At 35.5% G+C, this 61,144-nt stretch overlaps 3 protein-coding genes and 1 pseudogene across 4 annotated transcripts; all 4 read right to left on the bottom strand.

The window, feature by feature from the left end:
- Positions 1–17,863: 17,863 nt before the first annotated feature.
- On the bottom strand, positions 17,864–20,075 carry LOC143553860 (large ribosomal subunit protein uL13w-like). Its single transcript, XM_077043760.1, has 4 exons — positions 19,756–20,075; positions 18,701–18,817; positions 18,519–18,606; positions 17,864–18,072 (listed from the first exon to the last, which is right to left on the bottom strand). The coding sequence occupies exons 1-4, from the start codon at positions 20,025–20,027 to the stop codon at positions 17,929–17,931; spliced, it is 621 nt and encodes a 206-aa protein (XP_076899875.1). The 5' UTR covers positions 20,028–20,075; the 3' UTR covers positions 17,864–17,928.
- A 1,198-nt stretch (positions 20,076–21,273) lies between these two features.
- LOC143553870 (E3 ubiquitin-protein ligase PRT1-like) lies at positions 21,274–26,919 on the bottom strand (annotated as a pseudogene). Its single transcript, XR_013138908.1, has 8 exons — positions 26,737–26,919; positions 26,310–26,338; positions 26,193–26,225; positions 25,643–25,851; positions 24,978–25,181; positions 23,711–23,826; positions 22,092–22,484; positions 21,274–21,600 (listed from the first exon to the last, which is right to left on the bottom strand). The product of XR_013138908.1 is annotated as an E3 ubiquitin-protein ligase PRT1-like (transcript).
- A 2,397-nt stretch (positions 26,920–29,316) lies between these two features.
- On the bottom strand, positions 29,317–35,816 carry LOC143553869 (uncharacterized). Its single transcript, XM_077043769.1, has 5 exons — positions 34,757–35,816; positions 30,739–30,965; positions 30,428–30,617; positions 29,753–30,144; positions 29,317–29,688 (listed from the first exon to the last, which is right to left on the bottom strand). Exons 1-5 carry the CDS (start codon positions 35,814–35,816, stop codon positions 29,317–29,319), a joined length of 2,241 nt encoding a protein of 746 aa, XP_076899884.1.
- Positions 35,817–35,846: 30 nt separating this feature from the next.
- Positions 35,847–40,836, bottom strand: LOC143553868 (uncharacterized). Its single transcript, XM_077043768.1, has 9 exons — positions 40,767–40,836; positions 40,527–40,652; positions 40,283–40,411; positions 39,915–40,172; positions 38,867–39,305; positions 38,424–38,750; positions 37,823–38,016; positions 36,514–37,668; positions 35,847–36,361 (listed from the first exon to the last, which is right to left on the bottom strand). The coding sequence occupies exons 1-9, from the start codon at positions 40,834–40,836 to the stop codon at positions 35,847–35,849; spliced, it is 3,213 nt and encodes a 1,070-aa protein (XP_076899883.1).
- Positions 40,837–61,144: the final 20,308 nt, after the last annotated feature.

Raw genomic sequence — 61,144 nt, 5'->3', positions numbered from 1 at the left:
TCAGATGAGAAGCATGGAAGGTTGAATGAATTCCTTCTAACTCATCGGGTAAATCCAGCTTATAAGCTACTTCCCCCACACGATCTAAAACGGTCCAATGTACCTCGGACTCAACTTCCCCCTCTTTCTAAAACGGATAATTCCTTTCCAAGGCGAGACCTTAAGCATCACATTGTCGCCAACGTTAAACTCAATTGGTCGCCGCCGCTTATCCGCATACGACTTCTGTCTGTATTGAGCGGCTTTCATTCTTGCTTTGATCTGATCGAACTTTGACGACGTTTCTTGAACCACTTCTAGGCTTCCCATTTCCTTCTGACCAATCTCACCCCAACACACCGGGATTCTACATCGTCTACCGTAAAACATCTCGAACGGTGGCATACCAATACTTGAATGGTAACTGTTGTTATAGGAGAACTCTGCCAGGTGCAGATGATCATCCCAACTTCCACCAAAATCTAAAACACAAGCACGCAGCATATCCTCAAGGGTTTGGATCGTCCTTTCAGATTGTCCATCGGTTTGAGGATGATACGCCGTACTGATGTTCAACCGCGTCCCCATAGCTTCATGGAATTTCTTCCAGAACCTCGAAGTAAACCGTGTATCTCTATCAGACACGATCAATAACGGTACTCCATGCTTGGTTACAACTTCTTTAATGAACAAGCTTGCTAACGTTTCTGACGAGATGGCCTCTCGTATGGGGAGAAAGTGAGCACACTTGGTCAAACGGTCCACAATCACCCAGATAGTATCATCATGCTTAGCTGTACGAGGTAGCTTAGTTATGAAATCCATGGTGATGTGTTCCCATTTCCACCCAGGTATCTCTAGCAGTTGCATCTTCCCATAAGGCTTTTGATGTTCGGCTTTGACTTGTAAGCAGGTTAAGCACTTACCAACATAATCCACTATATCATTCTTCATCCCAGGCCACCAGTAGTCTCTTTTCAAATCTTGATACATCTTTGTAGCTCCAGGATGGATTGAGTACCTTGACTTATGAGCTTCATCTAAGATTCGACTTCTAAGATCACCATGGCGTGGGATCCACATACGGTCGAACCTGGTCTTAACTCCATGAGTGTTTTCCATCATCTCATCTTGCTGGCCATAAATCCTTTCTTTCTTTACTAACCCTTTATCTACTAACACCTCTGACTGCACCTTGATGATTTCTTCAAACAGACTTGGGTTCATGATCAACTTGTATGACTTTACTGTTGCAAGGACTTCCTCATTCTTACGACTTAACGCGTCAGCGACTACATTAGCTTTACCGGGATAGTATTTAATGTCGCAGTCATATTCCTTAATCAACTCCAACCATCTTCTCTGCCTCATGTTCAATTCTTTCTGCTCGAAGAAGTAATTTAAACTCTTATGATCTGTATAGATCACTTAGTACCGTACAGATAATGCCTCCATATCTTAAGAGCATGCACTACAGCTGCTAACTCTAAGTCATGCGTCGGAAAAGTACTCTCGTGGACTTTCAACTGTCTAGAAGCGTAAGCTATCACCTTCCCTCGTTGCATCAACACGCAACCTAGCCCTTGATGCGAGGCATCAGCACAAACAACTAAATCCTCGTCACCATCGGGTAGAGCAAGGATTGGAGCTTGCGTGAGTCTCTTCTTAAATTCCTCAAAGGCTTCTTCTTGAAACTTTCCCCAACTGAATACTATCGACTTTCGGGTCATACCGGTCAGCGGTGCGGCTATCTTGGAGAAACCTTCGATGAATCTCCTATAGTAGCCAGCTAACCCTAGGAAGCTTCGTATATCAGTCGGATTCTGTGGAGTCTTCCAATTCGTTATCGCTTCAATCTTAGTTGGGTCCACGGTAATCCATTCCGGATTAATCACATGACCTAAAAATTGCACTTCTCTTAACCAGAACGCGCACTTCGAAAACTTAGCATACAACTTCTCTTTCTTCAGAACTTCCAATACCTCTCTCAGATGCTCAGCATGATCAGTCTCGCTCTTTGAATAAATCAATATATCATCAATGAAGACGATAACCGACTTATCCAACATCGGCCGACAAACCCTATTCATCATGTCCATAAATGCTGCGGGAGCATTCGTTAGACCGAATGACATTACGAGGAACTCGTAGTGTCCATACTGCGTTCAGAACGCTGTTTTAGGGATGTCTGCCTCTTTCACCTTAAGTTGATGATAGCCTGATCTGAGATCTATCCGTGAGAACCAACTTGAACCTTGCAGTTGGTTAAACAGATCATCAATCCTTGGCAAAGGATATCTATTCTTCACCGTAAGCTTATTCAACTCACGATAGTCTATGCACATTCTCATACTTCCATCATTCTTTTTCACGAACAACACTGGTGCGCCCCACGGGGAAACACTTGGTCTTATGAAACCTTTGTCGAGGAGTTCTTGCAGTTGGGACATTAATTCTTTCATCTCGGACGGAGCTAGACGGTAAGGTGCTTTCGCGACGGGCTGGGCTCCTGGTATTAAATCTATCTGAAATTCTATCTCTCGCTCCGGTGGTAACCCCGGAAGATCCTCAGGGAATACTTCTGGGTAGTCGCACACAATGGGAACATCTTTCATTTCTTTCATCTCGGCCGTAGCGTTGACAACATACGCCAGGTAGGCACCACATCCTCGTCGTAATAACCCTTCGGCTTTTATCATCGAAATGACGTTAAACCCTGAACTTTCTTTATCACCGTAAACCGTCACCGCACTACCATATAAAGACCTTAGCTTTATTATTCTACTCTTACATACTATCTGAGCTTCAAACTCAGACAACCAATCCATTCCCAAGACTACATCGAACCCTCCTAAGGTCATAACATACAAGGTAACAGGGAACTCATGTCCCTCTAACTCTATCTTACAATCCTTAACCATTTTTATTATTTTAACCGAAGTGTCACTGGCGGTTTCTACTACAAAAGTTTCCGACACTCGGCAGCCTTTCATTTTAGCTAGTTTACTAAATGTCGTAGCTACAAAACTTCTATTCGCACCAGAATCAAATAATACGGAAGCAGAAATGCCGTTTACTAAGAACGTACCTGTCACAACATCAGGAATCTGTCTAGCTTGTTCCTGGGTCAGCATATAGGCTCTAGTCCTCGGCCTTGCTTGATCAGAATATTTCTTCTCACTACCTCCAGCCTCACCTTCAGTGCACTCTCTTGCCATATGGCCTGTCTTGCCACATTTGTAACATGCTGGCTTCGCACCGCACTCATTAGCATAATGCCCTACCTTTCCGCACTTATAACAGGCATTCGACCCCATTCGGCATTCTCCACCATGAGCCTTTCCACATTTGAGACAAACATCAGAACTTCTACCCCACTTGCACTCACCACCATGCATCTTTCCGCAGGTCTTACACGATCTCTTCTCCCACACTTTCTGCTTCTTATCTTTGGGGTTCCATAACTGAGTACCGGGTCGCTTAACAGGAGCAACCCACTTCCTATCTTTCTTTTCTTCTTCCACCACTGCGTCATCCGCAGCCAGGTCTGTATAAACCACCTCTGCGAGCTTGACAGCAGAGTCAAAGGTAGCAGGTTTACTTGTCCTGACTAGCACGCGGACTTTCTGTGGCAATCCCCTCACATAACACTTGATTCTCTTGGCCTCAGTGTTAACCATATCGGGTACTAGCCTAGACATTCGATTGAACTCGGTGGTGTACTCACGATGTGTCATAGTCCCAGCTTTCAAGTTCAGGAACTTCATCTCCGCCCTCTCAACCTCGGCTTCAGCACAGAACTTCTTCATCACTAACTCTTTCAGATCCTCCCACTTCATCTCTTTGATCTCTTCACGGGTCTTCCTCTGCTCCACACTCTCCCACCAATACATAGCCTCATCCTCGAATGATTGAGTAGCATAACCTACCGCTTGGTCGGGACGGCACTCGCTAATGCGGATAACCTTATCCATGGCGGTTATCCATTTAAGAGTAGCGATTGCGTCTCCTAAACCAGTCAGCTTAGGCGGGTCACAACCTTTGAAGGACTTATAGTTGCAACCGCCTCGGCCCCTCTTTCTATTATCAACTTTCACAGACCTTACCTCACTTGAATCACCCTTTTCCCTCTCATCATCCCTCCTACCATCACCACCTGCCCCTTCAGCAGTCCTTTCACGGCTTCCAGCAGACCCTCCAGGAGTTATATTCTTCACAGCTGTAGCTACGGCTTGAACAATAGCTGCTTGAATCACGGGATCCAGTTGGACTCCTTCGTTGTTTTCCGGGTTTCTTCCAGCTGCGCTTCCTTCAGCTTCGGTGTTGGAAGCTGTCTCAACCGAAGGTTGCTGGACACGACGAGGCCTGCCGCGTCGTCCAGTGCGACCTCCAGCTCCAACAATGTCTCCAGCTCCAGCCATCGTATTCTAAAAGGGAAAACACAAACATCATCACTCAAGGAACTATTTAGTACAAGGATAGTAAGGTTAACAGGTAATAACAGTGGCCAGCTGTGATTAGCTGATCACGTTACTTTCCGTATCCAATACACTTCCCTTTATGAGTCTATTTGTGCTGGTTCTACTTAAGCAGTTAGTCAAATCAAACAATCAATTATTCCTATCCCTGTCGTTCACATATCTTTTCTTTCTCATTAATATATATCATTTAATCATACACTTTACCTTTACTGATCTTGCTTGAGCGACACATGGCATTCTTGAACTGGCATCTTCCTTCTTTTCTTACTTAAATCCCATTCTTTGTTCGAGTCTAAGCATGTAGGATGCTTAAATCTCTCGAACTTTGCTCTGATACCAACTTGTAAGGCCCCGTTACCGATAGCCCTACTTTCGTGTTGGATTTACTCATAAACGCAGTTCTAAATATCAGAGTTAATTAAAATATTCGCGGAACATTAAAAACATTCAAACCATTACATTCCATAACCATAATTCTTGTTTTATCGGGCATTCATAGTCATTTAAAAACAAAACATAGTCTTTTAAAATAAAACATCATAGCAAAATCTTCAGATGCCAGCTTCGTCCAACTCTGCCATGTGTCCTCCTCAAGCTACCTGCCTCATTCTACTCACATGCGTGCATACTAAAAGTCAGCTACGCTGAGTGAGTTCTAGTTAATCACATAATCATACAATACCTTCTTACATTTCATACTTAACCTCTTAACTTTCTTTCATACACACATAAGTGCATATACTTTCATTCTTACCTTCATACTTTCTTTACATACATAATCATACGTTTTAAAGAGCCTTTCGCCCTATAACCTCACAGATATTATAAGGGTCTGGTCCCTAACATCACAGATATTATAAGGGTCTGGTCCATTTGTTTCGTGTAACCGTACCATACCTGTTCATACATACTTTCCTTGACAATACGTGCAATCTCCGAAGAGCGTTCACGTACCATCATCATAACATACATACATTATGCATACATCATATATTCATACATACATCATATCTCTCATCATACTTATCAATCATATCTTAACTACCACCTGACGGTTCATGCAATATCCGAAGATCGTTCACGCACCGTCAAGCAATCATCATACATAAATCATACAAGGCATACACTTATCACTTAAGATAAGTGTATTAACTATCACATCGAGTATGCACACAGCCCCGAAAACATAACAAGGAAGTGGGGCTAGAAACTCACCTGAATCCTGTTACGCTCTCCGTTAATCGTTATTCCCTTCTTGAGTTGTGCACGGCTAACTGTATAATATTTACACGTATCAATTAACTACTACTACTCATGTTGTATTTCTATCTTTATATAACCCACAACGAACGGGGGTCCGGGGGCAGCGCCCCTGGCAGCGGGTGTCACACCCTCAAAATCCACTAACGGAGTTTTACCGTCAGAGGGTGTGAACTAACAGGATCGGAATCATTAGTTATAATCAAACCATAAAAACGTTTAATAGAAAATAAGTGCGGAAGCGTAAAAACCAAAAGACTAAAGTTGCGTCACGCAGGACGACTTAAAATCCAATGACAACAGTTTAAAATCAGTTTGCATAAACAAAAGCGTTTCAATCAATGCATGATCCTATACCGCGCGCCCGCCTCGGCTACCTGAGAATAACATACTAAAAGTGTCAACACGAGGTTGGTGAGTTCACAAGTTTATATAAAATAAAGCGTTTAACGTGTTGCGTTTAGCGTTTTGCGTTTAGCGTTTTGCGTTACCAGATAGTGTTATATCAATTATATATCTATAGGTAGCTAGCCTATAAAGCAAGTATTACTAAGTGTTCGACACCGAAGCTGACTGTTTATCAAGTGCCTTGCCACCAAGTCATCCAGACCATGGTAATGTGTTAGCCAAAATTACACCCACTCGACCTCCAGTCGAGTTTAGCGTTGGGTGGGGTTTGTCAAACCCAGTAGTACTACTCAACAGTGACTCGCTATTTTCCAATACTAAACGGTTCGATGTGTAGGACTTCAATTGTTTCGTTTGCCACTTAGCCTTTACAAGTGATATATAATTTACTAACAAAATCTAAAAGCGTTTTCGGAGTATGTTATCTCCCCCAAGTGAAAAGCGTTTAAAAGGGGAAAGTGAAACTCACTGTTTGCGAAGAATTCCCAAAAACAAGTCACCAAGTGATGCGCGTCACAGAAAACTCTCACTAGCGTTCTATAACAACAAGGAGATTTTCTAAGAATCGGAACTATTATCGAGTCTCTAGACCCGGCACATAATTCCTAAGCACGAGATACGTTTCGTGTTTCGTTTGTGATTCGTGTGTGAATTAACAAACATACTTGTGATACGTTACACGTGTGAGTAACTACTTACGTGTCAAGTGTTAATAGTGTACGTATCTAGCAATTATTCCCCGCAAGGGCAATTTGGTCAAAACATAACAATTAACTGGCAACTAGCACTTTTCATGTATTTTCACAAAGTTCAGCAGCTAACTTTACCGAGACAGAATTCTACTTGAAAGATTATCCTATTCAACAGATCATATCATCTCAATTAATTCACAAAAAATCATCACAAAAGCATACATGTGTTAGGTTTCCAGAACATATTTTGTTGTATTTTTATTCCACATATATTTCTCACAATGATCAATTTTCTACAGCAAACTCACAACAGTCAAATTCATGCGCAACAGAATGTTATTTGTAATTAACGTTAAATGAAAAATCCAACAAATGCAAGACCAATTGGGTTAGGTTCTTAACTCAACAAGTTAACTTCCAGAAGTGGAACCAACTCATTTGGTCTTGTAGTTTATGAGATATAATATTTACAAACCAACCTAACAGCAGGTCTCACAATTCAGATTTACACAACGTTGTTGTAAAATCATAAAGATTAACTTTTACTCGTCCAAAAATTACAAATTTATATTCCTTAGAAACTAGACTCAACCTAGTACACTGTAGTATTAATAATCCCGACCAATTCTCACATTCACACCCCGTTACAGTCAATTGAACATCAACAACACAATCTGTCCAGAAACTGTTTACATCCAAAATCAACATATTAACCATCTATAGACCATAATCCGTTCATATGACATTCTAGACACCATAATCACTATCCATGCACATCAAATACACACCACATACATGATTAGGGTTTTACTTGAACTCGAAATCAAAGAAACAAGCAATTAACATGCAATAACATCAATTCTAGTTATCAAATCAACAATCAATACATAATTAACCATCATCTAATCAAAACAAGCCCTATGAACACCATATATATAATTTTTGGATTCTAGGGTTTATAATTAACCCATTCAAACTCAAAATTAAGCATGTAAAATATATAGGATAGTTGTTTATACCTTCCTAGCACCTTAATCTTCGATTAAACTTGAAAGATCTTGTGTGTATGTGTGTGTGTGGTTGACGGCAGCCAAGAACAAGGGGGAGGGGGGGGGGATCGGTGTAGAGGGAGAGAGAGAGTGTTTGGGTTTTAGGTTAATTTTATTATTTATAATAACATGTTACACTTTACTCCCTCAATTTCTAGTTTGTACTTTTCTAGCTTATTTTAACTAGTTCTTGTTTCTTGTCTAGCATCACACATAATATAATCAAGTAACACATATGTTAACACATGATTATCACATAATTATTGTTTTGACGTTTTTCGTTTATTCACCAATTGTTTGCGTCAACTCGTTTGCGTTTCGGTGCAATTCCCGAAAGACTAAACATGTAGTAGTTGTCAAGCATCATTTAAACCCTAGTTTAAATGTAATGAGGTGTGCGTTATAGATTCAATGATCTTTAAGTTTGAATTGACGGAGTTGAGTTAACGGAGTTAACCTGAAATTGACGAATGTCACAGCGGGGTCTAGGAGCGGCAGCCCCTAGCAGGGTCCAAGGGGCAAAGCCCCTGGCTGGGGTCGAGCTGCCAGGTCAGCTTGGAAAAATTTTATTTCCATTAACTGTCTTAACACATTTTTCATTAGGTTTTTAATTTATTTTCTCATTTGCTAACTCCAGCGAACTTATCATTATGCGAACTTAACAATAAGCGAACTTAACATTAAGCGAACTTAAGCATAGGCGAAGTTAGTGATCGGCGAAGTTAACCCTAGGCGAACTTGGCCTTAGGCGAAGTTATCAGTTAGGCGAACTTGGCCTTAGGCGAAGTTATCAGCTAGGCGAACTTGGCCTTAGGCGAAGTTATCAGCTAGGCGAACTTGCGTGCAAGCGAACTTGCTTGCAGGCGAAGTTCGCTTGTAGGCGAAGTTGTCAGCAACCGCCGCTGTTCATCTTTAATCCCCAAAATCCTTATCGTTTTACCGAGAAATCCATGGGTATGGTATTTGACTAACCCGCGATCATTCCTATGGTCGTTTTTGGATAAGGTTTGACCCGAAAACACGAAAAGTTTGGACCTTTAGGCTTAAAACGTTCAATAAGGTTTTCTTTAACGGGCCGCTCATAATCGCAGATTCGTTAGGTTTATTTTAACATCAAGTTTGCCACTTTAATACTAGTTTAGGCCCGATCTACTATGGGTTTAAGTCTCAAGACTAACCGTTCATGAAAACGTAAACTTTTACATGGAGAACCTACCTTTAACGCGTTTGAAGGTTACGGTATAGCTTGGTTACGAAAGTTAGGCCTCGAATCTATCTTGTATCACGAGAATATATCCAGAATCGATGCTTGTGTGGCTCGGATCTCACCTTCACTCTCGGCCGAAGGTTTATGGTGTAGGGGTGTGTGTGTTTTTGAATGTGTAGGGATTTGGATGGAAGAATGAAGATTTAGGGTTTAAGGATGGTTTAAGGGAGTATTTATACTCCTTAAAGCCCATGGACCTAAGACCCATTACCCTTAATCTATCTCAATTGAATCCAAGTCCATGATCATTTCTTGTTTAATATTAGCTAATATTATTAAATGCCCGACCATTCAACGAAATCTTTCTTTATTTAATATTATAAAATTTAGGATGTTACAACTACCCCAGAAGCAGGCACTACCCAATAGATGTTCCTGATAGTCCACCAAAGCAGGGAATTGAGCCACCAAGACACTCAAGCTACCATCCACCAACCCTACCGATGTATCAAACTTCTGAAATACCGATTTACCAACCCTCGTAGATACCACAATAATATCTAACCGGATACCTACCAAACTCTCAACCATCCTCCGAATGGATGAAATATCTCTCAGAACAACAAGAGTGGCATGCCGGAAGTTCCACCTTCAAAGAAGTTAGTTCCCAACCAAACAACGGTGAACCCGTAGACCCAAGATGAGGGTAATGATGCCTTCTGAGATTTTCCAGATGATCCCAATAAACAATGAGACCACACAACCCATGGAAGAAGATGAACCAGAAGAGGAGGAGGAACCGGAAGAGGAAGAGAAACCAGAAGAGGAGGAAGATCCCGAAGAAGAAGAAGAACCCAAGGAAGAAACTGAGGAAGAACCAGAAGAAGAACATCCTGATAACCTTCATGAAATGGCAAGCCCAATGGAAGGATCACTCACTTCCCAAAACGCAAGCTATGGTTATGTGGATCCGTATGTTCAACACCTTGAGAAACTGAGGAATCAAGCTTCGTCAAGCTTCCCACCATTCCAAGGAGAAATTCCATCAATTCAAGAACAAGCCGACGAGATCCGAGAGCAGAATCAAGCTGCCAAGACATACCTCTATCTTTCATCCGACATGGACTATGTTCCGTATCCAGAGCCGAGGAATCATTACGAGATGGTGACTATGGGTTACCGTGACCCACCTCCGCAGTATGGATACCCCAATATAGTCCCTCAATCGTATGTAGAACATCTGGATCGTCATTGCACGAAACCGACGATTGGAGGAAGAAGGTAGACGAGGAAGAGAAGAAAAAGAAGAAAGTTGGGGAAACACTCCTTTGAAAGTGCAACAAAATATCGAAGGTTGTGAAGAAGTTTTTGAAGAACTGAAGATGGTGGAATGTAATAAGAAACTATGTGTGTAAAATAGTTTTGTATGTGATGTGTATAAATAAAAAATGTATGAAACGTTCTTATGTAATGATAGGATAAACTATATATATCGTGGAAACGATATATATATATATATATATATATATATGTGTGTGTGTGTGTGTGTGTGTGTGTGTAATATAAAATATACATATCCTATTGTGATATGTATATATGAAATAAAACGTATGTTTAAAATAAGAAATGTTGTTAAAATTTCAGACCAAATTAAAAAGAAAAAGTAAAGTATGTCTGAACAAAGTAACAACAACGAGAACCCTCGAAAAGAAAAAGAAATGAGAGATAAGGGGAAAGGCCCTGAGAACGAGCGAGAGGAAGTAGTTCCTAAGAAATACATGAATAGAATCCAAAAGATGATTAAAGATGCGGTTAGGGAAGAATCCGCGTTTAGATCTCAATCTCGACAATCTAGACATTCCCTAACTGTTAACCCTTCTGTTCATCCATCGAAATCTGTTAAATCTCGTCCTAAACCATTCCGTGAGAAGAGAGCGATCATGGGTCTAATGCCGATGAAGGTGTTAGGCAAAAGTTTAAGAGGATGAAAGTTAGTGGGTGTGCATTCAAAGATTTTAAATACTATGGACCGAAAGAGTTCCATGGTGAGAAAGGAGCCATCACAACCGTAAGATGGCTTGAGGAGATGGAAACTCTTGTTATCACAAGCAAGTGTTCTGAGGAGGAGAAAATTCAGTACTCTGCCCTAATGTTCAAGGGTGAAGCGCCCGAGTGGTGGAATGCGCTATTAATGAGTAAGGGAAGAGATGTGATGTACGGCCTGACGTGGGAAGAGTTTAAGGCCATGGTGATGGGGAAGTTTTGTCCGATGCATGAGACTGATCAAATCCAAACTAAGTTCCATAACCTTAAGGTCGTAGGGACAAACCTTTGAGAATACAATACCAAATTACTCGAGTATTGTCGCCTTGTTCCCTAGCTGGTTAACCCTGAGTCCAGCAAAGTCACTCGATACATATGGGGATTGCCACGGGAAATCTATGACATGGTGAGGTCTCACCTACCTCAAACCGCTAAGTTCTCGAAATGCGAGTTCTGGTTGCACGAGGTACAATTTCTTGGTCACGTCATTAACGTCAACGGTATTCAAGTGGACCCCGTTAAGATTGAAGCTATCTCTAAGTGGGAAGTCCCAAAGTCGCCAACCGAGATCCGAAGTTTCTTAGGTTTGGCCGGCTATTACCGTAGATTCATCGAGAACTTTTCTCGAATCGCCGTTCCCCTAACTTCTTTAACTCGCAAGAACATCAAGTATGAATGGGGAACGAAGCAACAAGAGGCGTTCGATATACTTAAACAAAATCTCACCCAAGCACCTATCTTGGCTTTGCCAGAAGGTACTGAGGATTTTGTAGTCTTTAGTGATGCATCTCACTCGGGTTTGGGATGTGTACTAATGCAACGCAAGAAAGTAATCGCTTACGCCTCTCGTCAACTCAAAGTACAAGAGAAGAACTGCACGACTCACGATCTAGAGTTAGGCGCCATAATCTTTGCACTTAAGATATGGAGGCACTATCTCTATGGAGTAAGATTCACCGTATACACTGATCATAAGAACTTGAAACATATCTTTGATCAAAAAGAGTTGAGCATGCGCCAACGACGATGGATGGAAACGTTCAACGACTATGACTGTGAAATCGTTTATCATGAAGGTAAGGCCAACGTTGTGGCTGATGCCTTAAGTCGCAAGGAACATGAGAAACCCAAAAAAGTCCGAGCGTTGCGTCTAGAACTTCAAATTGATCTCATTGAACAAATCAAGTCCGCTCAAGCTCAAGCAATTAAGGAAAACCAAATTGCCGATGAAAAACGCAACGGCGCCATTGAATCGTTAGTCAAAGGTGACGATAGTATCCTTAGACTCGGCAATAGGATTTTGGTACCAATAGTTGGAGGATTGCGTGAGAAAATCTTGAACGAATCTCACAAGTCGAAGTATATGATGTATCCCGGAAGTGATAAAATATACCATAATCTCAAGGAGAATTATTGGTGGAATGGAATGAAATGAGATGTCGCTTCGCATTTTGCGAAATGTTTGACGTGTTTGAAGGTCAAGACTGAACATCAAAAGCCTTCAGGATTGCTTCAGCAACCCGAACTTCCCGTTCAGAAGTGGGAGTTAATTACTATGGACTTCATTACCAAACTCCCGAAGACGAATCGACAACACAATGCTATTTGGGTGATTGTGGATCGATTGACGAAATCCACACACTTTATACCCATCAATGAGTCGTACTCTATGGATAGACTAGCGCGTATCTATGTAAACACCATTGTCGCTTTGCATGGAGTACCGCTGTCTATAATATCTGATCGAGACAGTCGTTTTACGTCTCATTTCTGGAAAAGCTTTCAACAAGCTCTTGGTACAAAGTTAAACATTAGCACTGCCTATCATCCAAAAACCGATAGGCAAAGCGAAAGGACTATTCAAACGTTGGAAGACATGCTCCGGGCTTGTGTGATCGATCTAGGAGGAAGTTGGGACGACCACTTACCTCTAATGGAATTTTCATATAATAATAGTTATCACACAAGTATTCAAGCCGCACCATTCGAGGCGTTATATGGACGAAAGTGTAGGACGCCCGTGTGTTGGTCTGAAACTGGAGACAATCAATTGTCTGGACCCGAGATAGTCCAAGAAACTACCGACAAAGTTCTCCAAATCCGAGAACGACTTAAGACGGCGAGTGATTGCTAAAAAAGCTACGCCGATGTTCGTCGTAAGCCATTAGAATTTAATGTCGGTGACAAGGTTCTGTTGAACGTGCCGCTTGGAAAGGCGTTGTTCGCTTAGGTAAGAAAAGAAAGTTAAGTCCTCGATTCGTTGGACCTTTTGAGGTACTCGAACGAATCGGTAATGTTGCATACCGGTTGCGATTACCCGAGGAAATGCAAGGGATACATGATATATTCCATGTTTCGAATCTGCGTAAGTGCTTGACCGACGAATCTTTGGCTATGCCATTAAAAGACGTAGAAATAAACGAAAACTTAAAATTCGTAGAACGTCCAATACAAATTGAAGATTCGAAAATAAATAACTTGAAAAGAAAAACTTTGAAAATTGTGAAAGTTAAATGGGACTCGCGTAGAGGGCCCGAATATACTTGGGAACTCGAATCTGAAATGAGAAAGAAATACCCCCACTTGTTCGAGTAAAGCAATCTCGAGGACGAGATTTGTTTCAAGGTGGGGAGGATGTAACATCGTGAAAATTTCGAGTTCAAAGTATCAACTTTCCAAATTCTAGGGACTAAAATTGCCAAAATCCAAACTTGAGGGTTAAAAATGAAAAATATGTTTTCCTGACCCATCGCGCTACGCGATGAGTCAGAAGAGACTCCCATCGCGTACCGCGATGGGGTGTCTGACAATGTTTGTCACGTGTGCCACGTGGCACACTGTGGCACTATGTGCTGCCACGTGTCACCGCGTGGCAACACTGCCACCACGTGGAGCGGCGCCTCAACACGTGGAAGGTCTACGCTGTGCGTCAGCAGACCTATATCGCGGTACGCGATAGGTCTGCTGAGGGACCCATCGCGTGCCGCGATGGGGTCCAAAATATTGCCTATAAATAGCGGCCATGGGATCTCACTCCAGGCATCCCAAACACAGCTCTCACATCTCTCTAACATCTCTCTAAAAATCCTCGTAAAACGTGCCACGATTTCCTCGATAAGCGTGCTTCGAATCTCTCAATTGTGCTCCAACGTTTCCTTAAGAAATTGTGCCACCCTCCACCCACATACCAAGAAGGTGTTGTTGAAATGGCAATGAATCTCGATAAGCGTGTCGTCGAGTGTTGAAGTTTGGCGTTATCATTTAACGACCTAAGAGATCAAGCGGCGTTGGAGTGCTGCTCAAGTCCCTAGAGTTTCGTTACACCACTAAGGTTAGGCGTATTAATGAATACAAAATAATTTAATATTATATTCAAGGCTTAAGCCTTAAGTCGAGGATATACTCGATACCTCGATAAAAGAAAATAAAAGAAAAGAAAACATAACAAAGAAACAAATGAAAGTTTGATTGTTGAATATTGTGATACATATATATGTGTGTAAGTATATATGATTATATTCTTTGTTATGAAAATATTATTTAATGAATAAAGAGTATTCTTAAATAATAAAAGAAAAGATTACGTTTCTTAGAGAAGAAGAAACGTCGGGTTTTTATTATATAAACTAAAGGTTTATAATTTACTTTTAAACAAGAGATTTTCAAGTAAATAAGAATTGAACTAAAGGTTCAATCGAGGATTGAGATATAAGACTAAAGGTCTTAAGCCGGATCGTGTATCCGACTAACAAATATTTATACTCATAACTATAGGTTCGAGATAAAGAAAGGGAAAGACCCTTAGACGGTGAGTGAAGCCGATCCTAAAGAGATAAGGTGAATACGCCCCCAAACTTTTAAACTTATTTTCAAATGAGTCAAACTTGTTATGTGAAATTGTTTACAAGGAACTATGTGTTCCTAAAACCGTTATAACTATGGGTATAAACCTAGCCCTCAGGCTGTGGTATACGTATGTATGGATCCTTACATAGGTGGTACTATGCGATGTATGGGCATGATCGCACCACCCTTGGTCGTAGGACGCTCTCCTGCAGGGAGTACGACCTTATGTGTATATTTACGGGTACTTAACTAAGTCGAACGCTGCGGTGTTTGCTGAGATGACCTAGCGTAGAGGCTCGATTTATAATGTGTTATTTGACTTTGTTATTCCTAAGCCACGTTGGGCCGAGGCAGGCGTAGTCTCGAGGGGTAATAAAGTAAAAGAAGTTATTTTGCGTCAGCGTGTTTAGCAACATTCGTTGCTGACTTATATTCTCTTACATTTTGCAGGTGAACAAGTTTAGCACTTGGAGTGACAAAGTGCTTATATATCCGATGACTCGGATTTTATTTTGTAAAACTTAATATATGGTGGTTTTGTAATATAAACAAGTAATCTTTTGTTAACTCAAACGGGTATTCTATAATCCCGCCTTTTATGTAAATATTATATTTCGATCCTTAAAATTTATAAGTTTTCCGCAAACTAAACGTAACTTTGATTTATTTACAATTACGATACCAACTTATGGGTCATACTCCTAGGTCTTAGATGGGGGTGTGACAGCCTATATTTGTTTATATTAAAAACACCGGTTCAAACTTTGACATATAAATGTAAGTTATTTATCTTACCATGTTAAATGGCTTGTCGGGTTGCAAACGGGTTAACAAGTTTTATATGAGTTGAAATCAAGTTATAAAGAGTGAGTTAAATAATTCGTCAATAGGTTGACAAAGTGATCTTATAAAATATATTTATTTTATTTGTGCTACTCTAATTTTAAACGGATTAACATGTTAACATGTTTAGCTAGATGAGTTAATACATATCAGCCTAATATGGCCTGTTTGATTAAACAAGCTAACTAGATAATCTTGTGTTTTTCTTACCGCCTTTATATTCTATTTGTAAAATAACCACTTGTTATTATACTATATAATCAATGCAATATTTTATAATTGGTTTCGAGATAAAACAATCACGAGAGCTGTTATCAACAAAATAAATAATTCAATATACTATTCCGTACACATGTTCTCGGTCAACTGTCAACCATCATGTTATATTGTTCTCTATTTCTATTACAAACCACCTCCCATCATCCATTTGGTATGGGGATATGTTATTTAGAACCATCAATGGGTCATGGGTGATGCACTAATAAACACATGATTTTTCTATAGAAAAGGTTAAGTCCAAATATCGTTTCCATTGACTTCATACATAAAATTTTTATGACCACATGTCAAACGCACGCTGCGATATGCCTGATCTCGTTAGTTAGCAAGATATTAACGGGTCTCTTAAAATTTTTTAGTATTGTGATCTAAAAGCATACTTTAGTTATTAATTTGTTAATTTCTTAATCCAAAAATTACCGAATTTTATAGTGTTATCTAACTTGTAAGTTAAAACCAATATGAAAACAAGTAGACGTAAAGAAAACATCACCACATGAACACAAGTTACATTGGTTCGGGTGGGACCGGTGGGTTAAGTCGTTAACTACCTCACCAACATTCATTTGTTTATCATTGAACAAATTTTTATATAGTAATGAAGCTTTGGGGAGAATCATATAACATTAGGAGGAATAATATGCGGGATTAGTGTGAAAGGTAACCATGTCGACTGGTTTTTACTTTATAATATTATCCCTTGAAAGTCCAAAATGCATTCAATTTGGCAAGACAAAGGAGTGGGTTGCACGTAATGTTGGCCCTCTGATAATCATTGAAAGGAAATGATTTGTAAATTGTATATCAATTGTCACACTTGCATAATATACAGATATCAGCCAAATACATTCTAAAGTTTGCAATAAGCCTAAAAGATTGCTTATTCATCACTTTACACAATTTAATAAATCTGCACAATGTAATGTGCGACACAAATTTTGATCAACATACTTAGAACTTGAGTGACATAGGGTCAGAGCTCACATGCATCATGTGCCTGATGCACAAGATATTAACTCTTTTATAATTTTCATAAACATTTATTATCATGTATTTAAATTTAAAAAATATAATTATCTCAAGACACAACATCAAAAAGTATAGTCAAAACTAGAGGCGCAAAAGAAAAAAAAACGATTAGTGGTGCCCAGATGGCCAATGGGATATCGGACCTTAGCCCGCTCTAGATCCAGTCAACAAGGTCAAAACTTGAGTTTTAAAGAGAAAGCGATCATGTTTTTCAGGTTCTGAGACCGAGCATTATACAGGGTTTGATCGACTTGAGTTTAAATGATTTTTCAAATCATTATACAATTTACAAATCATTTCCTTTCAATGATTTTTCAGGTTCTGAGACCGAGCATTAAAACTTGAGTTTTAATGCCCAGTTTCTAGTGAGGTTTAGTACCCGGTTTTTTGTTAACCTTTAAACTGGGTATTAAACCCTAGCAAGCAAGAAAAAAACCCTTGAGTACTAAAATAGGTGATTCTTCAGTACCCAACTCTATAATCAACGTTACAAGCCAGTTTTAATTCTAACACAAGTATACCTGGCCTGAAATGTTGTTCAAAACCCAGTAAAGCTCGAAACTAAAACTGAAAAAATCCAATCACTTTCTCTTCAAACCCCAGTTCCATGACCTGGTTATCGAAGTCTTTAAAACCCAAACAAATATAAATCATACGATGTTAAAGAGCATAAAGGTTCAAAACAGACTAGAACATTAATCTTCTCATAACAAAATTCAAACCAATCTAATAACAATGTATTGCAAAAGTAAGAATTCATTTTCGACCTGATGGAAAACAAACTTTGAAGCAAGAAACTAACTTTTAAACCTTTAGTAGGTAACGGGAGCAAGGATTTCAAGTTGGGCTCCAAGTTTTTCCTCTGCAGTTTTCTCGGCTTTGGCTCGTAGTTTGTTAAGTTGTTTCTTTCGTTCGTAAACGATTTGGGCTTTCTCTTTCCTCTTTTTCTCAAGATCCTGCAAGTAATAGAAACAATTACCATACAATGTTAACTTATATAGTAAATATACCTTGTACTTTTAGATCATTTTAAAAATGATTTATGAAATGTTAAACATGACATCAGGCACAACTTGACAGGTTTACAACCCTATAGGTCACAGCTACTCAGCAAGATGATAACTTGATATGATTACAAAGCTATACAAAAAACAAATTGTTTAACATGAACGTTGATAAAAAAACCCAATTTTATAAACAAAATGGTCAATCAATAAAATAATGATTTTTTTCCGAAAAATGAAATGACTCGATGTAGAAGATTAAAACGTCCATAACATTATTGATTAGAGATTTGATGTTGATCAAAAATAACAAAACGTGTCATTATGCACATGAACAATATAGAACATTGAACATTCCAAAAAACAACAATATTGATATTCATGATGAGAGTATTTACCTTGATGGTTTCATAATGATTCCATCCCACTTCAGATGAGAGACGACCAAGCAAGCAGTACTTGTGTCCAGCAGTTAATCTCAATACCCTAAAATCATATTAAAACGCGCAAGTTTATATGTAAACACATGTGCACACAGGCAGGAGCACTCACAAAAATTCAACAAAGCATAGTAACTCACTTGAGAGCATCAGGGATAACCATTCTCTTCTTTCGGTTGTAAGGGGTTGGAACTCCTTCATAAACCTTCAACCTAGCAAGTGCAGCAGCCCCACGTTTGGTCTTGTGTGGGATCATGCTATATTCCAAACATATAGTCAAAATTAATAAAAAATTACAAGTAAGAGTAACTTTATACAGTTTACATCTAATAAAAGTTTAAATAATGTCATAACATTTAACAGACAGCTAAATATGTAACATGACAAATTAAACATGTAACATCAGCATGACGGTGTAAGCAACACAAATCTATCATGTAACTAATAATTATGTTGCATATGATTCAAAAATAAATAGGCGCTAGACAGTCGGGCAGGTAAACATTAGCAATTAACAAAGAATAACCTGGATTAATCGAACTAGAATTTTTTACTTGTAAATTTTCAGACTTATATACGTATCCACATTGACATCTTGTGTGACTTAGAACTAGAACAAGTCTTTTGTCTGATTACACTGGATCATACAAAAAACCAAAACTCAGTTTTAAAAGTTAAAACCAAAAGACCAATTTTATGGTGCGACAAGATGAAACTGCATTGATAGAGCACCAATTATGTATGATCTAATGCAAACCTAAGAAAATAATCAATACCATCCAAAGCAAAATATCCGCCTCTAAATTATGTATGATCCCATTCAAACCTAAGAAAATAATGCAGAAAAATATCACATCTGAGATATCGGTTATCACGGTGGGATATTGGGAATTTTAATATTATGCAAAACACTAACAAAACATTAAACACTAAAAGTTGAAAATTAAGACTTAAAAAGCACTAATACTCAAAATACCGGTGAAAATATCAGCGATATTGATTAATATTTAACATGAGCACCGATAACCAAGATACCACCAATACTGACTGCATAAGGCAAAGCATATAAAGTCTACACTAACAAACGATTAATTATCTAAAATTCTATCTAACTTAAACTCATGCATATAAAATCACTATAGCTACAAAACAGTTCTAACTAAACTGAACAGGTATTATCAAAATTAGTGTTTACCCTCGGATAGTACGCCAGAGGATCTTGGACGGAGCGCGGAAATGAATGGGACCATGAGACGGCTTGGTGTTCATTCGCTTGCGAAGAAACCGGAGGTACTTCATTTTCTGACGAACAAGTCCGCCGGAGAGGCAGATCTCTTCGCACCGGACGACGGTGACACGCTGTCCATTGAGTAGCTCCTTGGCTAAGATAGAAGATAATCGGCCGAGCATGTGGTGGCGGGCGTCCACCACAACCTCCTTCGCGCAGATTCCTGATCCGGACACCATTGTTGATTGTTTTGGTTCCTGCGGCTCTGAAAGTTTGAAGAAATGAACAAGACGGTGTATAAAAGGTAAAAGAGGGTTAGGGTTTTGGTCATGGGCCTGGGTTCATAGCCCAAATGGCAATTTTTTACATTTGTTATTTACTTATTTGTCCAAAACTCCGAATATTGAGATATTATTTGATAGTCTATAGATGAAGTTCGATAACGTGCGAGTTAAAATCATTACATTTTTGAAAGCTGGTCGGTTGGTAACTGGTATAGGCTCAATTCGTTACGGTAAAAGTTGCATCACCAAAACAAAGAGGTCAAGAATTAAACATGTAAGTTGAAAACGACAAAAGTTTCATTAGCAAAGTTAATGAGGCAAAAAGTAAATTCGTGAAACTAAAGTTGAAAAGCCAAAAAGTATATAAGTGAAAGTGTGAAACTATTGTGGTAAAAGTCTAATGAACAAAAGTTTGTAACTAAAGTTGAAGGGTCAAAAAGTATATATGTGGAACTTTTGTGGTAAGCACATAATAAACCGAATTTTGTAATTAAAGCTGAGAAGTCTCAAAACTAGTTATCTAATTTAGTGAAGGGTGATACTAACAGTCGATTAAATAGATGGCCGTCTATTTTTAGGGTTAATTCGATTCACATGACTTTTATGTTAGTCTATTTTATATTCATTTAAGTAGAAGTTTAAATTTTACCTCTCAAGAATCAAGATCAATTTCTCCTTCCACCTTCTCTTTCAATGCTCCTAACAATGGAATGGTTTTTGTGGTTTGAACAGCGTCTAGTCATTTTAACAATTGTTTATCGCTTCTAATGTTGCCCTCTACTAGTGAGTATTAGTTCATGTAACACCCAAAAATTCGTAGTAGTGAGTATTGCTTAAAAGCATTACCTTTGACATATGCATGTATCATAATCCCATAATCAAACCATATATTGTAATCACACATATCCATCTTAGTTCATGTAACACCCAGCTTTACCCGTAGGATCATGGAGTTCCTTAAGACTTTCTATTTCAGTTCACTAACTAAACTAACTGAAGTCAGCACGCCTTTTATTGACATAAAACTCATCGTTTAGAGTCAAATACACACCGTTAACCAAACCTTAACACGCCTGTCGAAATTGTTAAGACTTGTTTATCCACGTTTTAACACATATGATTGGTTTTTGAGTAAACTTCTCTCATTTTTTTTGACCCATTGACCATGAAGATTTCCCCAGTAAGAGAATCAAACTTAAAATTATGAAATGAGCATTAACTTTCAAATCATCAATGGACATAAATATAAACAATAATTATTTAGCATTTCAGGTCATACAAGTGACTTTTAAGTGTATTTCACCCGGTTCTCATTTTTACAAGTTCTTAAACCCATGGTATTGCCAATTTACCCAAAACATCATCAATCATGGAGATTTGTGGATTCTCAGTGGTTGAACATACAATATCATTTTGTATAACTAACTACTAAGCAATTATCAGACTAAAGTAAATCAATTGCCTTCCTTAAGTTTCGCCTAATTTTGGGCCCAATTCCAGCACATGATTGGGTTTAATGCTCTCCATTCTATAGAGAAAACAAATGAAAAATAAGGGGGTGTTTTGGGAAAATGTGTTTGGTAAAGCCCCTCAAAAAGCTTTGAGCTTTTCAAAAGTTGCTTTTGCTTTTCAAAAAGCAAATAAGCAAAAAAACAATTTTAAAAGATCAGCCAAAAACAAGTCAAATGCTAAATAATTTAGAGAATAGTATAAACTCATCTGTAAAAGGTAATGGTAACAGTTACGGTAAAAACAGTAACTGTAAAAATGGAGTTGGGCCAAAACGAACAACTTTCAGGACATGTAAAAACAGGTGGGTTGACCCGCAAATAGTTACTGTTGGTAATGTTTAAAATTGATTACATAAGCCATATGAAGGTTACATAAATAATATATTTTCCAAAAAGGATTTACAATATTATTTTATGTGACCCGTCGTGAGAGATAAAATTATAAAATTAAACCATTCTCAAACACATAGACCAAACAGTCACATACTAAAATGTTCAGCATATTTACCTATCAGTATCACACAGCGCCACCACTGCCATCACCGCCGCCACCATCATCACCACCACCGCTGCCACCAACACCGCCGCCGCCGCCGCCAGCACCATCACCAAAAATAGCACCACCATCTATTTCACCATCAAGAGGAGAAGATGCAGATTCTGGAGCTCGATTACGAGCAGCAGCAGAAACAACTGCCAACTGTCCACTTAACAATCTGTATATAACATCATGATTTATGACCGCTTTAACCAACTCAAATTGGTGTTGTTCGGTGTGCTTCTGATTAAACCTGCCGGGAACAACCTTTGTACCCGTCGTATAGCAATCTCCACAAAGATCATAACTGTTTTTTTCCTTGCAATCTTTACAATGATATCTATCTCCAATTATCGGACACATCTGTCCAAAAACAAATTAACATTTTAAGTAATAGTTTGGTCCAGACAAGATTCGATTTTCCAATGCTGTTTAAGTTAAAAGAAGTTAAATTTGTAAATTTTAAGTGAATACAATTATACAAAACAATAATATGTTGGTAATGTTAATAACCATACTTTGTAATATTAGTTGAGTTCAAGGGTCGTGGTTGACCAGGCTGAAATCTGCCCAAAGTCTATTCTTAGCGCATACAATCTCATAAATTGTTTTAATTCTTAATGTTATTATTCTAATAACATTTTTATCTAACACTAAGGAATTAAGTTTAACTTAATTAGAAAAATATACAAAAAAAAAATATTTGCATGCCAAGTTGCCAACCCAACTCACCTAAACCACCCATCTTGCCACCTCTACATACAACCATCCAATGATCCACATAAACTTTCCTAAGAATACAAAGTAATCTCCTATATATCTTAAGAAACCTCACTTGTTACTAGAAGAACATTTTATTGAGATGGGGCTGTAAACAAACCAAACTGAACAGGACCTTGTACATGTTCGTTCGTTAAATTTATCTGAGAAACGAACGGTTCAAGAACAGATAACCGAACGAAACATCCTGTTCGTGTCCGTTCACTAAGGAAATGGTTCTGTTTGTGTTCATTGGTTGTTTTCGTAAACGAACACAAACAAATACATGTTAATTAGAAAATTTAAAATCAACACTCTTAAACTCAAGTATTAGACATAATCAACCAAAAAATATATAATTTTTAGCACTTGACATGGTTATCTAAACGACTAAGCATACTTCAACATAATAATCATAAACATAGTATTAAAATTAATGTGATAAATCAATAAAAATTAATAAAATATATAAAAAGTTAAAATGTCAGGATCAAAAACTAAAATGTATACAATATAAAAAAAAAAAACTTTTAATGATCAAACAAAAACACAAAAATGTGAACGAACATAAACGAATGAACCTTAACAAACATAATCGAATGAACCTTAAAAACATAAACAAATGTAAACGAAAGAACGCAACCACTGTTCATATTCGCTCATTTGGTTAATCGGGCGTAATTCCTTGTTCATGTTCTTTCATTTATTAAACAAACGAACGTAAATCAACTTCCCGTTGAACGGTTCACAAACGGTTCGCTCAACATAGGTTCATTCACAGCCCTAATTGAGAAAGATGGCATTATAGCATAAAAAGGAAAGAAACTTACCCCACAAATATCACACCCAACCCCAGGATGAAATTTGGAACCATAAACAGTCCACCACTGAAGAAAATTCTCTCCTGGTGGATATGGAAACTTGGAACCTTCTTCCTCATTAGCTTCTGATTATATATTTGTCATTTTGCATCAGTACTTGAAAGTTCAAATAATAGAAATTACACAAAAAGGTACTAACTTTTCTAATTTTCAAAAAATTCAATTTAACTGGTTTCCAGATACCATATAAAAATGTCAACATGGTCAAAGTCCTTGACACGCCATATTACCAATACCCGGTAAGGCGGTAACTTGTGGGATCAACTTAGAGGGTGTTTGGGATTGCTTATTTTCGCCAACTTATAACTTATAAACTTTTTGAAAAGTAATAAGGTGTTTGGGATTGCTTATGTTGTGAGAGGAAAAGTTTCATAAGTTACACTTTTGTAACTTATTAACTTAATGAAAAGTTATAAGGAAGTAAAATAAGGAATCCCAAACACCCCCTTAAATTGAAAACTTTGAAAACGTTAATTATTGTTTTTTAAATATTTTAATACTCAGGTTTGTTTGTATTTACTATTTAGCCCAATTGGCCCAAGATAAGTTAGTCTAGGGTTTCTGGTTCTCATTTGTATATATTACTTAGTCTCCCCTCTATTCTAATTACAACATTCAGATATTCATCATTCACTTTTACAAAATGTTCTCGAAGTTTTGTTTTTCCAACTTTAAAGGTTTTTTCTGTGCAACAAAACGATGGCTAGCTGAAACTAGGTGTGTACATGAAACTGAAAAACCCGATCCGTAACCGAGAAAACCGATTAAAAAAATCCGAACCCAAACAAAAAACTTTTTGTTTACGTAAAAAACAGAATTTTCGGTTCGGTTTCGGTTTTGCCTGTAACTAAAACCGAAAAAAACAAACCGAAGTACGAAGTCTCATTTTTCAATTTTGAATGCTAAGTAATTCATAAAAAATTAATAAATAGTATAAGTCAAATATTTCAGCCCACATGTAATAATCAATTAATCATTAACTAGCAAAAAAATAGGCCCAGATTCATTATATTGGGCAAATTTTTTCAGGCACAAAAATATAAAGCCCAAGTGGTAAAACAAAAAAAAAGGTTTCCGAAAATCTAAAAGCCAATTTTCAGCTTTTGGTATAGCTTGAGCCCAAAACATAATTTTGACCACAGTTTATTACCTTTTTAAGCAATTAACCTTTAAAAAACGTAACTAATTTAGTAACATTGAAACTATGAAAACTCACCTTTGAACATATTTCTATTTTGAATCTGCTCTTGTGAGGCCTGTGTACTGTTTTTCCTTATTGCATATTCTGAAGAAAATTGTTCCTCTAATACATAATCAAGCTCCTTACAAACTTTTGGAAAACCGCTTGGATGCCGACACTGACAGGTTTGACATTTAATCACACCGTCTTCTGGTATGGTGATGCATGCCTCACAGTAAACTAAACAGTAATTTTAAAAAAATGTAAATAATGATATCCTAACAAATTAGAATAGCACAGCCTACACTTTTCGTCCTTTTTATCCCTCTCTTTGTTCGTAAAAAATGGCATAAAAAATGGTATTTGGTTGAAGAAGGAAAAGAGAGATGTAGAGAGAGAGTAGATGGGCGTATTTTTCTATTTGGAAAATATATATATATATATATATATATATATTTAAGTAAGTTTGTAAACTGACCAAAATACCCTCATATGCAGTACAAATGACTAGATTTAACAGACAGATTTAAAGTGGAGAGGACGTAAAATATAACAAAGAGTAATTGTGTAAAGTTGTAAACATAAAGGATGATTTCAGTTATCTCATTATTTATGAACGAAAAGTGTAATTTGTTCTTATGAATAAGAAAACATCAAAATACCTAAAAAGATATAACTTAACAGAATGACAATAACCATACCATGCCCACAATTAAGAACAGTGGGCCCAAATAGCAGTTGCTTGCAAGCAGAACAGAGCACATCAATAACTGTTACCTGCTTACAATTTCCACTCGAATTCCCATCCTTTAACTTATTTTCTTCAGTAAAAGAACTTAAATTGTCTGCAATGCTTAAATGGTCAAGTTCTCATCCAGTGCAAACCCTGACGAGCTTTGTTGTTTGTCGTCTATACCATGTAAACAAAGAATTTAAAAAAACTAATTCCATGAAAATCACTAGAAACGATTAATTTGAGTACCTTGTAACTAGTACTCTTGCAAACAAACATGAACACAGCATGTCCGTGTTCGTTAGTTTAAGTTTAACTGAACAAACGATTAACAACACGAACATTAAACGGGCAAAGTTTTCTTGTTCGTGTTCGTTTGTTTAAAAAATTGAACTTGTGTGTGTTCGTTTATGTCCGTTCATTAACTGTGTAAACAAACTAGTTCACGAACATAAACGAATAAACATGACTAAACATAGATGAATGGACAAAATTGAGTTAAAACTAATTAATAGTACATGTGCACCAGAAGCATGTTACATGTCCACAAACTGGAATGAAAAAAACAAAACTAAGAACAATGCTTACTTGTAATTAATAAATATAAAGCAAGAATTGTAGTTAGCATATCGCACCTAAAACAACGGGTTTGTATAGAAGGTCTCTGCAACAAGAAATAAACAGACTTAGTTCATGAATATTATTATCAATTATGCAGTTAGAAGTAACAGAGTACATCCAACAACTGAATGTACATTGCAATCATCAAATTAGGGCACCAAATCTACTGATATAGGTACAATCTATATTTTAAGCTTAAATAAATATTATATTATCCACCATTCTATACGAATAAATTAAATAATGAAGTTCTGATCGATAGAACAAATTGAATTAGGTTAATTTCAATAGAAGTGAAGAGAATTATGAAAACGTAATGCAGGATTAAGTAAAGATGAGTAGGAATTGTAAGTAAGGGATTAAGTAGAAACAAAGCATTGGATTGAAAGCCCTAATATTAATATTAATAATAATTAATTGAATTAGAGAGAGATTACATACAAGCAAACGGCGCATATAAAATGATCAGAAACCTGCTCCGATGCATTGCCTTCTTCCATGCCAAAAGCTTTTGATTTTGATTTTGATTTTGATTTCTGATTTTTCTTCAAATTTATAGAAGAATGAATTGAATGTCAGAACACACGAGTCACGACGTCTATCTAATCTCATTGTTTTCTTACTGGGCTGGGCCTATGAATATGGTTTTTTTTCTTTTTCTTTGGATGTGAATATCATACACCACTCTTATGTGTCTATACGGCTCGTATAGGTCTATACGACCGTATAGGGTACGAATGAATGACAATGGTACAAAAAAAACAAGTTTTTGCAGCCTATACGACCGTATAGACCTATACAAACCGTATAGACATTAAATGACTCGTGTTGCTCTCCAACAAACCATAAAACCTATACGGCCGTATACGGCTATACGACCGTATAGAAAACATTTGCAGAAAAATTCAGATTGCCTTTTGACCACTATTAATCACTGTCAAAAACGATTATACGAGTCTATACGAGCCGTATAGTGCTATACGGCCCGTATAGAGAAAGTTTCAGTGGTGCTATACAACACATGAAAGGGTAGAAAAGAATAACGTTTAAAATTGCTAAAAAAAATATGATGCAAGTCAGATCGCATATTAAAAAAAATTTCAAAAAAATGTATATACGGATGTATAGGCCTATACGACGCGTATAGGGCTATACGAGGTACTATAAACAATGGCCGACAACATCAGACACAAACTGACACAATTCAGGTGCTATACGACCGTATAGCCCTATACGAGCCGTATAGGAAAAAAAATGGCGTGTGAGGATCATAGGTGGTGTGGGAGGATCCTAAGCCTTTTTTTTCCTCTTAAATTTTTTAAGTAAATTGTGATTCTCGTAAATGGATGAACTCGGTGTCATACCGGTACAGATCGTCCCGATCTCGATTTTCATAAAAGATTGGTACCAATACCGCAAATGTCTAGTTTGGTACCATTACAATCCCGTTTTAGCACGGGTACATAATGCAAAAATCGGTAAGTATGAAAACCAAAATGTTTGTTTCAGCACTAGTACAGTAGTACCCGGTACCATTGGCTCATCTCTATTTTTATCCACATGGTCTCTTAAAAGTTGCTATTATAGTTCAATAGTTTAAAACTTGTAATAAAAATGAAAGATCAGGGACTGAAATAATAAAAAAAATATTAAAATGAAATGGTTGTATTTAACACGAACACGTGGACGAATGCAACGATTTACTAAAGGCGAGTAAGCAATCTAATTCCATGTCTTATGGGAACGTAGAGTTAAGTTTATTTTCCGTTCATGTGGTTTGGTAACAATCACCACTTTGGTTCAAAGATTTAATTTTTGTATGAAACATAACGTGAGTTACATTTTTTTTCCCATTTTAATACAGATGACTAATACCATCTCATTTTCCTGTTAACTCAAAAGTCATTTTAGTCTCTTTTTTTTAAAGAAAAAACTTAGGTACAAGGTATTATTGTAAGGTAGCTTGTAATATCTTTTAGAAACGGTGTAATGATAATTAAATTAGTAAATATAAAGATGAATTACGTGGAAGGAAATTTTACTACTTCCATCAAATTTTTAACTATTCTCTAGATTACTTTACATATACAAAATTGTGCCAAAGCATTAAGGGGGTGTTTGTTTTTTCTTCAAACATCTTCAAGGGAGCTAATGTCTGCAGGCGCGCAGACATTACCCTTGAAGACTGTTTGTTTTTTTTCTTAAAACAGATCTGAAGTTATCTTCTTTCATCTTAAAAGAAAAGCAAGGAAATCTTGCTTAAAACATCTTCACAAAAAAACCCTACTCTTCTCCCTTTGCAGCCACCCTCTCATCCACTGCTCCTACCACCGTCCGCCAACACCACCACCCACCGTACGCCGCCACCACCACCCCCGTACCCCGCCGCCACCGTCCACCACCATCCGCCGCCACCACCACCGTCCACCACCCACCATCCATCACCACCACCGTCCGCCACCACCACCACCATCCATCACCGCCACCACCACCATCCATCACCCACCACCACCACCATCCATCACCGCCACCACCACCACCATCCATCACCGCCACCACCACCGTCCACCACCCACCATCCATCACCACCACCGTCCACCACCCACCATCCATCACCACCACCATCCATCACCCACCACCACCACCATCCATCACCACCACCCATTGTCCACCACCACCATCCACCGCCACTACCCACCGTCCGCCGCCACTACCACCATCCACCACCACCACCTTCCACCACCCACCAAAACCAAATTGGCATGGCAAGCAAAGACTAAAAACTAGATGTAACTTGAATAAATGACTTCTATCTTGTGAGATAAGTTTGACAGTTATGCAGACAGTATCAGCTTATAAAAACAAACAGTCTTATATTTTCAGCTTGCAGATCTTCAGACCACATCTTCAGTTGCAGACATGAAAACAGATGAAATCAGCTTGCAGACAGTTTATGTCTGCAAAAACAAACAGCACCTAAATCAAGCAGCTTATATCGTTGTCTTTCATATAACATTTTACTTAACGCATTGATTTCGACATGGAACTAGTCCTTGCGCTCGTACCCCATTCCTTGGCCTCTGCGACCGCTCTTTCTCGATCACTAGCCGATGCCTTATTCCCCTTATTCGTATAAGAAAAAGATTGAGACGGTGATGTTTCAGTTGGTTCAGTTGGAGTATCAATTAATTCTATTGTGTCGTCTATTCCATCTCCAAGAAAAGTAAGAGCTGTTACCACGTCTTTGATCAATGGTCGAGCGGATGCATCAACGTTTAGACACATGGCTGCAACCGCGATTGCTTGATTCAAACCTTTATCTGGGTAGTCTCCTTTTAGTAGTGGATCGGCTAACTCGGTGAATTTATGAGGATACTTGAAAGTTGGATATGCCTGCTCATTGCTCAAAAATAAGTTTGTCATCAAATAAACGGAACAAATGTAAATTGGTAATTACCCAAGAAACTAGATTTTGGTCTTTATTTCTCCTCCTTGTATCGATGGCTCTCCTTCCGGTGATGAGCTCCAATAATATTACTCCAAAGCTGTAAACATCGGATTTGACTGTCAGTTCACCAGTTCTTTGATACTCAGGTGCACAATGTTCATACGTGCCCATTACACGCGATGACACATGTGATTTGTCCCCGTCAGGTCCAAGCTTGGCTAACCCAAAATCCGAGAGTTTGGCATTGAAATCTTGGTCAAGTAGGATGTTGGAAGATTTCATGTCACGATAAATAACAGGCGGGTTAGCCTTATCATGCAAATATTCTAAACCTTTTGCGGCATCTAATGCAATTTTCATCCTCGTGGACCAAGGTATTGGGGCTTTCCCTCTTGAAAGATCTACAAATATGAATTTAAAATCCATCATGATAAGCAAATGTAAAATAGAATCAAAATTTTAAAAGAATATATTTTACCATTTCATAGACTTCTAGCTATGTTGATATTATTGAAATATACAAACTATAGGTTAAATCTTGATCGAGAGTTTATACATATCTAGACATGTAAACGAACCAAACGAACACGAATAATGACATGTAGACATTTGTTCTCCTACTAACTAGGTTACATAAATACTATTTTAATGTTTTCTATTCTTAATGTTCTTAGTGGATATTACCAAGAAGATGATCTTCCAGTGAGCCTGCAGACATATATTCGTACACAAGAAGTCTTTGATCGCCGTCTGCACAATATCCTACAAGACTCACCAAATTTGGATGACGAAGAAGGCTCAACATCATAACCTCGACTAGGAATTCAGGGTTTCCTTGCAACCCGTTGCGATCCAGTTGCTTCACAGCCACAAACTGAATCAAAATATTTTTTATTCATGTTATCTTGTTATAAGAGATCTAAAAATAGGCGTAACAACTTATTTATCGTGTTATATTTTTATTTTCATGTGTATTCAAGTTGATTGTGATTCACCTGGTCGGTGTTGGCTAGTTTTCCCTTGTAAACTCGCCCAAATCCACCTTCACCGATAAGGGAATCCTGTCGGAAATTCTTTGTAACGATGGCTAATTCCCGGAAAGTGAAAGCTTGAGCTGCAATATTGTTCTCCGCGGATGCTTTTATGGCAGCTTCGTTAGTTACTCTCTTAGGGGAAGTATCATTATGAATATTCCCTTTGGCTTGTTTATTTTCTACAAAAAATAAGTGAATTTAATCAATTATGTGACCTTGAAGATCCATTAATCTTGTAATTGGAATAAATTTGCTTTGTTGGCAAAAAAATAATTATAAATTAATCTTATACCTATAATAGGTCATGATCCGATGAATAAAAAAGGTGTTCACCGATCAATACTTACCTGGCCGAGAAGATCCGTTGGACGGTGACTTTGGTACGATCGGGCTTATCCCTCTTCGACTTGCATGTCTTGATGATGTTTTCTTCTCTTTTGGCGAAAAACATGAAAAACAATTCATGTTTTCTATCAAAACAGAATTTTAAGACATGATGACAAAACAATGTATCTTCAAATCTCAAAGAAACATGCAAATTTCAATAAAAAGGTTTGTAAATATGTTTAGAAGGACAATTGAGGATAACCAAATCTTAAAATTATTAGATGGATAAATGAGATGAAGAAAGATGGGGGTATAAAGAAGATCCCAAATGATAGGAATTAGTTTAAATTCTATATAACAAAAATTGGTGGTAAAATGGACGAGTCAAAACATATTGGGTAATACAGGTAATTTATATACAATGGTAATCACCGACGAAATACAGTAAAACTAAAAACATAGAAAACAGATAATTTTAAAAATTGATGATGTTCCATCGTTTATACCGACGAAAGATCCATCACCAATTCGAGAATAGGGCTTCATCTAAGATTCTCTTCCAGGTTTTTCAGTCGTTTGTCGGCGAGGGTCATTTTGTGACATGAACTATCGGTAATTTGAGTATACGATTTTTGAATACCATTTCCTGCCCATAATATTTGTTCGTCTATAGGTGATGGTCCAATTACGAAGAGTACTTCTGTTGGTAAGAGTTTCGATATATAGTAACACAAGCTTTAGGGTAAATGATCATGTTTTGCATAACTAGAAATGTTAGCCTCATTTTCTTTCTATTATGACACATCTACAAGTTGGACATGATCTGTGGGAAGATTTTTCGAAATATGGCACATTTGAATACCTCATCTTAGCTTAAACGTTGTTACTTGTTAGCAAGTTTGTTGGAATTAGCATTCTTGAAATTTCAATACACTCCGTTTGCACAAAGTATATCTCTCTCTTTAGAAAATCTTTTGTTAAGGAGTTCATACACTAGTTGGCTCCACATGCATACATCTTCTGTCATGAACACACATTTCTTTAGTTAAGTTAACTACTCCAACATTTTATAGTCTTAAATTGTAAATATTGAAAATGTAACTTAACTTATTTATAAGGTATACAAGTGCAATGCAATTTATGTGGATATGTAATGTAATATAATATTATTATAATATTAACCATAGAGTTGAATAGTTGACCTTAACATCAAAATAACTTGTTGACATATTATGGCTTTGTGTAAAACCACTTAAATTGACTCTATAACTTACAGATTTTCTGCTTTTAGAGAGACGCTTTTTTTTAAATAGTTATACTTGTGGATTAAAGTAATTATTGAGGAAGAAAAAACATAGTTTTAGTTATACTTATGGTAATTTCTTGAGGATTTAATTTATCCTTAGTTAATTTATCGTAAAAAAAACATAGTCGTAGACTTGTAAACTAGTGATAATCAAGTTTGCTTTATGAGGACTTGTTTCATTTTTTTTAGCACACAAAAACACATAAGGGTTCTTTACTATGAGCTTAAACTGACAATAATCTTGCACTAAATTTATAAAATCTAATTTTTTTTAAGTTTGAAGTTGGATTATTATTATATAGAAACATAGATATTACATCAACATAACAGGTAGACGGGCAACAAGCTGCGCCGCCACCCCTTTCTGAATTGCAAACCCTAACCTGCTAAAGACATACCCCTGCCCCTTTGGAGTCGACACATTGCTATGCACAACCCGTTGGACCCTGGTTAGGAAACGGATAGCTTCCGGTGCCAAGGAGTCAAATGTATCAAAAGTCAGAGGGACAAAAACGGATAGCTTCATTTTTTGATAATTTGTCGGTAAGCATCACGACAGACCTTTTAAAAGGTGATGTTTTTGAACATCAAACTTTATCCATGGTAAATAAACTCCTATAAGATAATGAATTAATTTAGACTTTGGTTAAATTTTATAGTGCTAATTTAAATAAAGGATTTGAATGTATTTTGAAAAAGACTTAAGAAATTAAGTTAGTGTTACTTTTTTTTTCTTTAGCTAAATACTAACTTATTAAACAATACGTACAGTGATCGTAAAATAACAAGGGAACTAAATAAAAGTCAAAAAGAGAGATTCTTTGGGAAGACCTAGGCCTCTTCAAACACTCTCTGGTGTCACTCGTTTCTTTCTTTATATGCTCTTCTCTTTTTCCTTTTTTTTTTTCTTTTCAGGCCGTCGCCCATTTTGGTGCATATTCAGCTTTTATTATTATTATTATTATTATTATTATTATTATTATTATTATTATTGGACAAATATAGCCCTATTCTTCACTCAATAATTCCAAAACTACATATAAAGATCTATCTAGGTGACAATGGACAAACTTGAAGAATACAAACCCCCTTGTTGTAGTGTAAAGTCTATAAAAGCGAATCCGTCTCTATAAACCTGCAAAGGACAGAAGGAGTGTTTGGGATTCTTTATTTTTACCTCCTTATGACTTATGGAAAAGTCATAAGTCACAACTTTCTAACTTATGAATTTTCCATCTCACATATTAAGTGAACACAAACACTTTTTTAACTTTTTAATAAGTTATAAGTCGTAAGTAGGTAAAAATAAGGAATCCCAAACACCCCATAAGTGAGGTGTCATCCATTCTCTCTCTCTCTCACACACACACACATATATACACACATTTAATATTTTTTAATGTGGTTGTGAAATAAAGTGAGATTCTTAAGAAAAAATTGAAATGTAATGTTACAAATTTACAATGATGTGACGGTTTGTACGGGTTCGTTTTTATGAATGGTTTAATAAATAATAAAAAAACATAACTTTCTTCTGTCACGTGTCACAATCTATGGTACATATATAGTCCTTTTTTTTTCCTTGCATATGTTGATCTCTTATTAATAATTTCTTTTTTATAATTTTTCACGTCTCTCTCCTATTATATGCTATTAATTATATGATAATGATTTCTATAAATTTTTTTATAAAGTTTTTTATATATTTAAAAAGAAAATTAGTTTGTTCATATATAAAACATTTTCACACATTGAACATTTATTATATTATTTAACTTGTTTAATATAAATTGTATCGTGTTTATAGGAAACCTTTATAAATTTATGAATTGTTGTTTTTATTATCACCCCATATAATACACAGGTCTATAACCTATTGATAGAGTTTAAATCCTTGAAAATGCATAATTAAAAGGATTTTATTTGAAAAAAACTGCTATTCAAAAAAATATAAACTATTCTATAAAGTTTGCATGAAGTTGGAAGTAATCCTTTAGAAAATATGGTAGGGATAGCCAAGTAAATTACTCCAGCCACCACCTAGCTAGCTTTATTTCCTTTCCTGTGTACTTCTCTTTAAATGCTTTAATTACTTATTAGGTTATTGACCCGTGGGCGCCACGGGTTGAAATAATTAAATCTTGTAACATAAAACGATAATTTTAAAGTCAAAAACAAAAATCATACATACATATTGCCACGATAATAGAATATACAATTGTTAATAACTTTCCAAGAAAAATAAAACGATCTTTACAATCACTCCATGGATAAAAAATAAAAAACTTCATATATTATTAAACAGTTCCTTATAAACCACATTTGAAGTTTGATTTGTAACTTTACCCTCCTTGTCTAAAATAAGCATTTTAACTCCGGCTCTACTCTTCACTCTGGATAAAGCCACATAAAACTGACCATGTGTAAACACCGGATGTCGAAGATATATTCCAACTCTTGCTAGGGATTGGCCTTGACTTTTGTTAATTGTCATTGCAAAACAAACCGCTATAGGAAACTGTCTTCTTTTCAACTTGATTGGCAATTTTTTATCTGTAGGAGTTAGTGTACTTCGAGTTAAGTAAGTGCGATGACCAATGTTTGTACCCGAAATGACCTTTACTTCGATAAAACGCCTACCGCATTGAATAATCTGTAATCTTGTTCCGTTGCATAAACCGTTTTTCTGATCAATATTTCTTAGCAACATTACTGGGACACCAACTTTTACAACCAATTTATGATTAGGCATACCAGAAAGCTTCAAACCATTTAGAAAATCCGGTGAGTGCAATGCTTGATCGAAACCAGGCCCGACAGTTTCAGAGTTGTCAATACTATCCGAACTTAGATATTCAACTTCTTCTCCAGGAAAGAAAGTTAAAAATCTGTCATTAATATCTTGGACAACCTCGTTTAAGGGTGCAAGTATGGCCCTTTCTTGGAAATAAGAAATATCATTAAAATTATCCAATAATGCAGGATAAACAAAATCAATAAGTTCTGAAAGTGGATCAGCAGAATCACCGATCAAAAGATCATTTGGTATTTCTATAACTGAATTACCATCATTGTCACCACCAAGTGTACCTTCACCAACTTCCAACAACCAATTTGCGAACTGGGAGGCCTCTTCAAAATCGGATGGGTTACACCCGACAGTTAACCTCATGTTTTTGGTTAACTTCAGAACTTTACAATTGGACCACAAATGGGACGAACAAAGTGACGCATTAACAATATCACCACGTGATCCATTTTGTATTACGGGTAGTATTTGACGAAAGTCACCCCCAAAAACAACAACTTTCCCCCCAAATGGCTTTCGAGTACTATCACGGTTAACACCTTTTAAAAAATCTTTGAGACTCCTATCCAAAGCTTCAAATGCATGCTTATGTATCATAGGAGCCTCGTCCCAGATAATCAGATCAGTTTACTTAATTAAGTTGCAAACATCTGGATTTTTTGTTATTGAACAGGTAGAATCCTCAGTTAGATTTATAGGAATTAGAAATCTAGAGTGAGCGGTTCTACCTCCTTCAAGTAACAAAGATGTTATACCGCTTGAAGCCACACTTAAAACTATTTTTGATTTCGATCGTATGGAAGCAGATAAAGTCTTCCATAAAAATGTTTTTCCCGTGCCTCCATATCCATAAACAAAGAAAACACCACCATTTTTTGCATCTACTGCTTCCATTATCTCGTTAAACACACTGCATTGCTCATCTGTTAACGAACTATAAAGTCGTTCAAACTCACCCGTCATATGATGTGTATCGTACGCAAGTTCTTCGTTCATAAAATGATTTGTTGATGCGGAAATTGAATCATCATCAGGGAAAGGCATGGTGGGAAAACAACGCAAACTACAATTGTTTCGCAACAGGAAGTTTTGAATTTCAAGTAGAGCGAGGTTCTTTAGTTGGGCTTCTGAAAGTACCAAATCTGTAGGCAATAAAAAAATTGTTAAACAATTTGGTTTTTTATAAACATATTTGTGATAAATCTATAAAAAATAAAAGAAAAACATTTGATACCTTTATTTTTCTACTCTATTTGTTGTTTATATAGAATGCTATCAATTAAAAACTTCCAACTCTTTTCCCAAACATCGTCCGGCCGAGATAAACTATATGTGATTAACATTGTTGCAAATAAACTGCGTAAGTAGTAACCACTTGCAGTATGACTTGCTTCTTCAATAGCTTCTATATACTCGTTGTCATCATCTAGAAGCCCTCTTTTATAAAATGCATCTCTATACATAGCACACACTTCACCATCAACCTTACGAATATCTTCAAAGCATTTAGGACCTTTAACCGTATTTAACAAAATTCCTAAAAAGTATGCTTCATTAAAGGCGGGCGGAACATGATGAATTCGACCGATGGAAAAACCACGTTTACGAAGCTCCCAAACCCTTGCGTCTTGTTTCCAAACAAATTTTGTTGGAAACTCTGCGTAAGTTAGGGTTTGTGCAAGATCATATTTCTGGTTACACTCCATCCAACCAGTGAATCTTGACGAACCAACAGTGGGTTTGTTTAAAACGCCTTCAACATCATCATCATCTGCAAACACAACTGTCTGTTGACCGGGTAAATGAAACGGAAGTCGAGTAACTGAAGGAAATCTATAATGCACATCAAAAGCAAATATTCTCCATGCCGCCTCACATGCAGACAGAAATCTGCAATCATAAAATGCCTTAACTTCGTCTACATTTTCATCTTGATTAGCAGCATTGTTTTGTACAAGGGATATAGTTGCACGATCGGGACCTTTATTAATGTACTTAAATAAATACTTTATCGAACCCTCTTGATTACACCATTCAACGTTGATATGGGCTTGATATTTTTTTAACAGTTTCTTGTTATAAGGAACAACATGTCTGTTGTCTAAATTTACCCCAGACTTAACAACAACATTACCCAAGTCTCTTCTTCGATAAACAGGAAAGCCATTAGAATCAATGGACGTTTCGTTTTGAAGTTTCTTTGGGAAATTTTTTGAGCATTCGTTATCCACCATGCAAGTGCATTGAGGGTGAGTAACACCACATGGACCATGCATCATGTGGTCGCTTACAAGCGAATACAACTCCGGATCTTCATTCTTATCTGGAATTTCTGCAGAGATAAAGTTGTCTATACACTCCGGATTATGAATTTTGTGCTCAGAATGCAAAAAAAGGCAAATGTGTGCATGGGGTAATCCACGTTTCTGAAATTCAATTGTGTACACACCTGCATGATATAAGTAGTTGTGAATTAGATAACTTATTTAAAAAAAAGATAACATATGTTAAAATCAATTGTTTTGATAGCTTAATTTTGATAATTATAATCAACAATATCTTAAAAAACCAATGTTATTATGAACTACAAAAATAAAACATACCAGCTTGAAGCTTCCCAAGCAAAGCTTTATCCTTTAGATCTTTCATCAATGAATCAAGCTTCATTTTAAATACCGGACATAATATATCGGGCCTGTCTTCGGACTTTCGATTTTTATTTCGTAAAAATCGTTTGATTTCCGGCCAATTCGGGTTGCATGTTATGGTTATAAAGAAATTGGGATAACCAAACCATCTACATATATTCATTGCATCAAGGTAATTTTGCATCATATACCGAGCACCTCCGGTAAATGAAGAAGGTAAAATAATACGTTGGCCAGCAGAGGAAACGTCAGATGTTCCAGCCGAATGTAGATTTCTTAGGTTTTTATAAGTTTCAGACCTAAGATTTTTTTGTTGTGTGCGTACATAATACAACCTTTGAGTCTCTATCATCGTGTACGAATCTACAAACAGCTGCTGAGTCAGTCTTCCGCCATTTAAAGTTAGCGGGTAGCTGTCTGGCCTATCTTGAAATCTGTACGCCCAAAATTCACGCATAGTGCACTTCTTGCGTTTGTTTTTTGTCGAACCTCGAACATCACGATGCAGTGTGTCAATACTATAACCATCGTCACCATATAGGAAAAAATAGGATACTGAAGAGGAACATATGACGGATGCAATTCACTAATACGTTTCAAAGATCCACTTTGAGTTGTGACAATAATATCTCTTTTATCAACTGCATCACCAATATCACCAACGATCAATGCTGCAACTTCAAAAGTTGTTGGGAGGTTGTACGTCCTTGCGTCTCCTTTGCGTGTTCCAATTATTCTCAACTTTAAATCCAAATTTGGGTTTTGTTGAAAACAATCCCTTGCAATCCGATAACTTTTAACCAACGGATTATGAGAATCCAACATGTCCTTGAGGAAGCAAATAATTTGGTTGTCCAACAATTTATCAGTTGAATCTGTTTCCCTACATAAAAACATGGACAGGGCAAAAAATCAAATTACGTCTAATTAAAAAAATATCATTTTTTATACAAATATGAATGTAATAATTAAAACAATTAAAAGAGTTAAGTGACGTACCGAAATATGTCTCGTCTATTTGATATTTCATTTTCAGTATCGTAAATGTATAGTTGAGAGAACCGTGGTTTGGCGTCAGGCATTGGAAGAAGACTTCCCAACGAATGATAATTCTCTCCACCAAGTCTAAAAGTATATGGAGCGTTTCCTCGATTAATAGAATTATCAATCTTCCCACCAAGAGACGTAAAAGAAAACATGGAATTATATCGTCTAATGTTTTGAAGAAAATACTTGCTGGTACTATCATGACCAAGGAACAAATTCATATAACTCATTGGTGGAGGCTTGATGTCCGGAAGTTGCACATCACCGGTACTACAACAGAGTGAGTAACTTGTGACACCGTTGTTTGTTTTTCCTTTGTTGGTTTCTAAATCCCATAATAATGCTTTGCAAACTCCACACATGACATTTTGATCTCCATGATCTAAATAATCTGTTGAAAATAGAATATGACGTGAATAAAAAACAACTTTGATGAATTATATATATATATATATTAACTATGAATAACGTAGTTGGAGATATTTTGTTAGTTAAACCATCACTTATAAAAAAATACCTTCCTAAGAAATCAATAGTTACGCATACATGGTTGAAATTATTTAATATATAAATGAAAAAGTTAATAATGGCTGAAATTATTTATTAATAATGTATAAAAGTCTAAAGCAAAGTATATAAATTACATTAATAAAAAAATTATACAGTAACCAATAAACTATTCATATCATATGTTTTCTTTACTTCACATATGTATATATATTAATAGTTTACCACAAAATTGAAAACGTTATTTTGATTGGTTCTTGTTAAATAACACTATGTCTTATTTAACATATGTATATATATATGAATAGTTTCCAAAAACATTAACTTTAAACAGTAGGGAATAACAGAATGAATCCAAAAAAGTACAACACGAATACATATAATTCAATGAAATATGATCTCCAGTTAAATAATAAATTCAATGAAATATGTTACAAAAGTTAAATTATAAATATAGTAGCTAACAAAAACAAATGTAATTGAATTCACGTACCTGAAGATATCGATTTGCAAGGATTGATAGACTCGTTTTCACCGTTAAGCGTATCAAATTGATCTAAGTTTGGCATGGGTATGGGATGATCAACATTAAAGCTTCTGCGAGACGCACGATGCGTTGATGAGGATTGACCAAACAACATTGTAGATGAGGAAGAACATCCAGGCCTTAATATATTAGATGAAGAAGTAAAATGGTGGTTGGTAATATTAGACAGTGGTGTCAAACGATAAGTAGATGTCACATTCACACCTAAAATATAAAATTGGTTGTTAATATACAAAGAAACTACAACATCATATATAAATATTTAAATTCATAAATAACATGTGTTAAAAAAACATAATTTGTACTTGGTTTACCTGGTGATAACAACTGTTGTTGTGGATTTGTAGTTTGAGGACTAATAATGTTGAGTCTTCGGTTTAAAAACAATCTCTGATTTATTTGGTTTTCCATTAAGCAATCTTTTAATGTGTTTGTTGGTGAAACTACATAATTATTAATAATTACAATGTCAGTTAATAAAAACAATAAAGAAAAAATTAATATAGATAAAAGAAATAACAAAAACATAATAATAAAAAAAAATACATATTAACTAACCTATGGAAGTTTCACCGGTACCGTTAATTGATAATAAAGGACGTGATGTCTGATGTTGTTGGCCCATTGTTGAAGTACTGGAATTAGTTGATTGAATGATTGTATTCAGTCTACTACCACAATTAACTACAAATACAAGTAATCATCATGATCAATTTAATTTAGTGGTTTATAACAAAATTATTAGAAACCAAAGTTTACCGGTTGATGTGTTGTTTATATTGTTGTTTAATATTTTACTTCTCCTTCCGTCAAGAACCATCTTTCTATGTCTTCGCTTATCCTTAGCAATAGATTCTTTGGTATTCATCGTGACAACTATTATATTTTAAAATTAAAATTTGGTTAATTAAAAGCACGGATATAAGAAATATATGTAGTGAATACATATATTTTGAATATATCGAAAAAGAAAATAAAAGTAAATAATGTACCTGTGTTACTGGAGCTTGTGGAGATATAACCTTCGTTAGTTGTTGGAGGGTGATTTTCTTGTCCATTGTAGAATCGCGTAACATTAGATGATGTCAACGGATGAGACGCTAAATTGGTTTTGTCGTTAGAATAACATAATAAATAGAATATAATAAACCATAAGTACTAAGAAAGACAAATTAGTCTGTACACAAAAGTTTTGTTATATTTGCTGAAATACGTTAAAGCTCGGTTAAGTAATACGCTATTGTAATTAGTTTTGATTTTCTTTGTAATTTATATAAAAAAACAGAATATTAAACATAAATATTAAAAACACAAATGAATATTGATTCCTTTTTGATTTTTAAATTGTAGAACGTAAAAAATGATTTTGGAGATCTATATTAGTTTGACGTAAAGAAGGTATCAATTAATACTCCTGTGTTATGTAAAAAATGGCGGTAGATATATGTAAAAATATAATTTATATTTCGTTTTTATAATAAAAACATATATAAAATTGATCTTCAATAGGTAAAAATTAATAAAATCAATTTATTATATGTATCTTTTAAGTAAAATATGATACTTTAAATTAGTTTTAATAACGAAGTAAGTTACGTTGTAAAATATACTCAAATACACGACGAATAGCAAAAATTTTAGTTGCCGTATGTCATATAAAATATAAGATCTAATAAAAAAAGACGGTCATCAAATATAAAAAATTAAAATCAATTAATGAATTCTAAAAAAATTATTACCGTTTGATATGATACTCAATGGTTGTCTAGACGATGACACTGCATGTATTTGAAACAAAATTAATATTATTATAACATAGTATTTACATAGTAACCTTAAATTGTGAAAGTCACTAACCATTTGTATTATTCCTCTTATTGGAAGAGGATGATTGAGAATATGTGGGTCTCTTTGATCTTGAAGACATCTAAATATAAAATTAAAAAAATATGATTAACATGTGAAATTTATAAATCTAATATGATGTAGAGAACAATAATTACATAGGTTGTAATTATAAGAATTGAGATTATGTAAAATAGCGTATTCTCCAAAAGTAAATCTTACATACCTTCAAACTTATAATAATACTCAACTTAAAATGCTATCAAAACTTCCGAATGAATGAATGCCAGAGTTAATAACCGAGCAGGTATTAGTAGTGACAATTTTAGAGTGACATGTTTTATAAGCTAACCTATTCAATATATAGGCTTCTGGTAAAGGTGTGACTGTTTATGGTAACCTTATTTTAAGTGAAGACAAAGTATATATGGTTGGAATAAATTATGTTATTTCTATATAAGTAAAAATTAATTGAAAAAATTTTGAAAAGTCTTTTTGTTTATAATTTGGCGTTAATTAACTTGTCTTTTTTGAAACAATCACTATGATTGTGTAATTGATTTGAAAAAATAATTATACATGCCATATTTCAAATATCTTTATTACCAATTAAAATGAAGGACCGAGAATGTTGTTAATAATTACATTTATTCAGCACAAAATATTTGATAATAAATAACAAAAATCTAATTACCATAATCTTTGTATGACATTTGAATGAAAAACTTTAATCAAATTTCATTTATTGATTCCGTTTGGTACAATTTTAAGTAATTAGATATGAACATAAAAAAGTTAATAACAATTTACATATATTGATGAATTTATTCCTATTATAAGGGACTAAACGATAACTAACTATTTAATGTAAAAATGGAAAGATTAAATTTGGTTAAAATTATTAATTAATAGAAAAGAACTGGATCAAACTTGATACGTTGAATGCGTTTTATGTCAAAAAACATATAGCCTAATGTGTGATCATTAAGATGTGTAAAGCAAAGTATATCAATTCCATTAATAACAAATTTAGACAAAAAGCAAGAAGGTTAGTATACATATTTGATTTACTTAACATATGTATATATATATTAATTAATAGTTTTTAAAAAAATTGAATAAGTTAATTACATACGTTAGTGTTACATAATACTATGTCAGTTTATATGTTTTAATAATTATAATTATAAACGAATATTAACGTAAGGTAAACAAAATGACGAAAATTAGATGTCGCAATCATCAAAAAGATAAAACATACAAACTTCAGCATACGATATTATCTAAACATTTTAAATAGTCTTCAACCGAGTCATTACGAAAACATCGAAAACCATAACCAAAAGTGTCGACATACGCAAAAGAAAACAAAGAAAACTAAATAACACCCACGGAGACAAAATGATACGGATTTGGCTTACAGGAATCAGTTGATTTCCAAAAGTATAAGTGAATGTGTGTTTCAGTGGTACTCGAAAACACACACATCTCCATTCTCAATACCATTAAGGTCAATAAACAGTTGCCAATCATGGACACGCGACCTGTATGTCCCCTGATTTAACTCCAAGCGTATCTCTGTAGGAACTTCTATGCCCTCGGGATTGATTAGCATCAACGGTGTTTCAACATCCAAGTCATTGTCACGCGCAAAGTCAGCGGGCAAACGCTAAAAATAAACATATTGAAAAATTATCAATCACCATATTAATAACCATCCAGAAGCAAAACCAATGTTTAAATAATTAAATATTTTACACGGTAATATCACTTACCAATCTATTAGAAACCACGACTTCGAGAAAGTTGTTTTGTTCATCATCCAATTCATCTTGATCCATGTCTTCAACATCGTCATCTACAACTTGAACTGGTTCATCAGGTGCTGGAAAAACTAATGTACATAGGATTATTATATTATGTTGAATACATGCATAGTGTCAAAAAACAAAAAAATAAGTTGAATTCAAACCTTCAGGTTCGTCGTCTCCGAAAAGTATGTCCATAAAATCAATTTGATCACTCAGGGGTGGACCATAATAGACAAGAAGTGGATCAAAGTTGATACGTTCAATGCCTTTTATGTCAAAAACATAACATCTGAATGTGTTATCATTAAGATGTCTTAGAACAATATGGTCATTTTGCATAAGATTCACGTGTTTAGCAACTTCGATCCAAGCAGCGCCAAGACCAAAAGTTGATGCACCGTTGTTCAGATTAAATATCGGTAAATCCCATGAGGCTCCATCAACAGTAAGAACATGCACGATTACTTCATGGGCAGGGTTATGAAAGAACCGGAAAACCTGATCAGTCCGCAATGGCTAGTAGACAGTGTAAATCAGTATATATAATTTGTTACTATGAACAAACATGACATAATAAAATTATTATTATATTTTAATGTAAGATAATTGATGATTTAAAATGAATGTTATACCAGATAACTTAGAGTAGGAAATTTGACAACAGCCTCCAAATTCTTTAAATCAAAAGTCGGGTGATCAAGGATGCAAAAGAAACGCCATTCAAGGTCGTTAAGAGGTTCGAAAACAAAATGATCTCCAAAAGCAAATCGATTTCTCTGAACAAACTGATTCCATCCAAACGCTAAAACATATTCATTGTTGATGAAGTCAATATTTATAAACTGCCCATTGTAGTTATTGTAAAACAAATTAATAAAACGTTCATCGGGTTCAAGTTGAAGTAAGTGTTCACATATCTCAGCAGGAATAACCTAAATGGTAACAATCGTTAATTCATAAAAATCGTATATGCCTAAAAAATTGTTATTAATAAATAACCAAATGTATTTATAATTAGTAATACATACCATCTGCGGTTTCGAAGGATCGTAAAACACAATAACCGCGAGTAACACCATTATCACTATCTGAAGATACTAACATTTAGTACAAATTGTTATAACATATAGAGCAACTTCAAATACAAATATGGCAAATACATATGTTAACAAAAATCAAATCACGAGGCGTGTTCTAAGGTATGTTAGTGGTTTTCTTTTATTAACACACTAAATAACTCAAAAACACCTAGTTACGAACAATGTGTCTAGAAAGTGTTATTACAGCTCTACTTTACTGGGAAACAGGTATGTAATCGTTTAAATTATAATATGTACTGATGTTTCACACACATTGATTAATGACAATTAATTTTTATGGGTTAGCTTAAGCAAAGAAGATTATATCATGGAAACAGAAAACTAACTAACTATTAAATGAAATTTAATGTTTTTGGATTAACACAAACCGGTTGAAAAATTACCTTAATTTATAAATAATTAAAACAGAAATAATGTTGATATTATTAAAGAAAAGGAAACGATAACAATTGTAAAACATTATTAAAAAAGGATCTCCATGATTTGGAAGAGTTAATTACATGTTTAGTGTTTGGAAGTTCGAAGAAGAAGAAGACGATCGGTTTTTGGCTGTGTGATATTAATGAAGATATTATATATATATGTGTTTTTTATATTTAGATGTTAATATTATTATTATAGTAAGCTTCCAGAATATTTACTTGGAAGTAAATATTTAAAAATCCATTAGAAATTTATATTGTATCCTTATTTTTAGAATAGTATATTTATATTTGAAAAATAATTGTGGGTAGTTAATTTATTTTGTTAAGAATAAACTTGATTTGTTATCAAACCAAATAATGACTAAATCTGTCGTAATATTAATGTTAATACGTTCTAAAAATATATAAATCAAAAAATAACCCGTGTTTTTAGTTATATGTGCTTGTTATATAATTATTAACGGGTTTCCTCATAAACTCTAAAATTGTAATTCATGGACGACTGTTAAATATAGTTGATGATTTATGGTAATAAGTAACTAATTCCTTTAAACTTTTAATAGATACATTATATTTTCAAATTTAAGAAGATTGTTTAAATCTATACATTTATTGATCAATATGGTCAACTGTTAACTAATTATATGTCAACATTAGTAAAAATCTAACATTCTAAATTTATTCATGAATTTATTACTTATTTGAGTGACTGTTACTATATAATTATATGTAACTCTGGAAATAAATAAGTAGTTTATATTTGCTCATGATCTAATTAGTTAAATAAAGAAGATTTTAAGTTTGTTACTATAATTTATTTAACAAAAACACGAAAAGTAAAAGTTAACAAAAGTGAATTATTTAATTCAACCAACATAAATAATATAGAAAATAAAATAACTTATTGATATAATTTTTTAACAACCTTAAAAAGATAATAGATAATCCTACTATAAAATAACACTCAACATAAGGAAAACATAAGTTCAAAGATATCCATATAAAATTCAACCAACATAAATAAAACCCAAATCACAATGTCAAATAAACAAACATAAAAACCAAAAACATCCATAGTCAAACCATTAAAAAAGACAAACGATGCATGCAATAAGCTGCGTTTATTATTAAGTTACGCCTTCGTCCATTTTAAATATCCACGTCATCAACATTAGCATCAACAACTGGTTGTTCATCAACCTTCGTCTTGGTTGCAGACATACCAGTGTCATCCTGACCATCATAAGTATCATCCAACTTCCGCTTGAGTTTTACGTCAACCTTTGGTAAAGAAATAGCCTTCCCGTCAAGAAATGAAAGACGATCCGGAATTACGTCTTCAGAGTTTGAAATAGGAGTGAAGTGGTCGGACGAAGGTGTCAACAACTCCTACGAATCAGTTTATCATTCATGTTTTTAGTATAAACATTTAGATTTATAAAGTTTTGGATTATTAAAAAAACGGATTAATAATCCAACTGTTACATTTTCGGTTGATTTCAGGTTAGAGGATGATCCAACTGTTAAAGACTGATTGTCATTAGGCTGCACATGAAGTTAAATTGAATTATATTTAAAATTAAATAAATACACAGTTTGTTAATGTACATTAAAACATTATTTTTAAAAACGGAAACAATAATCATACCTGACCATGAGCAAGCTGTTTATCAAGATCATTAAGAACGTCCTGGTCATCGGTTAACTTGGTGACACCGTAGACGTCATATGAGTTCCTGATGTTGTAGTCACTAACCTCAACAATGAAAGCAAATTTCTTTTCTAATATAGTGTTGAGTTCTTCAGGAAACGTGTGCATCGGATCAACCTTCAAAATAACAATTAAAAAAATGAACATAATAAAAAATCATTTAATGAAGTTCTAAAATGTAAAAAAAGAAAAGTCAATGATTTGAAAATCAAGTTAAATAGGATAAAAGCTGTTTGCGTTTTATTTTATGTTTATAAGATATTAAAAAATTGATGTTTTAAAACAATGAAAAAAAAGAACATAATAATATGAAAACTAATAGATTGAACTGAATAGTGTAAATGACACAAAAAAACATATTGTATGGGAGAATGGTACAAATGTCATATCTCAACATCAGTGGTAACAAATTCATCAGCAGGCTTATTGAACAACTGTCTCGCATCCCTATCAAACAACGTAAGAGAAACAACACCGGTCGTATCTTGTACACGAATTGGAATTCGGAATCTGTAAAATAAAGGGGACTTATTTTAAAAATTATTGTAAAACACCAGTTTAATTTAATATTATTAAATGGAAAAGTAATAATATTATATATTTTAAATTTATAAAATAGTACCTCGGTCCAGCGGTTACACCTTGAGAATTACAACTTGAATTCTTACATTCATAAACCTTCACTCCATCAACAAAAGTAGAAGTAACCTTACGACTACAACGTTTACATCAATTATAGTACCATTCCTTGTTACCCAATATATACTTAACGGTACCAATTATGACGACGTTTTTAGCCTATAATAATAACATGGTGAACTTATTAGTAAAATTTAACTCAACATGAGTATTTACAAACACAAATGGTTACATACCTCCAAAATGGTACAAAGATCACTGATTGAATAGAACGGATACTTCTTCAAAAATTCATCCTTAACAGTTAGCAGCTTAGATGAACCAACCGGTTTAGGTACTTCGACATTGACTTTCGAGGATATTTCAAGCAACCTATTATTTCAAAAAAATAAGTCATAAGGTGTTTAAAATAAACAATAATGTATACGTGTAATAAAATAAAATTATAATTAAATAGTTATAATACATTACCGTTTCTTATAATCAATCACTTCATACAAGTAATCATTGATCATCAACCTTGACACTTGGTTACCATAAGAGTTTTGAACATAAACATTTTCTGCCAAAATCATATAAACGTATGTAAAGTTAGAATTATTAACTATAAAGAATTTTAAGGATTAGAAATAAAATACTCAATGTATAATGATACCTCCATAGTACTTGACTCGTGCGAATTGGAGGACGATAATGAGATACTCCTCATTCAGGTTGTCAGAAACATATTTGATAAGTTGTTTAAGATAGTCATCCCATAAGGTGAGATAAATCGTTTTGCCACTGGTTCATCGAAAAGTAGAAGTTAACAAAAATGAATTATTTAATTATACATGATAATATATAAATTATTTACAAAACCTCAAATCAGCAAATTCCATGGTTCTTCGATTCTGGTGTTGTGCCTCTCGGAAGAATGAGTTTTTATTGTCGAAAAACTTACTGACATGACCGATTACATCTGAGAAATAATTTATAATGAGGAATGAAACAGATATTAAACGATCGTATTTAACTGTCGTAATATAATGTATTGAATTTAAAACGAAATTTAATTAAAAGATGCAAAAAAGGATACCTATCGTTCCATTCTGAGTTACTTTCTTGGCTTTGATATCATCAAAGGTAGCAAACGACAATCCATAAATGTGACCTTTAAACTCATCACAAATCGAAAGTCGAGTTTCTGACGTGAAACAGAGCTTATGTGGGCTGTCAACTACACGGTATGTTGACAGATTTGCACCAAGGGAAGCTTTTCGCACAATCAATGAGCGATTCTCAGCAAGCCAAACATCATGTTTCGGTATGCAAGGTTTCCTTACATGCGCCTGCATTCGATGACCCTGTTACAGTATTAATAAGACAAACATTATTGTATGCATATAATAAGAAAGAAATGAAAAAAATATAAACAATTATTGTATGCATATTTCTCATACCGTCTCATCTTGTAAGATCATTTCGATGGACCAGTCCTCTCCTGGTTTATTGTTGTCCTTCAAACGCCACAGTCTAAGTATACGAACCTTCAGTAAGCAATCGTTGTTCGAAACATCCAAAGAGTTGAACATGGTAAAGTTTTTTGCTTCCATCTTGCTGTGTAACAAAAAAAAATCAATGCAAAGATAAAAAAATCGGTAAATAAAATTTACATGAGTGAAAATAAATATTTATATGTATATTCGAAAATGAAAACCTTGAAAATGAAACAAATATGAAACGAAGACAAAGAAAGTGAGAACTGTGTGAATGTCTTCGTTATGGTTACAGTATATATAGACACGGAGTATTTGTTACAAACTTGGAATTATTAACAAAAATAGGAAAGCTCTAAATACGGTTAATTGAAGGAGAATACAATCAGGGATTTATAAAAAATAATCCTAACAACTTGTCAAAATTTGATATTATTTGTAAAAATGTACAACTTGCCAAAATTTTTAATAATTTGTAGAATGTAAATCTAAATAACATTTAGTAAACTTTTTGAATATATTGATAATAAAAATTCTAATACAAATATTCTAATACAAATAAAAATCATAACAACTTGCCAAAATTTGTCATAAGTTGACTAACAATTGAAATTTCGAATTTCAAAAGTTGATATAATTACTTACATTAACAAATCAGGGATTTATATAAAATAATAAATTCTAATACAAATATTATAATACAAATAAAAATCATAACAACTTGCCAAAATTTGTCATAAGTTGACTAACAATTAGAAATTTCGAATTTAGTAAAACTCATTTAATATACTATGAATTAATATTTTCTTTGTAACAACTTTCCAAAATATTTAGAAAGTAAATACGGATTTAATTAAAAGGAATAAATAAACAGTAATAACTCATAGGTGATTACGAGTTCACAATTTGAAAATTAAGTTGACTAATAATTCAAATTTCAAATTTAAAAAATTGTTAGCTCTTATTAATGATAGTTGACTAATTCAAATTTCAAAATATAATACAAAATACTAAGTTACCGGAAAATAAAATCCAATTGACGGAACCGCAACAGTGTCTTTCAGATCTGATTAACAATAACCATGACGCGACGGCAAAGTATCCGAAGATCCGACGATCTGAATAACAATGAATAATAACAAATAGTAAGGTTCATTACAAATACATCAACGAATATTAGAAAGTATAATACAAAATACTAATTTACCGGAAAATAAAATCCAATTGACGGAACCGCAACAGTGTCTTTCAGATCTGATTAACAATAACGATGACGCGACGGCAAAGTATCCGAACATCTGATCAAAAATAACCATGGATCTACTGAATAGCCGTGATAAGATCAATGATTATTTCGTTATTATAGCGTCTTAATAGCCGTGATTTTGAAGAAAACGAACTAAAAAATTCGTCGGAGGGACGGATAAATTGATTTCGTCGGAGGGACGGTTAAACTGAAGGATATTATCATAATACGATTGAACTGTAGATATTGGTTAAACTGATGGAAGATACTGGTTAAACTGATGGAAGATAATGGTAGAATGAAGAGAAAGGGGATCCAAGGAAAAAAACTTAATCGTAATATTGTAATTCATTTAAAGTATTTAATTAAATTAAATGCATTTAATGTATAAGGACAATAATATGTTTTTGATTTATTTTAATGATAAGAAAATTAGAGAAGTAAGGGATATTTTTGGAAGGAGAGGCTAACGTCCAATAGGAAGGGACCATGTGACACCAAACTCTATTGTTTTAATATATAGTAGGATACTTATTTGCTTCTCATCAAATTTGTATTCAATTTCAAGACTTCCTTTTCCATCCACATCTCTCTCTATGTCCTTGGGGTGGTGTTGAAGATTAAGTGATTGGGTACATGCAATTGGTTAATGGATATTGATCTCTTGTGGTCTTTGGGGGGTGCTTTTATTCTTTATTGTTATTATTATTCCCATAAACAATCAACTACTGCATGGCTAAATTGAGATCATCATCACAATTCTCAAATTCTAATCCATGTTCTTCACTTTTTTGTATTACACTTTTGATCTTCATCTTCTTGCTTCAATCCTCTAATTCTGTGGCACGTGCATCCCTTCGAGTCACTTCTGTTTCTCAGGTCGAATCATCAACAGCCACCATGGAATTTCATCCTAAAAGATCACATCATCAACAGCATTCAAAGTCTTCAAGATCATTAGAAGCCGGTGCACATGAAGTTCCAAGTGGACCAAATCCTATTTCAAACAGGTAACCGTACTTTGGATCGATGATCGAACGTATTCATAAACCCATGTAAGAGTTTCAAGAAATGGTGATGGTGGTGGTACGTTGTAAGGATACAATAAAAAAGCAAGCGTTTTGGAAATGATGTTATTGTGGTATATACATATATGATTGTTTTATCGGTTTGTCTTGAATTCACCTTCCTGTTTTTATCAAATACATCATCTTCATCTTTATCTTTATCACTGGAATCGGTTCTTTTATTTACAGGAAAAAATGTATAGCAAGTGACTTTTTATTCATTATATTCCAAACTACTTCATCTTCGTCTTTATCTAATTGTTTCTTTTCTTGTTACGTTTCTTTGAGAGGTGGCCAGGTGGGGGTATTCATCTACTTATATATTTAACAATTTCAAATCAAATCGAATTGAATAGTTGAATGTAAATCAAGAAAATAATTAAAGATTTAATTGTTTTGAAGTAGGTAAGCAATATTAATCAATGAACAAATGCCTACCTCTATTAAGAACTAAAATGTCAAAAAAATGAGGCAAGCTTTTGGAAACATATTCTTGTTGCATTTACTTGAGAATAATGCATCAAAATCGTTTTAATAGAGGATATGAGTTGATTTCTTTAGCGTCTTAATCAACATGGGTATTTTGTTGTGTAAATTTTAATAGTTTTACCATTAATCATTCCAAAGTATTGGTAATATTGATTTTTAACTCAATTCTTTTATTTAGCAAATTTAAGACTCTAAATATTAATAAAACAATTTTTTTTCTATAAAATGCGAATCCTGCCTATTTGAATTGACAAGTAGAAAAAAATAGTAATAAATTGGATGTGACACAATGGTAGAGTACTCACTTTACTAGTGAGAGGTAGGGGGTTCAAACCTCATTATCATCAATTTATATGAGAGATATGAGGAATGACCCGGACTTGCCAGGGTTCGAGTCCTGATCTCACCCGGTTTTACCTGCTCCTCGCTGTCGTGCCATTAGGCGGGTGTGGGGGTTGGGTTTTATCCGGTGAATCTCTCAATAGGGTAGACCGCTAGGGGCTTCGTCCGTCCGGAATAGTGGCCGGCTCGGGCTACCTTTGGCTAATGGGGCTGCGTACGGAGAACCCGACATTACTTAGTCGATCGTTCAAAAAAAAGTAGAAAAAAGTATTCCATGTGCTTGCAATCAAATCATTTATTAAGTAAAGTTCCCATTTAAAGGTGTGAGATGAGTCTCGAGAGGAATCAATTTTTAGTATGTAAAGAATTAGTACCAAAAGCATAGAATCCTTAAAACTAGAATCAAATCTCAGGTTGGTTAAACTCCTTTTCCAGAATAGTTTATTTGTCTTCATTCTTGTAACTTTATTGAAAAAAATATAACTATCTTAAAATTTTGATCATACATTAAAAATTCCCCACGTTGCATTTTCTATATCAATCTCTCTATATATAATCAAATTACAAGACTTTGCCTCCATGTTGCGGTATTGTTGAAAATGCAACCTGGTATATGATGCTTACACTATTCTAATTATTTAGAAAAATGCATATCAAATGTGTTGTTTATACACATATAAAGTGCAAGTATATAGTGTACAGTACGTGTAAACAATCTGGTGAGATATCTATGAGTTTGAGTACTTGTAAAATAATTATGTAGCGGAGGTGGAATGATCACATGTAAAGTGAAAACCACCAATTTGAATAACTTTAAGACAAAAAAGAACGAAAGAAAGAAAATATCTAACAAACGTATATAAAGAAATGTATGCATGGAAACAAAAATTTTACCCTTATAATATAATCTTATTCAAACAGGAGCCGAAGTAGAAAGCAATCTCCAACGACCTAAGAATTCTAAATATGGAGACATCCTATTCATTATCTACATCTATGGGTATGGATGTTTGGAGTACATTGTTTTGTTTTGTTTTTTTCCCCGTGTGGTTCACGTCTCATAGCCATTTTAGCCCAATGCAAAACTTTTGGACAAATGAACCTATAACGTTTTTTTTTTGCCGTTTTGGAACCTTATGCTAACTCAGTCAATTATATCCCATCAAGATCTACACGTGCTCCTCACCCAAGGACCAAGGTGCAAAGTTGTCTCTTTTTTTTAACCTAAATCCCATTTACGCCGTCAAAAATTTGATCAATTGGAAAGCTCCATACTTAAACAATAGGAAGACCCCAATGTGTGATCGGAAAACCCGATACACGATTTGACGATGGTAATATGCAAATGTGGTTCTGAAACAACTATTAATACCTTGTATACTAGTGCTGACCCTGGACTACAATTCCATTGTTGTACAAGAGACGTAATTTTTATCTTCCTAGTTGATGTTTTTAGTTTTTTGACATGATGATTCAATTAAAAGTAGAGGGAAGAGGATGTGGACTTGTTACTTGTTACTTGGGAAGATCCACCCAGGTACCCATGCGTGAAAGGTTAACTTGAATCATACCCGGATTATTAAGTGATGATTGAGGTGAACTTGAATCATACCCGGATTATTAAGTGATGTCAATCATCATGAAGAACTTAAAAGAAGGAATGATGTTGAAATTAAGATGCTCAAATTTGCAGTTTTTTAGTTAGATCATATTTGTCATCTATCTTGTCACAATTTTTTTTATTTTTTTTCTTATTGGCTCCTTTTATATTTCATAGAAACATCCAAACGATTTTATTGTCACAATTGAAATTGAATTCCTTACAAAATGTACTAATTTTATTGAAATTGAATGGTTATGAAATTTTGTTGTGCAAATAGTATGAAATGGTACTTTGTATGTTTTGTGCTGTGTTTTGTATGTACACTATTAGAAGATATATATGGTTATATTATTATTATAGAATAGTTGTATTTGATATAGAATATGATTCATCCCTGAATTAGAGGAGGGACACCATGTATATATTAGGATTATTGGTTTATGAGAATCATCGAATTTTATCAGTTATCATGGTATCACAGCCATACCTGTAACCCTAGCTGTAAACCTTCCCTCCTCTAATGTCCTTTCTCCCTCTCATATCAATTTCTTTTCAGATTTTTTTCTCTTTTCTTCTAAATGGATAAAATACATCCAGTGGTTACCGTTACTAATATCAAGAACTTCATCCCCCTTGTTCTTGAAACCGAAAGCTCCCAATACAACTCATGGGCGGAGTTATTCAGAATTCATTGCAGAGCTTTCGAGGTTACTAACCACATCGATCCTAAGGCCCTCAAACCTGCTTCCTCATCAACAGATAAAGCTGAATCAGCATCTGTTAGCCCAGCCCTATGGAGTCGGTTAGACGCGATTATGCTCCAGTGGATTTATGCCACCATCTCTCATGATCTGTTACATACTATCCTAAAACCTCAGTCCACTGCTCTTCAAGCATTGACAACTTTGGATAATATCTTTAAAGATAACCAAGCCACACGAGCCGTCTACCTTGGTAGAAAATTCGCCTCCACCCGTTTGGATGATTTTCCAAACATGTCAGCATATTTTCAAGCCTTAAAAATGTTGTTTGATCAGCTTGCTAATGTGAACACACCGATGGAAGAGAACAAGTTGGTGATTCAACTCATAACAGGTTTGAATGAAAATTACGAAAGCACAACTCAAATTCTTGAAGGCACTACTCCCATGCCAAGTTTTTATGAAGCCCGATCTAAGCTCGTTAACGACGAAACAAGGAAACAACATCAGACCGCGATTAGCTCGCTTCATTCTGGTGGTACAACCCTTCATGCTTCCAATAACCGCACCAACGACACACACTACCACCAGTCCGATTCCCATGCTGGTTCTAGGGGACGGAGACGTGGTCGTGGTGGTCGAGGTAAAGGACAGTCTTCAAGCAGTCGTGGCAGGGGGTATTCGGGTCAGCAAGGGCCTGGTCATCATGGGTATGGCTCGGGTCAGCAGGTTTACGGGTCTGGGCATCAACACCTGGGATACAGTCAAACATCTTATCAGCATAATTCTGGTAAGCCATATTACCGACCCAACACTCAACAGGTTCCATGGGGCCAACATACTTGGGCTTACCCACCTTGCCCATACCCTACGCGGCAGCCTCCAACATTGGGCCCAAGACAGTCCTTAAACCCATCTTATGGTTCGCAAACAGGTAATGGACCTGGAATTCTTGCCCCCCCCCCAACAGGCTTACGGGGCGTCGGAAGCGAGCTATACACCGACCGATATTTAACAAGCCTTCAATACTATGACTCTTCACCCTCCTGATCATACCTGGTATGCAGATTCAGGAGCAACCGCACACATGGCACACTCCTCAGGTAACTTCTCGTCTTATTTTAATAAGGGTCCTTTTCGGAACATTATTGTCGGTAATGGGTCCCATATTCCAATCCAAGGTACGGGACATCAATACCTACCCAACCCGTTTCCACCTTTAAACTTGTCTAACGTACTTCACGTACCTGATATAATTAAAAACCTTTTGTCAGTACGTCGTTTTACAACTGATAATAACCTTTCTATGGAATTTGACTCGTTTGGTTTTGATATGAAAGACTTCCCGACGCGAACACCCATCCTTAGATGCAACAGCACCGGGGACCTCTGTCCATTTACTCTCCAGTCCCCATCCAAGCTTACAAGTCCAGCAGCCTTTGCATCAACAACCAAAGAGCTATGGCATCATCGTCTCGGTCACTCGGGATCATCTATCTTATTATCTTTGAAAAACAATTTGCCTTTTGATTCAGGTAATAAACAATCTTTTTCTGTTTGTTCTTCTTGTGTGTTTGGGAAACATATTAAATTACCTTTTATCAAGTCTACTACTTTTACTTATCTACCTTTTGATATTGTACATAGCGATTTATGGGCATCGCCCGTTCTATCATCAAGTGGTCATCGTTACTACATATTATTTTTGGATGATAAAACAAATATTTTATGGACCTACCCTCTCACTAATAAATCGCAGGTCGTCACAATTTTTAAACAATTTAATACACTCATTAAAACCCAATTCAACAAGCAAATCAAAACCATACAATGTGATAACGGTCGTGAATACAATAACTCTTTGTTTCAATCCTTTTGTACCTCAAACGGTCTACAATTTCGTTTTTCCTACCCATACACATCCCCACAAAACGGGAAAGCCGAGCGAAAAATTCGTTCATCAATAACATCATTCGCACCATCCTCGCCCACTCGTCGGTCCCTACAACCTTTTGGCACCATGCCCTTCAACACGCTACCTATTTACTCAATATCCTACCATCTGGCACCCTCAACAATATCTCTCATACCCAACTCCTTTACAACCGACATCCCAGTTATACACACCTTCGCACCTTCGGGTGCCTGTGTTACCCCCTCACACCTTCCATTAACATTAACAAACTAGATAAACGCTCCGCTCCTTGTGTCTTTCTGGGTTATCCATCCAACCACTGGGGATACAAATGCTACAATACCCAAACTCAACAAATCACCATATCCCGTCATGTCGTATTTGAAGAGACGGTCTTTCCCTTTGCTAATCCCGCTCCCGCTCCGACTGATCCTGCCTCATACAATTTTTTTACTAATCAACCCTCTAGAAATCCTTTATTCTGGTATGCTTCTCAGCCTTCCATTCCACCCTCTATAAATCATCTCCCAACCCCCCCCCCCCCCCTGTTAGTTAATACTTACTCCCGCCGTCCCAAACCGACATCAGCGGCTCCCACCGCTCAACCCACCTCAACACAACAATCTGTTGTGAACACACACCAACCATCTCCTACTCCCACTCTCCCGGCTACGGCTTCCACAGCTCAATGAACCCACCACCTCGCACGGTTCATACTCGCAGTATGTCCGGTGTCAATCTTAATGTTTCCACACACTCTCCTCTTCCCCGAAACCCTACCGTTGCTCTCCGTAACAAGGATTGGAACATGGCCATGAACGACGAGTTCCGAGCCCTTAATGATAATAATACGTGGGAGTTAGTCCCGAGACCTAATCATGCGAATGTGGTTCGCAGTATGTGGATTTTTAAACATAAGACTAAATCTGACGGTTCTTTAGAGCGTTACAAGGCTTGTTTAGTTTGTGATGGCAGGTCTCAGCTGGTTGGAATTGATTGCGGGGAAACATTTAGTCCGGTGGTAAAACCAGCTACCATCCGCACCGTTCTATCGCTAGCAGTATCTTACTCTTGGCCCATTCACTAGCTCGATTTCAAAAACGCTTTTTTGCATGGTAGCTTGCAGGAAACGGTGTATATGTATCAACCACCAGGCTTTCGGGACACTCGGTACCCGAACCACGTTTGTTTGCTAAAGAAGTCACTTTATGGCCTCAAACAGGCTCCACACGCTTGGTACCAACGGTTCGCCGATTACGCAACAAAACTTGGATTTCACCACAGCAAATGTGATCATTCACTTTTTATTTATAAACAGGGCCGAGAAATAGCATACATCCTACTTTATGTTGATGACATACTTTTGGTCACATCATCCAACCAGTTACGGGACAAATTCATGCTTCATTTGTCCACCGAGTTAGCCATGAAGGACTTGGGTCCCCTGAGTTATTTTTTGGGCATTTCGGTTACCAGCATGCGGGATTCTCTTTTCTTGTCACAACAGAAATATGCCTATGAATTGTTGGAACGAGCCGGCATGAGCTCGTGTAAACCGATTGCTACTACAGTTGACACAAATTCCAAGCTCAGTGCCACGGTCGGGCTGCCACTTGACGACGGGGGTACAAAATACCGTCAACTGGCTAGGGCCCTTCAGTGCCTAACATTTACACGCCCCGACATCAGCTACGCAGTTCAACAAGTTTGTATGCATATGCATGCGCCACGAACGGTTCACATGAATGCCTTAAATTGCATCTTAAGGTACATACATGGCACTATTACTCAGGGTTTGCACATATTTAAATCGTTAGTTGGCAAACTACTCTCATACACTGACGCCAATTGGGCTGGGTGTCCCGACACACGTTGCTCCACTTCTGGTTACTGTGTGTATTTGGGTGATAATCTTCTCTCGTGGTCGTCCAAACGTCAGGCCGTCATTTCCCGATCCAGCGCCAAGGCGGAGTTCCGAGGCGTCACCAACTTCGTGTCAGAAACTTGTTGGTTGCGAAACTTATTACTCGAACTTCATTGTGCACCATCTCATGCAACTCTAGTATGGTGTGACAATATAAGTGTCGTGTACCTGTCCAGCAACCCAGTTCAACATCAGCGAACAAAGCACATCGAATTGGACATTCATTTTGTTCGTGACAAAGTTGCAAGAGGTGAAGTTCGGGTTCTTCACGTTCCATCTCGTCATCAAATTGCAGATATCTTCACCAAAGGCTTGCCCTCATTTCTGTTTGATGACTTCAAATCCAGTCTCAACATTTGTGAACCTCCAGTTTAGACTGCGGGGATGTATTAGAAGATATATATGGTTATATTATTATTATAGAATAGTTGTATTTGATATAGAATATGATTCATCCCTGAATTATAGGAGGGACACCATGTATATATTAGGGATTATTGGTTTATGAGAATCATCGAATTTTATCAGTTATCATACACTACTCAAATGCACTAATGGTATGAAATGGCACCGTGTTCGTAAATGGTATTGTGAAAATGTTTGTATGTACCGTGGTTTGTCTTGTGCAAATGGTCTGTAAGGTGTTTGGCATTATGGTTAATTGGTTATGCAAATTGAACGGATTTGCAATTCAACTTAACAACATGGAATGGCTATGCAACAATACACATACATACACTGCCCACCATAGTCTTTATCATGAAAATAAGTCATTATTCTCTAATATAAAACATTGAGTTAAAATTAATTAACGAAACCAAGCTTGACAAAATTAGATGTTGGAAAATCACCATATAGGTCACTGGAGCAAATTGTCCGCATTCATCATGAACCCACACCATAGTCTCACCACCATTTTGTTGATTGGTATTTTGGTGATGGATTGAAGCAACCAATGATGAAGCAAGGATTGTGATATTGAATTCCGATGAAACGGTAACATGGAGATAGAGATATATGGTATTTCAAAGGTTTATTGATTGAATTTAAAACCAAGGAATAAATGGATTTAACTCAAAATTGACAATTTTGCCCCCCATGTGAGTGAGTACAAACAAATTTAGCGTAATAATAATTACAATAGTTTTGGACGGAAATAAACAATGCAGCACGTTCATATTATTTTAATGTGAAAATGCTTCATATAATCCTTTTAGGGAGAGAGAAAATGTGTTTTAACCTAAAATTTATAATTTTATTAAAAATATTTATATTACATGTTGTTGTGGACGGATTAAACTTGAATCTTGTCAGTGTATACGGATTAAAAATAAATCTTGTCGGTGTGGACAATATTTCAACTTATTCAAAGCCATAATCTCGTCTCCTTGGTACAAATTCCGTCTTCCAAGACTGCTTTTGAGATAAATATTTAGTAAGAAAATATGGACGTCTTTCTCAGTATTTTCAAAATTTTGGCCGGATTATCAGGAATTCTTACATGTGATAAATTACCATTAGTCTAGATTTCTCGTCGGATCTTTCCCAATGTGTCATATCAGTCCATATCTTATTAGTTATTTTAATTTTGAAGAATTTCCCTATTTTAATTTTGAAAAAATTACAATTTTTGTCCTTTTGAATATGCAAAATTACGGATTGGATCCTTTTTGAAAATGAGTTTCACTATTTATCCTTTATTTGGATGTTTTGCTCGGTTTTTGTCCTTTGAACTAACGGCCATCCAAAAACCCAATTAAATGTTGGTATGTGCCAAACATGTGATGGCAAAAATGTAATTTCCAATCTATATTATAACAAAAGGAATATATAATATATTTTAGAGGTTGTGTGCCCATCTGATCATCATCTCCCTTAATGTATCATACTCATCAAACCGTCATCCAATATTGACCATTAATCGGACCACAGTTACAACCATTCGGCTTACACCACCACCACCACTCTGCCACCATCTTAATTCATCAAAACCCTACTCTTTCCCTTTCACCATTTAAAACCCACCAACACACCACCATCAGTTCGTAACTCAGGATCGTAGGATTCTAAACCCTAGCCCTAAGTCGAAACCAGAATCGAACATTTTTCTGAGCCTTATAATACGAATCGGCCATGCATATCATATATTTGGACATCATACAAGGTATCCAATGGCTTCGACTGTTTCACAACCTCCCTTCACGTCCACGTAAATTCATATCCTCAGGAATCGAGCTTTAAGAAGCTACCGACGTCTATCTCCACGATTATCGTTGCCCACTGGCTCCACCACTACATGTATGAAGTCATCAGAAGCACCTCGGTACTATCCTAATGTTTATATTGTTGTTACCGGCGGCTGCCGCATGTGGTTGCTAATGGCAGTTAGTAGTGGTGGTGGTGGGTTAGGGTTAATTGGTGAAAGAAGAAGAGGGTTTTTGATGAAAATGAAGATTGTGGTTAAAGTGGTATAAGCGGCGGTTGCCGGTTGCTCAATGGTGGTCGGAGTTGTGGTAGTGGTTGAGATTAGGGTTGAAGAATATTTGATGGAGATGAAGCTTTGATAAAGATACGAGAGAAGATCTAATGGGCCACAAATCCAGAGTTCTTAAAATATATTATTTAATCTTTTTATTATAATTTTTTTCTATGATTTTGATTTATTATAATATAGATTGGAAATTACATTTTGCCCTCACATGTTTGGCACATACCAACATTTAACTGGGTTTTTGGATGACCGTTAGTTCAAAGGACAAAAACCGAGCAAAACATCCAAATAAAGGATAAATAATGAAACTCATTTTCAAAAAGGACCCAATACATAATTTTACATATTCAAAATGTTCTTTAATATTTAAAAGGACAAAAATTGTAATT

The sequence above is a fragment of the Bidens hawaiensis genome, unplaced genomic scaffold (assembly GCF_021521415.1).
Source record: "Bidens hawaiensis isolate Kalapana, Puna unplaced genomic scaffold, B.hawaiensis_p1.1 tig00017405_1, whole genome shotgun sequence".
Taxonomy (NCBI): domain Eukaryota; kingdom Viridiplantae; phylum Streptophyta; class Magnoliopsida; order Asterales; family Asteraceae; genus Bidens; species Bidens hawaiensis.
The sequence above is the reverse complement of the archived record's forward strand: the minus strand, read 5'-3'. Positions and strand labels throughout refer to the sequence as shown.

Coding starts and splice junctions, on each gene's coding strand:
- LOC143553860 (XM_077043760.1), bottom strand. CDS start 20,027: ATGGTGTCCGGATCAGGAATCTGCGCGAAGGAGGTTGTGGTGGACGCC. Junction 18,818..19,755: donor CTCTGGCGTACTATCCGAGG/GTAAACACTAAT, acceptor TTTGGAATATAG/CATGATCCCACACAAGACCA. Junction 18,073..18,518: donor ATCATTATGAAACCATCAAG/GTAAATACTCTC, acceptor TATTACTTGCAG/GATCTTGAGAAAAAGAGGAA.
- LOC143553869 (XM_077043769.1), bottom strand. CDS start 35,816: ATGATACATAAGCATGCATTTGAAGCTTTGGATAGGAGTCTCAAAGAT. Junction 30,966..34,756: donor GCTTATTTTAGACAAGGAGG/GTAAAGTTACAA, acceptor AAATTCACTTAT/TTTTTGTAGAAAATAAACAA. Junction 30,618..30,738: donor AACTAGCCAACACCGACCAG/GTGAATCACAAT, acceptor ATTTTGATTCAG/TTTGTGGCTGTGAAGCAACT.
- LOC143553868 (XM_077043768.1), bottom strand. CDS start 40,836: ATGAATACCAAAGAATCTATTGCTAAGGATAAGCGAAGACATAGAAAG. Junction 39,306..39,914: donor TTGCAAATCGATATCTTCAG/GTACGTGAATTC, acceptor TATTTTCAACAG/ATTATTTAGATCATGGAGAT. Junction 38,751..38,866: donor AATAGACGAGACATATTTCG/GTACGTCACTTA, acceptor GTTTTTATGTAG/GGAAACAGATTCAACTGATA.